We start from the raw sequence: 72,089 nt of genomic DNA, 5'->3' as shown, positions 1-72,089 counted from the left end.
CAACAGCCTACTTGATCTGTTTGGTAATTGAGTTATGATTATTTGTATATTATAATAGGAATAAAAAATGAATGTTTTGTTTTTTATTTGATCTATGGATGTAACTTAAACCCGTTTCAAGAATATTTCACTGTTATATTTTAGAAATGTGAGTTTCTGGGCAAAAACTGATGTCACATTTTAACTCAGGGCACCAAATTCATATAAAATGAGTTCCTAATACCTGGGGGGCATCAAAATGAGTATTCCCCCTGTATACTAATAAAGTGAAGAAAATAAATCAAAATTTGGAGATAAGGTTTACCTGAGCCATCAAGACTTCTCCAAAAGATTCAAAATATTGACGAAGTTCTTGCTCAGTTGTCTTCCATGGTAAGCCCAGCACTATGAGATCTGAACACTTATGTTTGGTTTCCATTCTCTTTGTTTTTGCAGAGCTATTTTCCAATTGATCACATGACTTTCTTTTATTTTCTGTAACTAATAAGTGAAATTTTAGAAAGAAATAAAATCAATACTTGCTAATTGATCTGAAAAGAAAAAATATTTACAAATTCGTGGATGAACACTTAGTAATGTTAAAATTAGCAACTGATTTCAACTACAGACCAGTGAAACTTTATATGTTTTTCATTTTTTAACAAATTAACAGTCTTGAGAGTAAGTGCATAAAAAAAGGATCTACTGTATGTACCTTTTGATGACAGCTAATTAGTTGGGATTTTTGCGCAAACTTTATAATAAATTTCTCTAACTTCAATTGACCACCTTAGTGTGATTATGAAAACTGCAAAAAAGCCAGCTATTTAAAAAAATAAAGTTATACTGGTCTTGAGTGGTTGTTTTACATTATTTGCCTTAGTATTTACATTAAAAAGTTATAACTTAAGTTACAAGTGTTTGTTCATGCAAAATGAAAACTCCAACTCTTTTTAAAAAACTGGTTTAAAATCTCAATCAACTTTTTGTGTTGTATAGCATTTTAATTTTTGCTGTAAGTTTAGCAGTTCCAAATATGCACAAGATAAGACAGAATAAGTACCAATCAGCTTGCCTGCGGTATACAGATAACTGCAGTTTCATTTATTTGCGATAACCAGTATGGAATAAGAGGACATCTGCCTCCAGCTCAGGTGCGGCTACAGACTGATGATTGAAAACAAACATGAAATTAGCATCTAGATGTTGTAGTCAAGATGATTGACGTTTCTTACATGGATGTAAGAATGTATGTTGGTTGTTAGGATCAATATTTTTGTGGATCAATCCTTACTAATAATAAAGCTGAAAGTCTTTCTGTCTGGCTCTCTCTCTGTCCGGATCTCTGTGATGTGCATAGCACCTAGACCGTTCGGCCGATTTTCATGAAATTCGGCAAAGTTGGTTTGTAGCATGGGGGTGTGCACCTCGAAGCATAATTAATTTAAATTCTTTTTTTCACATGTGGGAGAGAGCAGGGTGGGATTTCTTTTTTGCTTTAAATGCATTAATTTTGCTTTAAATTTTACAATAAATTTGCTTTAGTATTTTAATAAAATCCTATTTTTTTTTTTTTCCTGGGCTGCGGCTGATTTTTCGATTTGTTTTGACTAAAGTTAGTTACCAATTGAGGCAATGAGAAGCAAAGGGATGCAAGTGGCAAAATTAAAAATTTGGAGATAACCCGTACAAATGGTACGTGAACTTCTCCTCTGTCTTGGAGCAAGAGATTGTACTAGTAGCCCTGGCAGGTGCTGCTGTACAGCATGATTTAGAAAAAAAAATCAATGAAAGCCTACCTAGGATCTAATCTGTAAAACACATTTTACTCGACACTTAAAATAGTCCACTTGCATCCCTTTGCTTCTCACTGCCTCAATTGCTGTTACCATGGTGTTACTATTTTTAGCCGGATATAGATTTAGCGCAAGGTCCCTTTTTTTCTCTATCAAAAACTGAAAATCTGTAGCAAGACCTGATACTGAGGTTTAATGCTTTTTGTTTTTATATAAATGAATTTACTTAAACAAGAAGTTGTGCAAAAATTTAATAAATAAATTTTTCACTTTTGAAATGAATTGCACTTAACTTTGTCCATTAGTTTATTTTTAACTTCACGAAGCAATCTTGCAGAAAGAAATTAGGTTCAGAAAATTTGTCTCAGAAAGTAAAATAAAATTCTGCCACAGGGGTGATATGGCTCAGTGATATCAGCTCGGTATAGAGCTCTAAATTTGGTTCAGAATTTTTTTCATAATTCTAGAATATTTTCTTGACTAAGTAGGAAAGGTTGTTAATAGTTTTTTTTTTTTCTTATATATATATATATATATACATATCTTATATCCCTTGCATATATTATTTTTGTAAAAATTCCATTAACCCTACAAGGTAAACATTCTCTATAGTTTGTTTTCTATAACAAAACAAATTGTAGTTTCCTTATCTAATCATGAAACACAACGTCTTAAAAACTTTTAACAGGTTGAGAAACCTAAACCTGTTAAGATCCATCAAAAATCTTGTGCACGCTTTCTTAAAATGCAAGAAGCATGCCAAAAGACTGGGTGTTCATCACTTTTTTTTTGGCTGATTTGGCCCTACATCTAATAAGTTATGAAATTTATAAACTATTGAGACAAATAATAAAATATGAGGACTTAATGTAGCTATATGTTAAAAAAAACCTACCAACTTCTAAAATAATTGCAACTTTTACAGGATGGAGAAGAACTCAAATGTTTCAAAATATGTTTTCAAAATAAATATGTTCTGTAGCTGAAATCATTGTTCCCGAAGATTAAGGGGGGGGGGGGGGAATAGGAGATGCAAGGAAACAGATTAAAGAATATATACAGAAATATAGGATTTTTTTATATTTCTCGGAAAATGTAGGAATATAAGAGCACTGTGAAGCCTGTCTTTTAATCAAAAACTTAAGCACACAATTTGGTGCGTCAAAGGTCAGACTTCTGCATTATACTTGGAGTATAGAGTCGGGCCTTTCATTGAGGGGGAACAAATGCCCTCCCCCTAGCTTAAAAAAACAAAAGCAAAGGAGACTTCAATTGAATTAATCTGATATATGTCCTACAATAGTCGTGTTTTAAGAAGAAAAAAACGTTTCTATCGTTTTTAAACCTTTTCAGTCAAAACTACACAAAAATTTTGAAAATACGTACAGAATTAAAGATTTTATGATCATTTTTCCTTTGCATTTGATCAACGTTTTATTTTCGCTTGTGGTCTAATAATGTCTAAATTCACATGTACAAACGTGAATCAAGAGAAATAAGCTTGTCACGAGAAAAAACCTATTTTCTCAACTCCAAGTAAACAAAATTTACTCAAATTTACCAAGTAATTTAAAAGTACGTATCCAAGTAGTTTTGGATAGGATTCTCAAATTCGTGTTTATTGCTGCGCAACATTTAAAGGGCATTGCAAGAGAGAAAGAAACTGTTCATATTTCGCAATGAGGCCAAGGTGACGACATTAGGCCTAGAAGTGCATTTAAACACACAGGGTGACTAAAATGCATTTACCTTTGGGGAATACGCAGATGTACAATGAATTCCCCCATCCTGTTCCAGGCGGTGGATTTAGCTTTCCATCTGTAACACGGACGCCTCTCATCGTACCTGTATCAGGATTTCTATATTTTAGACCACAAGTACCAGGGAACTGAGCAGCTAGAGTTGTCAATAAAAGTGTACCATCTTCTTCGCATGGAACCTCTATTGGCTCTTCCCCTTCGTCTTCAGCAACCTGAATATAACTTAAACTCATGTTTTCTTACAATATGTTTCGGAATAATATAGTCCTTACGATAAAACAAACTGTAATAAATATTTTCGTCGAGAAAGAACGCACACGAATGGCTGCCACAACAAACTTTGTTATGATAGCGTCATTGTTTATCATTGAACTTCTTCTTCAAGGTTTTTTCCTTTGGAAAGTAAAGGCTCGGCTAAAACTTACTATATTAATAATAATTCGACTTCAAAAACACTACCTGTGAAGGATAATCAAAGAAATTAATTTCACAAATGCAAAATGCTTTTAAACATGAAAATTTTTCTCAAATGTTCATGCAATATCTTTTAAAGAGTTAATGAAATGTGTTTATGTGCGCCTGTAGCTGTGCCTGTAAAAGCTGACCAATCAGAAGAACGAGCGATTATGGAGCGATTAGCGAACTAACTTCTTTCGGAAACTTTTATCTTCCTTTCTTTCTTGTTCGTTTGATTTCTTTTCCTTTTTATTTCCCTTCTTTAACTCAGAAAACTAGATATTTTGATAGGCATTATCAGTTGTACTGCCTTCTAGCTTTTTTTTATTTTACCGATCGTAACTCTTTGGAATTCATTACAGGTTTTAGGTATTTATGTTTTTGTCCTTTATCATATTTCACATTTCACTCGTGTGTATTTTTCACACTAGAGGTAGATTATAAATAAGACCAACATATTTTTAAGGGCGTTACATTTGGTATTATTAAAAAAATATATTTTACTAAACATTATAAGCATTGTGAAATGACATGCAACCAGAAATTTTTATTTATTGACGGGGGGAAGTTCAAAGTAGTTAAAATGTGCATGAAACACATTAGAACTGGCAGTATGATTTAAAACCAAGAATCGGGAAATGTTTTATGAAATTCCTAGATCTATCTGATGCGCTCATTGAGCTCCAATGTGGGAAGCATTTAGTAAGTATCCTCATATATATAATAGCCGATGATTGAGTAACGCGCGTGTTTCAACAATGATAATTTGATAATATGTTTTGGTAATGTTACATTCAGGGAAAGGTTTTATTGTGACAAGGCTCTGAACTCGAACCGGTAATTTTACTGTTTTACTGGTAAGACTGTGTCACTTCAGGGGAATGAAGAAACGACAAAACCGTGCAACTCTGAACGCAAAATACGGGCGTTTAGGTTTAATCCACTGGAGTTAGGGTTACAATTTCAACTATCAAAATATCCCCAAACAGGCTACTGCTTCGTTAAAATGTAGAAGAGAACCAATTTTCATCCGTTATATCTTGACGGGCGACTTTCTAGTATATAAATAACGAAATAAACAAACTTACTAAAGGTATGATATTCTTAAAGTTTCATAAAAAGTTAAAATATTTTATAAATATTTTGTACTACTCTTCCATTTTGAAAAAATATTATTTTCTGTATTTATATAAGCAACTTATGATTACTCAGTAAACATTGATGCAATTTTAAAACTTTAAAAATCAGTTTTGTTTTGCTTGGCGTTAATCACGTTTGTGAATTATACTAACTAGTATTAGTCATAAATTAAGTGAGAAAAACAGTGGGAATCACATATGTTTCGAGGTTATGAAAATACCTTTTCAAAGCGAAAAAATTCTGTTCTTTCAGTTTGCTTCACCACAAAGATTTACTTTTGAAATGTCACATTTTACAACAAAGATATTTTTATTTCAATCGCCTAAAGATTCAGTGAATTCATTTTTTATTTCCAAATCTTTTACATTACTTATTGTATAGACATGAGCTAATCAAAAATCGTGTTAAGATTCTGTAAAAATTTGAAATCGTTTTCCAATCCAGTGTGACAAAATTTCCATTGAGGCAAGTGAGAAGCAAAGGGATTCGAGTGCCAAAATTTAAAAAGACGGAGATAACCAGTACAAATGGTAGTACAAATGAACCTCTCTTTTGTTTTGGGGCAAGAGACAGTATTAATAGCCCTCGTTGGTGCTGTTAAATAGCATGACCTAGAAAAACTTCTCAATGAAAGCTTACCTTACCAGAACTTTAAACGCGTTTTACTCACTGTAAACATAACTCAGAAACGTTCCTGGAAAATAATGGGCAGCTAATGTGCCCAATTTCTGCAAGTAACACATTTTTAAAAAAAACAGGAATGGTTTCCGCTAAATATCAGTAACCCTCTTGAAATCTTTCTGAAGAATTCAGAAATCTTCCCGGATAAAATCAGTCGTGTCTCTGGAACCTTTAGAAAAAACTGAGGTTGGGTTAATATACTAGTTTGGCATCATCCTCATTTACCAAGAAAGCACCAAAAGCATCGTTGCAAATATGGAAGAAGCTAATAAAAAATTGCAAGTAAGTATCAAGAATCTAACTCGCCTGCAATCCTTGCAAAGCTACGGAATCCAGAAACTTATTCGCCCTCTTTGGGAGCTCAGTCTAACTGGACGTATACAGATCATGATGTTAATTTGGTGGAGAGCGTGAGCTCTTTTGCCGGGTGTGAGGGGATTGAGAAATCGATGGAACAGATCATTATAGGCGTGAGGGGAGACGTCAATCTAGTCGGGCCGCAATCCATCTTTATCAATACGCTCAGTTAATCTTTAAACTGGTAATTAAAAATATTTTTCACAACAGCGAGAAGTTTGCATTCGTGCAATTAGTTGCAATTCTGGAAACTTTTTGACAAAGCCGCTTGATTTTCTCAGGAAGTGGATGAAAACCCTTGAAATCCCGAAACGTTCCACGGAAATAATCAATAACGTTTCGGAATATATTTTCAGTGCTCGAAACTTGAAAATGTCCACTTACATTCCTTTGCTTCTCACTGCCTCAACTGGCTATGACGATCATTATGGAGGTTTTTCAACCCCACTCCCCTGTCAACACATAAAGAAGGTGCCCAGATTCGGTTTATGAAAATCATCGCAGGTATGTCCCTCTTCTCAAGAGTACACTGTAAAAACATGTAAGAAACGTTCCTGGAAAATAATAGGCAGCTGGTGTGCCTAATTTCTGCCTGGAACATATCTTGAAAAAACCAGAAACGCTTTCCGCTAAAACTTAGTAACCTTTCTGAAAAATTGGCGAATCTCCCCTGTTACAGCCAGTTATGTCTCGGGACCCTTCAAGAAATTTTATGTAGGTTTAATGCAATTGATTCGAGCCTTCCTGTTTAATGAAGAGAGCTCCCGAAGCATTTGGGTAACTATGGCCGAAAAAATTACCCAGTGTCATATTTGTTCTCATTGAGAGCTTAATCAATTTAGACGGGGACCATAGTCGAATGAAAGCCGATACAAATAATAAACATGCTCAGTCAATCTTTAAACTGGTAGTGAAAAATATTTTTCACCACAGTGAAAAGTCTACATTCGTGCAACTTGTATCAATTCAGGAAACCTTTTTGCAAAGATACTTGATTTTACGGGGAAATAGATAAAATCCAGTGAAATCCAGAAACGTTCCACGGAAATAACCAGTAACGTTTAGAAAAATTTTTTTACAGTGTAATGGCGCATTCCCTCTAATGACAGGAGAACTCCCGTGAAACAGTAGTAGATTTAATGGTTTGGGGGCTCGTCGCAATGCAATTTTGCTAGACCCTTGTCTGTTACAGAATTGCGTAAAACATTTACCATATGGATTTTTGAACTCTCCTTCGGATTTCCTACGCTTGTGGGAAGCCCCTCGCAATCACGACCTGGTAAAATCAGCCACTGCCAAGAAAGTGAGCACTACCAAAGTGAAAAAAAAAAAAAAAAAAAAAAAAAAAACTGAAATTTTTGAATTCAAATTATGTTTCTCGCAATCACGAGTTGCGACAGAATCCTGCTCATTGGGGGCTATTGTTTCTAGAAACGGTTCCTGTCCCCCCAATCCTGCCCCTCCTCCTGGGCGGTTACGTGTGTATTGTTGTGTGCGTGTGTGTGTGTAGGCGCGCATGCGTGCATGTATAGGCTTGTCTGTGGGCACATAGACGCGTGTGTATGCATGCGTGCGTGTGTGCATGTGTTAAAGGCTCATGTTTATGAGCGTGTGTGTGTATGAGCGTGTGTATGTGTCTGTGTATGAGCCTGTGTATGTGTGTGTATGAGCGTGTGTTTGTGTGTGTGTGAGCATGCATGTGTGTAGGACATGGATGCCACCGACCAGGAGAAACGGATTCCAGGAGGCAGTGCTCGGAGCCGCGCCTGCAGAGGACGGTGGGCGGTGGTGCTGCAGCGGCTCCTGGTTTAAGCTGAAAAAGGCACGGACATCAAAGACGGTCAAATGAGAACAATAAGCAATCGTGATGGCTCAAAAAAAAAAAAAAAAAAAAAAAAACTTTTAGAAACACCTTTTTCATAAAGTTCAGTGGCACAGACTGAGCTATGAAGGCATCCCCTTGGCCATTCCGCAGATTGTCTTATCTTTTTCATACTTTAGTACTATTATTCAAGAGTGCTATGCAGAAATAAGATTTCCAAAAACAAATATTTGAGGTTAATAAAATAAAATAAAAAAATGATCTTGAGATTACGCAAATCACTTATGAGGAATTAATATGCTTATTACTAGACAATCGCCCGTCAAGATATGACGGATGAAATTGCTTTTACATTTAAAGGAAGCAATTGCCTGTTTGGTGATATTTTGACAGCTTTAGCAGACTTTTGTAACTTTTGATAGTTCCCCTGAAAGGAAACAGTAAAACAGTTAAGCTACTGGATCCAGTTCAGTCTTGTCACAATCAAGTCTTTCCCTGGAATACAAATATTACCAAAACATATTATCAAATTATCATGACGCGGCAAGAGTTTCCTTTTTGATGACGGCTGGAGCGTTACTTGATCATTGGCTATTATATATATGAGGATTCGCGTGTCTCTGTGAATAAGTCAGGCAGTTAACACAGTTACCATTCTCGAATACAGTATAAACACGTTTATACGGATCACACATGTCGCTTTAAAAAATATCGTCGCCTCAGAGCATCAGTAAGACATCTGATCCCAGGAATAACAACACTAAGATAGCCTACTGTTGCACTAATGAGACGATGTATATGTTCAGAGACATAATGGAGTTATTTAATTCAGTCAAAAGTAGTACTTTTAGTCACTGAAATTGACAGAATAAGCAAAAAAAAAAAAAACATGGACCCAGATAATTATTTCATTTTCCAAACAGTTATTTTTTAATTAATTTTTTTAAAATGTCCGATTTTTCAAACAAGGTGTGGTCTTGATGACGTCACAAATAATGCTCTTTGGCGCATCTTTGTACCGCGTTTCCACGTAATGATAATCAAGAAGCGAATTAAAATTGCGCTCTACGCTTGCTATCAACCATATCGTTGCCAATACACGTGAGTAAAGAGGCGAATTAAATATTTTGCTCTGTGAATGGCAACACAGAATGACATTTCATCATTTGTGATGTCATCGGCAAGAAATGTAAACAATGAAAGATCACCGATTTAAGTATTTTTTTTTAAACCTATGTTTTTAAGCATGTTCTTTCAGAAAAAAAAATACTTTTTAAATATTGGAAACGACCCTATTTTAAATCATGATAGCAAGAACGTAGCTATGAGTAGGCCAAACATTCGCTTTTTATTTTGATCAAATCCAGGACCGAATACAAGGGGGGGGGGGAGGGTCTTAATGTTCAACCCCCCTGAAAAGTTCGGTTTGACGTTTAAATGTTCGTTTATATTTAAAAATTTCCAAAAAATATTGTTCCAAAACTCAAATGTCTTACATATGTATATTAATTGCATAAAGCGCTTGCATGATAGATAACCAAAAGACTTGAACATTAGTACAAATAGCGCAAAGCTCCGCATGAAAGTTTTAAAACCCTCCCCGAAATTATTTTCTGGTTTACGGCCCTAATCAAATCTATGCTCCTGCATAGATTACAATAAATTATGGTAATCTAACAAACACACCACTGCAGCTGAACTATAAATGATAAGAATATAGATTGACCATGCCTTATTCAAACGGCACACATACTTGAACCAGAAGACACATAAGAGAGCACATTCTTTGCTAAGAAATTATGTCAAAAATTTGTTTGATATTTTTTCACAACTTGTTCACAATGCTATATTATTTTGCTGAAAAAATGTTTTTTGTCGTATTGCTCGGTAAGTCTGTTTATTTCAGGATTTGTTTTGCTCATTGCTCGTACTACCCGGATTATCTGGATTTTCGATCATCCGGATGGTCTGTCCGGATAAACGAGAGGTTGTACTGTATGCACGTTCACGAATTATCATGGTATGTCATGTAACGTATACTCTAGAGAGTGCATGTTGCTGTAATACAATCATCTGCCGTGAAACATACATGTATTGAGATCTAAGAATTTTATTTTACGTAGTACCGTGGGTCACGGCCGCAGAGAGCCAAGGCGGGCCCCTTGTCAGTTATGTCGCCGAGCCCCTCCTCCCCGTCATATAAGACAAAAAGAAGAAGAAAGAAAAGATAAGAAAAGGGGGGTATGAAGAATAAAAGGGGGAAGAATAAGAAAAAAGGGGGGGGGGAGAAAAGAGATCAAAACTGCTTACTAGAAAACAATTAACTCTATTTTAAGTGCTACAACGGTAAATACCAAAAGAGTAAATTTAACTTAATCTTTTACTTTTTCTCTTATTCAGAGTCCCTCCCCCCAATTTTCTTTCTTCTTTTTTTCTTTCTTTCTTTTTTTTTTTTTTGCGTCAGTGTCGCTTGGCCCCTACTTTCCGACTAGGCTGACACAGCCGTTCGTCAGGTCTGACCATTACCTGATTCTTATAGGCCGTGACAATCGCTGAAACTCATGGCAATAAAGAGGGTGCTACAGGGAACCCCTCTTTCCATTACGTTGCCATCGATTGGTGGGTGCAGAATTTCCGTTCAGCGCCTCTTGCGGTCAAAATGGGCGATGACCAATCGAAAACAAACAAACTTTGAAACGTTGACATTGATTGCTGAATGCATGAGCTGCATCGGTTTAACACAAAAAAGTCATAAATTGCCAAGGCCCGTTAAGCGTCAGCGCCATCTAGTGGGGCCATGGTAGTACGTATCGGAAAATGCAATGCAACCCATACAAAAGAAAGCGGATAAACTTTAGTTTAAAATTGTTAACATGCCAAACGCCTATACGAATTCGTGCTTTCGAGCCTCTCAAGCAGTCAAACAGTACATGCATGCGATTTGCCGTATACTAATATGCAGTATCGGATCCAAGGGGGGGAGGGCGGGTGGTAAGGGGAATGGGTAGGGTATAGTTCTCCAATAAGGTCAAAACTTCAGCTAGATTTTGAGCGATTTTTAATTCTGATATACTTCTGTGAAGTTTGTGTTATGTGCTATGTGTGTGAAATTAAACTTCGTTTGCCAATGGCAAATTACAATAAATTTTTAAGTACAATAAACCTGAGAGCTCAAGAACCTCAAATGTGATTCTACCGAGTCGTATGTGACTCTCGAGAGGCAAGATAGGAGAGAAAAAGAAACGTTCTTAGAGCATTATGGGTGCGTGATGTGGTAATAAGTGTTCCTAATTTCTGTCGGTATATCTACAAAAAACAGATGAATTATAAGACTCTAAAAGTCATAATCTCTTCCTGAAATTAACCTGGACTCTTTCTAAAATAATCATACACTTTCCCAATAAATTCCAGCTAGCCCGGATCAATAAATGTTGAGCCTCCCTGCACCAAAATCTGTAGAGCCACTCCCCAGAGGCTAGCAGTGTATATTTGTTGATAAGTCTTAATGCTAGTTTTTTTGCATTTTCTTCTCAATTTCTTGAACCCCTTCAGGACGTCCGTCCTCAAGGGACCAGAAAACCTGTGAAATCTATAAACGTTACACGGAAATAATCAATGACTTTTTGGATTTTTTTTACAAAGTAGTGAATTAGTTACCTTTATGTTTTCTTTTCTGAGTTTGAACCTACACTGCAAGAAAATTCTGAAACGTCACAGATTATTTCCAGGTAACGTTCCAGGATTTCACGGGTTTCTATGAATTTCCCGTGGGAAAACGAGTACCCTTGCGAAACGTTTCATGAATAGCTACAAGTTGTATGAATGCAGGCTTCTCTCTGTTGAGCTCAATATTTTTAGCTATCAGTGTGGAGATAAACTCATCTGCTTTTCTAGATGTTTCGCCTTCAGGAATGTTGCTGTGACCCTTTTAAACTGAATAATCTCCAGTAATTGAGTAAGCTACAATCGGAATGCGAGATAAATGCAGTCTCTGGATACTGCAGCTTTCGATAGTTTGCAGGCAATGATCTGCTCGGTATTTGCTTGGAGTTTTGCGTTAGCTTCTCCTATGCTTGCTAAAATGCTTTGGGAAACTTCTTCGTAAATCAGGAAGCTGCCAAGCAATTAATACTTTTATTCCAGACGCGTGACTAGCTTTTATTGGGAAGGTTTTGAATTCTGTAGGAAGATTCAAGGTGAATTTCAGCAAGGTTACTTCCTTTTATCGGGAAAATTTTCTGTTTTTTCCAGATATGTTACTGGTAGAAATTGGACACACTATAGCTATCATTATTTTCCAAGACTAATCCTGATTTTTTTTTTCTTTTTTTTACAGCGTAAATAGACAGCGAAAAAAAATTGCACTCGATTATTTTTAAATTTTATAGCATTTCAAAAACAACTAGAATTATTGGCAGTTTTTCAAAAATTTACTAAATAAAATAAACAAAAAAATCAAAGAAACTGACTTTGGTAAAATGAAGTTCCAGTAAAAAGAGTTTCGGACAGTCGAGGATCAACGGTGCTTGCAATTTAAAATAAACGAAGTCATTCACAAAAATACTTTCCTGATTTAGTGAAATACCGATATAACGAAAGATCCGTTTCAGCGAAATAAATGTTCAGTCCCGATTTAATTGCGATTGCAGTGCTTAAATTCTATTGCAACGAAATTCCCATAACAGCAAATAAAATTTGTGGTGTTTTGGAGTTTGTTGCAACGGGATTCCACTATATTTACTGTCTGTCCTTCACGAGAAAAGCTTCCGCCGTAAAGTCTGAGCCCGTCTACTGCCATAGAAACAGACTTCGTTCATTTTCTGCAAGGATTGGCAGGAGGATTTTTTCGGCGCCATTTCGCTAATCGTCTTCTTGCCTTTGTGCAGTCGGTACAGCTTACTGATGGGTCACTGAACTTGCCCAACGGTCAGATCAGCTTACTGGTGGGTCAGATGAACTCACCCAACGGTCAGTCGAGCTTACTGGTCGGTCAGCTGAACTGACCCAATGGTCAGTACAGCATACTGGTGGGTCACTGAACTTACCCAACGGTCATTTCGTTGCCATAGCAATAGACAGACGCAGACATTTTGGCGGGGACTTTCTCGTGAAGGACAGACAGTATTTTACAATTTAAAAAAAGTAACATATAAAGATATGTTTCTTTTCAGGTTTAACATAAGAAAATGAAGATTTTAGGCATAGAGTTTGCTCCTCTATTAACGCCGCTGGAAAGGCGTTTACAAACTGCAGCAGTATTCATCTATTGTACTATGTTCTTGTTTTTTGGCACAACCATGACTGTCATCATTCTGTTCCTTGCTTTCACACCATATTTTTATATTCCACTTCTCTACCTTATATGGTTCATTTTTGATCGCAATCAGTGCTGCCGAGGAGGGAGACGTTGGGAATGGTTCCGGCGCATGCGCATTTGGAAGTACTTCAGTGATTACTTCCCCGTGACGATGATCAAAACAGCAGATCTGGATCCAAATAAGAATTACATATTTGGATACCATCCTCATGGGATATTGTGCTATGGTGCAGTTGTTTGCTTCGGAACTGAAGCAAGACATTTTAGTGAGAGCTTTCCTGGAATAACGCCACGAATTTTGACTTTGGAGGAACAGTTTCTGCTTCCTTTTCATCGAGAATACATAATGTGTTCAGGTAAGTTAGTTCAAAAGCACTTGTTTTTACTTTTATCTTCCAAACTAGAAAGTCACCCGTCAAGGTATGACGGGTGAAAATTGCTTCTACATTTGAACGAAGCCTGTTTGGTGATATTTTGATACTTGAAATTGTAACCATAAATCCAGTGGATTAACCCTAAACTCCAGTAGGTAGCGTTCATTGTTGACCATTTTTTCGTTTCTTCATTCCCCTGTAATGACACAGTCTTACCAGTAAAATATTTAAGTTACGAGATCGAGTTTAGGCTTGTCACAATAAAGCTCTTTCCTTGCATGTTAAACATTACCAAAACATCTTATCAAATTATCATGCCGTGGCGCGAGTTTCATTGTTGAAACACGCGCGTTACTCGATCATCGGCTATTATATATATGAGGATTTGAGTAGCGTCAGTTGGAGCAAAAGGAAACATAATTTCAATGCTTCAACTTTAAAATTATGTTTCAACTATTTGTGAATTGTTGTAGATATATTTAAGTGTGTTCAATTATGTATAAATCAACTTTTTAATTGATTCAACTCATCAGGGCATTGCCAAGCGTTCACTCTACCTACTAAAGTAGTTTATTTAACTCGATTCAATTCGACTAACAGTTTTGTGAAGCAACTGCTGAAAAAAATTCGACGTATTTGAAGAACAGTTGATTCAACTCAGTTGCCTCGTTTGAACGCCATCAAAAATGCAGAAATTTTGCTGATGTGTAAAAACAGAAAATTTCTATGATAGACTGCAAATTTACAGCTATAAAGAACTAAGATTCTGAATATTGGCAGGAAGTAACTCGTCAAAGCACTGTAACATAACAGAAATAAAGTACACTGTAAAAACGATTCAGAAGCGTTCCTGGAAAATAATGGGCAGCTGATGAGCCCAATTTCTGCCAGTAACATACCTTGCAAAAACCAGGAACGTTTTGAGCTAAATTTCAGTAGCCTTCCTGAAATTATCCTGGAAGCTTCCCGAAAAATTCAGAAACCCTCCCGTTAGAAGGCAGTCGTGTCACTAAAACTTAAAAGTATACTTAGCTAAGTACAGTTTAATGTCAGCGCACCTTCCTGAATTGTTTAGAAAGTTCCATAAGCAGTATTGCAAACACGGGCAAAGCTATGCCAGAATTAAAAGTATATATCAGGAATTTCACTCGCCTGTAATTCTGGCAAAGCAACGTTGTTCATACTTAATCGCTTCTTTTGAAAGCTTAATCAGTACGGTCGGGCTGCAATCGAACTAAAGCCGATACCTGCATAAATACGCTCAGATCGTCTTTAAACTGGGAGCTAAAATTTTTTTTTCACAACAGTGAGAAGTCTGCATTTGTGCAAGTTGTAGCAATTCAGGAATCTTTTTGACGACGATACTTGATTTTTCCAAGAAGTGGATAAAAGCCATTGAAATCCCGAAACGTTACACGGAAATACTCAGTAACGTTTCGGAATTTTTTTACAGAGTACCCCAGATTTTGTACATTAACCGATTGCAAACATGCATAGTTTGTCCTTTAAGCCGGATCTCAGCAAAACTTCTTGATAGAACATAACAAATACATAAGAAACGGACGGGTCCCAAACTGTTCGCCTTAAGGTACAGCAATCTAAAGGCTGAAATTTCACCTTTTAAAGGTATTCATCAGTCTGGGACGGCCGTAGAAGAAAGGGAAACAGTAAGCTTATTATATAAGCTGATATTATTTCTACTCCGGCACCGAAAAGTCTATGACACACGTAAGAAATGCATAAAAATAGTCGTATTTTTCTGTGAAACTTATTCATCAACCTCTCTCTATTCAGAGCTTTCGAACGAATGCTAGTACATCACTGTAAAAAAATTCCGTAACGTTACTGGGTATTATCGTGCAACGTTTCGGGATTTTAATAATTTTTATTCACTTCCTGGAAACATCAAGTATCATTGTCAAAACGTTTCCTGAATTGCTACAAAATGTCCGAATGCAGACTTTTCTCCGTTGTAAAAAAAAAAATATTTTTAGCTCCCAGTTTAAAGAATCACTGAAAGTGTTTATAAAGTGTACTGGCTTCGGTACGATTATAGTTCGTCCATGCTGATTACACTCTCAAACAACGCGAATAAGTAAATAGGCAACGTAACTTTGCAAGAATTGCAGGCGAGGAAAATCCTTGATAATTGTTTGCAATTCTGGTTTAGCTTTGGCCAAGTTTGCAATACTGCTCTAAAAGCTTCCTTGACAATTCAGGAAGGTGCCAAACTATTATATTAAACCTTCTTAAGTTTACTCTAGTATTCAGGAGACACGACTGGCTTTAAACGGGAAGAGTTCTGGATTTTACAGGAAAGTTACTGAATTTTAGCGGAAAACATTCCTGGTTCTTGCAAGACATGTTACTGGCAGAAATTGAGCACATCAGCTGCTTATTATTTTCCAAGAACATTTCTGAATCGTTTTTACAGTGTAGGGATTGCAATATCAAACCGAAAATTCAATACCGGTATCCGGTATTTTTAAAACGTGATACCGGAATACCCGTATTAATACCGGGATTAGAAATTTTTCAGAAACTGAACAAAAACATATTGTTTCGTTACCACATTTCATAATTTAGGGCAAAAATTGTATTATTTGCAAAGCGTATTGTGAACAACCATAAAATTAAGGAACAAATGTCATTTTGAAAAATCAATAATAGTAAAGACATAATGCATCTGCAGCTTCGTGCTTATTAGCACTCATCAGCCCGGCATAGGAAAGTGACTGAGCTGGAGATGGAAAACCTCTTACGGAAGCCAAGAGTGCCAAACAAACTGGTAGCTAATACAAAATTAGCACTGACCAGACGAGTGACCGAAGCAATTGTTCAACTCGAATTTTCAAAATTCGAGTTGAACCGAACCATTGCATGACACAGTTCCTGAGGATGGTTTTAACTCCTCAAACCATTCCCGATGTGCACACATATGAGCTGTAGATCCGCTATCTACTATAAATGACCGATGTTCTACTTCGCCAACAACGAAAGTCACTGCAACTGCTCCATCCTTTGATGAAGTATTCTTTCCCGTCTGGACTGTGCAATTCCTCTTAAAATGTCCTTTTCTTCCGCACTGGTAGCAAATTATGTTACTTCTACAAAATTTCGCAATGTGCCCTGTTTTGCGACACTTGTTACACACTACCCGATGATTTGTAGAAAAGGCTGCACCATTTGATGACTCTGTTTTCCAAGATTTGGGCTCCGAGACTCGACGATCTCTCATCAGCGCTTCAGCATCCAGAAGACGACCGCAAACAAACTCTAAAGTCAAGTTCTCCGAAGGCTGATTTTCTATTGCAGATTTCGATGCGTCATACTCTGCTGGAAGAGACATCAAAAGATAGACAATACTGTCCATGTCACTCACTTTCACGCCACACGATTTTAGTTGGTTAACGAGCTTGTTCACTTCATCAGTATGCTCCTGCATGGATGAGTCCTTTTTCATTTTCAAAGTTGAAAGTCTCTTTCTAACCAATATCTGACTGACCGCTCCTTCTCGAACATAGATCGATTTCAATTTTGCAATTACTTCAGCACAAGTCTTTTCTTCCGAAAGCGAAACTAAAACTTTATCACTAAAAAATGATAACATCAAGGCATAGGCCTTCTTACTCGCTAAAAGTTCATTAGCTTTCGAAGAATCCGCTTCACGTTCCAAATACACCTCTAAATTCTTTGCTGCGAAAACCGCTTCCATTCTCCTGCACCACAGAGAGAAATTCCTTCCGTCAAAAGGCTCAACGGAATATTTTATCTCGTCCCCCATGTTACTCCGCTACTGCAGTGATTTAGTAGCTGGGTGAAACTTAGAACTAACCACGCTCTGCTGTTGAAAGGTTGTGTAAAGCAGAGATTCCGACAGCTGAACATAAACAAATACGTTTAATACGAAACATGGGGACACACATACAGCAAGACATGGAGAAAAGTAGTGAAGCCCGATAAACAAGACTGCGGTTCTTTAAATAGAATAGAGGGCAGATTTTCAGCATCCAATGATGTTTCTTAAATAGCAATAAGCTTTCTCCTAAGTCCGATGGTGGATTAAAGAAGAGATTTCGCGAACTCCGTGGAAAGCTGCAAATGTCTCTTCCAATAAGATATAAGCACAGTTCTTTCTTTTAAACCAATTGAGAAAGCGATTACATTCAACAATATATATATATAATATTTCTGTAATTGATGGTTGGAGCAAATTATTTATAGGACAAATACATTCGAAATTACTCTTGAAATTAACTACTTTCACGAAAGGAAAAATGAGTTATTAGGGAAATAGAAAAAATAAAAACATGGTGCACATAAGCGCACGAAAACGCGATTTATCTCACCATCTAGTAATGAAAATATCATTTTGCATACTTCGCTACTTTTATTTGATGATGTTCCATTAGTTCGTATTTTTGAAGTCAATTTTTACATCAGTAGGTCGATTTTGGTTCTGTATCATGGAAAAAGAAATGTGCATTAAAAAATAGATGTACAAATTTAATAAGTTAAAGTGAGAACTCTTTAATTAAAAATATTGATTTTTTTTCCTGCTAATACCGAAAATACCTGTATTTTACCTCAGCAAATACCGGTACTTTAAAACTGCAAAATTGCTCGAAATATTGATATTCGGTATACTGGTATACCGGTATTGCAATCACTACTAGTGCAATAATCTTTTTTTAAAAAAGCTTTTCTCTGTGAATCTGTTACCGAGATACTTAACCCCTGTTTTTTGAACGGGTATTTGCTTAATTTAACCGTATATAATTCATGTTTTTTTTTCTTTTTTTTCTGTGTTGTTGCAAGTTTCCGCTGAAAATAAAGAACGAAAAGCATGTCAAATTGGAACATTTCTCTACTGTAAGCATGGAATCCAAAGCGTTTTTTTCAAATATCTCAATAACTCATACAAGGTGTTTCAAAAATGACTGATACATTTGAAAAATCAATAAAAACTAAACGGGCAGCGATAGAAATATACCGTTTGTTGAATTATGCTTGGGACTGTAGTAAATTTTCAGATAGACAAACTTTCAAAATTAGTTATAACGTTCCTCAACAGATGGCGCTGCAGGTATTTACAAGAGGAGGCAAGTGTGTCTGTCTAGAAATTCACTATTTTTCCAAGCATATTGCAAATAAACAGTTCATTCCTGTCGCTGCCAGCTTAGGTTTTATTGATTTTTCAAATATTCAGATCATTTTGGCGATCCTTCTTTTATACCTTTTAAAATACCTACAACGCCATCTGTTGAGGAACATTGAACTAAGTTTGAAAGTTTGTCTGAAAATTTGCTGTTGTCCCAAGCATAATGCAACAAACGGTATATTTCTTTCGCGGCCCGTTTAGTTTTTATCGATTTTTCAAATAAATGTATCAGTCAGTTTTAGAACACCCTATAAGTGCAGATATTGCTCTTTACCTTCCCACGGCAGTGTATGTCCTGAAAGTTTTGACCAGAGTATTTATTTTTCTGTATAACTAGCTTAGAATCAGATTTATTTCCAGGAATGTGTTCTGCTTCGAGAGAAAGCATCGATTGGAATTTGACAAGAGAAGGCAAAGGCAACGCCCTCATTCTCATCATAGGAGGCGCCACAGAAATGCTCAATGCTCGCCCAGGGACAGTAGTGCTGACCATAAAAAGGAGGAAAGGATTTGCAAAACTTGCTCTGAAGCATGGGTAAGAGTATAACATCTTTGTACAGTGTAATCTAGTTTATCCGGAAAACAGGGACCAAGGCAATCCGGTAATTCCAGGTATTATGGGCAGTAAGCAGAACAAATCCTTGAAGAAGCAAATTAATCGTTTATTACAGCAAGATGTATGAACAGCAAATAATATAATGATTTATGCACTGTAAAAATAATTCAGAAGCGTTCCTGAAAAATAATGGGCAGTTAAAGTGCCCAATTTCTGCAAGTAATATACCTTGCAAAAAAAAAAAAAGAAAGAAAGAACGAAAAGAAAAGAAATGAAAATATTAATTTGAATTCTGAAATTTTGAATTCAAACTATATGTTTTTCGCAATCACGAGTTGCGTCATGACCCTACTCATTGGAGTTATTGTTTCTAGAAACGGCTCCCGTCCCCCCAAACCTGCCCCTCATCTTGGGCGCGATTACGTGTGTATAGTTGTGTATGTGTAGGCTTGTGAGTGAGAGTAGACCTTTGTGTATGCACGTTGGCGTGTGTGTATGTGTGTGAGTGTGTATGCGTATGAGCGTGTGTATGCGTATGAGCGTGCGTGTGCGTAGGACATGGACGCCACTGACCAGGAAAAGCGGATTCGGGGGGACAGTCGCGCCTGCAGGGGACGGTGGGGTTGAAAAAGGAACCGGAACGTCAAGGACGCTTAAATGAAAACAATTAGCATTCGTGATTGCTCAAAAAAAAAAAAAAAAAGAGAAACAGGAATATTTTTCGCTAAAATTCAGTAACTTCCCTGATATTATCCAGGAATCTTTCTGATGAATTCAGTAAGGAGCCATTCATTAATTACGTAAGGATAAGGATAATTTTGGAAATTTTTGACCCCCCACCCCCCATGTAAAGGTAGGTACGATTTTTCAAACCCCTCCTCCCTATTCTTACGTAAGATTCTATTTCGTTTTTCAAAACAATAAAAGGCTAACAAAACAGAATCAGTTACACTAAAACTCCCAGTCTGACGTAAATCAAAGATTTTTATTTTTTGAAATATTAATATATGATGCAGTATTAGTTAAAAATTAAACATGTCATACATAGTGCTACTCTTTTATCATATTTTACAATATTCATTCTTTGTAAAACAAGTAAAAAAGCTCATCCTTAAACTTTTTTACCTTCCAGATGCAAATGAATTATGCTCTCTGCCAAACCAATTGACCATGCGATTTTTAATATAAAATATCGAATTGAAAAATATCACGTAAGAATAGGTTTGAGCCCCCCCCCCCAAATAAGGGTATGTAAAGATTTTTCTAACCCCATTTCACCCTCGGGACCCTTACGTAATTAATGAATGGCCCTAATCTCCCGGTTTAAACCCCCCAGTCGCATGTCTGAAACCTTAAAAAAAAGTATGCAAGTTTACTATTATAGCTCTTTTCCTTCCTGATTTACCAACATAACCCCAAAAGCATTATTACAAGCATAGCCAAAGCTAAGAAGGAATTACAAGTGCATTATCGCAACCATGATCAAAGTTAAAACAGAATTACAAGTAAGTACTAAGCATCTCACTTGCCTGAAATTCTTGCAAAGCTGCTGAATACACTTTTCCGCTCACATTGGGAGCTTAGACAATCTGAACTATCCGTAATCCAGCCGAAGACGATACACATATTAAACGCGCTCAGTTAATCTTTAAACTAGTACAGCTAAAAATATTTTTCACAATAGTAAGAAGCCTGCATTCGTGCAACTTGTAGCAATTCAGGAAACGTTTTAACAAATATACTTGATTTTCGCAGGAAATGGATAAGTCCTGTGAAATTCCGGAACGTTCCTAGGAAATAATCAGTAACATTTTGGAATTTTTTTACAGAGCAACAAAATTACATTGATTTTTTCTCGAGACGTTAAAATATACATAATATTTTTTAACATTATTTCATAACATGGAATTCGTCTTGTCTCTTCTCTCCTCTGTTTCAAACATGTGTGACGCTTGATCATTGACATAGGTCACAGTAACCTCGCATCAGGGTGCCCCTTTCGTCAATTGAAGATGCTACCTTGCACTCGTTTTATAATCAATTTCGTCAGTTAAGTCCCAATATGATTGAAATTTTCATGTACCACACAATTCAAATTCACACAAAGTTATTCACAAAAAAAAAAAAAAAAAAAAAAATAGATAAATAAATCACACAAAAGAAGATACAGTGCTGGTAAAAAAAAATTGCATCACCCTTACATTTTTACAACAATGGTATTATGTGAGAAGTTTTGGTCGACCGATTAACGATGAATGTATGTGAAACTCTGCAAAACTTATGACATAAACATCTAACAGCAGGAATCCGATAATTGTTTACGTAGATCGGGGCTGTTTCCGGACCAAGGCAAACTGCTGACCCCATGCTCATTTTCCCATTTCTGAACCTGCGTGTGAGTTTAGAGAAAAAAAATTACTTAACCCCATGTCAATTTATGTCTAATTGCAGCATAAAGGTTTTTAAATTGTTACTTACCAGTTTTGCTCTAAGGCACGGAGCAGAATCATCCTGGAAAATACCGTTTGGAACTGAAGTCAAGTGATCCCGGAGAGTAAGAAGCAATTTCTCCTCCCAAATGCCAATATACACCTGAGCGTTTACTGCTCCTTGCACAAAGTGAAGCCCACCAACTCCTTGATCAGAAATACATCCCCAAATCATCTGGGATACGGGATGCTTGACTGTGTGTTGAATGCAGTCGGGATGATACTCCTCTCCGTTACGGCGCGGGTGATGCAATTTTTTTGTACAGTTATAGAAAAAAAAACGAAACACTCGATCGTATTCAAAGACTATTGATACTAGAGACACGTGTAAGGTGTCATTGTTTCAGGAATAAAAAGTTCTACATAATTATGGTAAAAAATTGTTGTTAAGGGGTCGTCTTCATATTAAAACGAGTAACAACTTCAAAATTTTCAATGAGAACCCCCTTTTTTTATCACATATTTGTGATCAGCATCCTTTTTTAATTTTGTATACAAAGTTTTGTTTAATTCGATCCAGCCGTTACTTCGGAATCGAGTTTTGAAAAATTCCTCTCGTAATGTTAAAACGAATTTTGATATTTTTACTCATAACATAAAAACTAGATTAGGCACGGCAAAGGTTGTTTTTTTATATCAAAATATGAATCCACCCAATAATAAAAACATAATTTACAACACCTAAAATGTAATTTTGGTTTTTTTATGAATTATTTTAATATTTTTTGAAAAAAATATGATCTGAAACCATATTAAATTTTAACAGAAAAACAATCTAGAAGAGCTTTTATGTGGGAATCCAAAATTTGAGCTCAAAATATTCAGTAGTTTTTGTGCTATGCTTAAAAATTCATTTTTTCCTACTTTAGGGGACCGTATACTTTTTTAAAACAGAAATTATGAAAGTTGGTTTCTTCGTAAAAAAAGAAAAAAATTCTTCAACAAAATAAGCAAACCAATTATAACGTGGTTTTTCTACATTAGAGTTACGTCTATGAATTTTTTAAAAGCATACATTTATTCACTGTCTCTGCAGAAGAACAACACAATATTGCAGTTTTTTGTGGATATCGTTCAAACATCAATGTGTAAATAATGCGAAACACTATTTCATTGTCTAATAAAAGAGTATTTTATAGAACTTTTTAAATTAAAAGCTACACTTAAAATACTTCTGTTTTTTTTTTCCTGCGTTTAGCCATTGCTTTTTGTAAAATAATAACTCAAAAAAAAAAATATATATATATATCTTAAATTCAATTTATGTTTCTCGCAATCACGAGTGTGTGTGTGTGTATGTATGCGCGTGTGTGTTTGTGTAAGCGCATGTGTGTGTGTTTGTGTAGGCGCATGTGTGTGGGTGCGTGTGTGTGTATGTATGCATGTGTGTGCGTGTTGTGTATGCAGTGCTGTGTGTGTACGCGCGTGTGCGTGTATAGGCGTTCGTGTGTGTATTTGTACACGCGTATGTGTGTAGGCGTTCGTATGTGTGTGTACGCGCGTGTGTATAGGCGTTCGTGTGTGTGTGTGTATTTGTGTAGGCGCATGTGTGTGTGTGTGTTTGTGTAGGCGCATGTGTGTGTGTTTGTGTAGGTGCATGTGTGTGTGTTTGTGTAGGCACATGTGTGTGTGTGTGTTTGTGTAGGCGCATGGGTGTGGGTGCGTTAGTGTGTATGTATGCATGTGCGTGCGTGTTGTGTATGCATGTGCATGCGTGATGTGTATGCAGTGCTGTGTGTGTACGCGCGTTTGCGTATAGGCGTTCGTGTGTGTGTGTGTGTGTGTACGCGCGTGTGCGTGTAGGCGTTCGTATGAGTGTGTACGCGCGTGTGTGTAGGCGTTCGTGTGTATGTAGGCATGTGTGTTTGTGTCTGTGCAGGCATGAGTGTATGTATGTGTGTGTAGGAGTGTGTGTAGGTGTGTGTGTGCAGGTGTGTGTGTGTACGCGCGTGTGCGTGTATAGGCGTTCGTGTGTGTGTTTGTACACGCGTATGTGTGTAGGCGTTCGTATGTGTGTGTACGCGCGTGTGTATAGGCGTTCGTGTGTGTGTGTGTATTTGTGTAGGCGCATGTGTGTGTGTGTGTTTGTGTAGGCGCATGTGTGTGTGTTTGTGTAGGTGCATGTGTGTGTGTTTGTGTAGGCACATGTGTGTGTGTGTGTGTTTGTGTAGGCGCATGGGTGTGGGTGCGTTAGTGTGTATGTATGCATGTGCGTGCGTGTTGTGTATGCATGTGCATGCGTGATGTGTATGCAGTGCTGTGTGTGTACACGCGTTTGCGTATAGGCGTTCGTGTGTGTGTGTGTGTGTACGCGCGTGTGCGTGTAGGCGTTCGTATGAGTGTGTACGCGCGTGTGTGTAGGCGTTCGTGTGTATGTAGGCATGTGTGTTTGTGTCTGTGCAGGCATGAGTGTATGTATGTGTGTGTAGGAGTGCGTGTATGTGTGTGTGTAGGTGTGTGTATGTATGCGTGTGTGTGTGTAGGATATTGACGTAACCTGGAGACGGTTTCCGCCAGAGGAGCAGCATCGTGAGACGGCCGGCCGACGACGGTGCTGCGGAGGGTGCTGGTGGGAAACTAAAATCATAGCACATAAAAACAGTCAAATGAAAGCAATAAGCACTCGTGATTACTCAAAAAAATTAACATGCACAACTTTTTCACAGAAACATACAACAAAACCTCATTGTCTTGCTAGTCATGTTGCAATAGACAGTGTAAAATTAATGACTCTTCCCGGTGATAATTTACTAAAAGGAAAAGTTATTGTCTTGTCTAAATCGGGAAAAAGTACTCGAAAAATAGCCGACAGTGTGAAGTTTCGCCTTTAACAGTATCCAGATGGGTCAAAAAGTAATATTTGCTCTTAGATAAGTTTACTGGTTTTTAGGAATTAAATTTTTTTTTTGTATAATGTTTGAATAATTTTCAATGTGTTAAGATGTAGGAGAGGAAATGTCAGTCGCATCGGTGGGACGCGTGCTTTGAGCTGTATTCTGCACAAAAGTAGCAGTTGTGGCTAACTGTGAACTTTTTTTTTTTTTTTTTGACTTTGTCAAAAATTTAACAAAACATTAATTTGCGTGTTAGATTAAGTTGAGTTTTTGTCTATTCTTAATTATAATTTAAATACTATTTTTCTATTTACTTTATCGATCATTTCCGTGCATTTCACATTAAAATCATTCTCTCAAGACAAAGTTAAAATTTCAAATTATTTTCTTCTCTTTTGAACAACATGGGGAAATATCGTCAAAGAAAGAAAGTGAAAAAAATTATTGTTATCAACTAATGGATGCCTATTTTATTAAATACATGTTTTTCAGAATCCAATATCTGAATAATTCGGCTCCAACTTCATGACACTGGAACTAATTCTACTTTCTGTTCTTATTCTTTGAACACACAACGGGCCGCATGGACCAATTTCGCGGGCTGAACGCGGCCCGTGTCTTCACTGCGATACAATAGCGGTTTGGTTATCCCATTCGATGGCTGTTGTGGGTCCTAATAATGAGCACAACAGCTCTGAACTGGATTTAACCGAACAATGAAGCAGGTATCATGTCATTGAAGCTGAGAGTGCCTAAAAACTGGTGGATGAAGAAAATTTATCTCACCAGTGAGATACCGTAAACATACAGCAGATAAATTTACTTTAACTACCCGTTTATTCGGACTCTCAGCTTCAATAAGGTGACTTCTGCATCCCGCACGATTAGTTCCGATTCTAGTCTGCGAAATACACAGCGAGGTCGAAATTAGAGCCTCTGGTTAGATCAACCCGTCTGTCGGGTATGATATGTATTGTATTGCTATAGGTGCGTGAAACAAAATCAAATAATGCGAGGTTTTGTTAGCAATCTTACAAAATCGGAGAAATGACAAGAAGTCAGATTTCGGTTCACCTTGGTTTGAGCTAAAATTACTGTTGTCTTTTTATAATTACGGGTTGGACCATCTCGAATCTCGTTGCTAGAAACAGCATTGGGAAATTACTTTCCTAAATTGCTTTTATGAGCCATTACATGTTTAACTAAAACCGCCGATTATGTTATGCTTTTTAAATAATACCACGCATTATGATCATTCGCATCAAATTTGGATTTAAAACAAATTCTCTGTTTTTGATTACAAAAAAGCCTCTAGAACAATTACTGTGTTTGTCCACTGGGTTAATTCAAATAACCAAATTTTTCCCAAAGAAAGTTCGAGTATGAACGGTTTGCTCATTAACGGGTATTTATATTCTCCTGTTTCTGTTTTATTTTTTAGATTGATATTTCGTTCATTTTATGTATTTAGAGCAAATTTTCAAGGAATAAATTGACCTTGCTTCGCTCCAGTCTCCAATTTATTTAATGCTGCGTCTTTCCACGTAGTGCGGTATATTTTTTATATTTTTGTGTGCGATGACTCAAACTTCGGCCGATGTTCTGCGAAATTAAAAACGCGCAATTCCATTTTACATCAAAAGACTTTCTACTCATTCCAAAATTAACCTGTAACATAGGTGCAATTCATTTATCAAACATATTCACATCATGTTTCTAGTTATAAGTTTGGATATTTACATTTCTATGAGGCTAATTTGCTGAATGATTATATAAGCAATCCAATAGGTTCATATTAGAAAAAGCAAAAAGTTCCATTACTTTTAATTTGTCATTATTCGATTTACTAAACAACGATCTATACGATGGACCAGCCAAATCCCATCCGTCTTTCTTAGGTTAATCCAGATAGACAAAAATCGGTAAATATTTTTACTTTTTTTTTTCAAAAAAAAAAAAAATTCGACCGTAAATCGCTTTTTGCCGCAACATAATCGGCTAAAAAGTATCGGATTACGGAAAAAAAGAAAACTTCAAAAAATCATGAATTGAGCTGGATAATCTCGATCTTTCATCGTCTACATTCCTTTATTTGATAAGCCGTGACCTTGAAAGAAGCGTTTTCAATGTGGTGACGGTCCCTAAAACGTTTTTCGTTAATAACTCCTGTTCTACTGCATAGAATGCAGTGAAATTTCGTATCCTGGCTATATTTTACGGTCTAAACATAATTATGTAGCAAAAATTAGGGGTTCCTGTTTGAAAATCAAGAGTTGGTGCTCATTTTGCTTTGTATATGGTCCCTTATCAAAATTTTACCTACGTAATTTTAAAGAAGACTTTAAACCAAGTCGAATGACATCTTTCTTTCCTTTCTAGCATGTATAATGGCCGAATAATTAAAAGTGTTTCGTTTTTTTTCTATGACTGTACCACCACTGTATGCTTAGGTTGGGATAAGGCCGCTATATAAGGGGAGCTGACTTATCTGACATTTTAGTTCCAAAACGATTGGGCTACAAAATTAGTCTTTGTACAAAAGCCTCGCTGCGGAAAACTGGTGTCCAAGTTTTGCATGTGTTGCCCAATTGATGTTTGATTACTTTATTCTGTAAATAAAGAAGATTTAATTAATACAAATTTAAAACAAATAAGGTGTGAAAGATCCACCTTAAGTGACATTTAACTCAAATTATCATCAATTGTTTTATGACATAGCAACCAGCGAATATTATATCGTATTTATAAATACTAGAAACAAGGTTGGATCGAAAGTCGCCTGGGAACAAAAATGTCAGATAGGTCGGCCTGTCTCTTTCAAAGGGCTTTAGGTTGGGACAGCCTGCGAACAATGAATAACATTTTGTCTGCGATACGGTTTAGAGTCTTTCACATTCATTTACAATTTGTTCATCATGTTTAATTACGTAAATCAAAGGCGCAGCTGCGGGGTTTAGGTTAAACTCGCAGAATCCTTGATTTTAAACCATATTGTTAATTTTAGTGAGTAAATATATGTGCATTTAATGACTTTAAGATTCCTATCTCGTCAGGAGAAATTAAGCTTCCGCTGATGACATAAATGTGTTCAATTAGTAAAATAAAGATTACGGTGAATGATTGTTATATTTAAATTTGTATGATGTAAATTAGTAGCTATTAAACTAGTTTTCTAGTATATCCATTTACAAATAACAATACGAAACAACCTTCAAAGTTTTTCGTGAAAATTTTTGCCCAATTGTGGAATTTTGTGTTGCATATCGGCAAAAGAAGGTAGTACCTTATACTTCTGATGCATATCATTTCAAAATTATCACAAGCCACGAACTTGTTTGTTTCTCAACTTAAGAATTCAGTTGAGTAAAATATCTTTAAAAACCATCAAAATATTTTCAGTTGACCATTTATTGCCAAAAGTCGAAGATCAATAATTTTCATTGTCAAAAAGTTTCCGGAATTGCTACAAGTCACACGAATGCAGACTTCTCACTGTTATAAAAATGTTTTTAGCTCCAAGTTTAAAGATGAACTGAGCGTATTTATACAGTCTATCGGCTTCGGTCTAAAAACGGCCCGTTCGGACTGATTAAGCTCTGAAAGGGAGCAAATAAGTTTATGGACTGCGTTGCTTTGCACGAATTGCTGGCTTATAAAATTCTTGATACTTGCTTGCAATTCTGTCTTCGCTTTGGCCATATTTGCGTTATTGTTGTTGGAACTTTCTTTATAAATCATGGAGGTGCCAAGCAATGGTATTATGTGTACCTATGTATACTTTCAAGTTCCGGAGACACGACTGGCTTTAAACGGGAAGATTTCAAAAAAATTCCGGAGGTTTCCAGGATAATTTCAGGAGGATTACTGAATTTTAGCGTAAAACGTTCCTAGTTTTATCAAGATAAGTTACTGGTAGAAATTGGGCACATGACCTGCCCATTATTTTCCAGGAACGTTTCTGAAACGTTTTTACAGTGAAGGTCTTCTGTGATAGGAAATAAATTAAATAAATTTTGCCCTATTGTAGAATTTTGTGTGATAGATCAGAGAGAAAAGGTATCAAACTTCTTTACACATTATTTTTTTAGAATTATCATGAGCCATGATCTTGCTTGTTTCCTAGCTCTTGATTTTAGTTGAATTATATTACTTGAAAAACCATGAAAACATTTTCAGATAATAATTTATTGCCAGATAGTTCCAAGACTTGTAATATTCTACTCAACATTAAAAATCAAGGTTTTTCTCTGACTTTAATTGGCTTCTAGAACAGCTGTTTTAAACTGTATGAATTGTTGATATTTCAGGATTTCCATATTTAACGACATTTTCTTCTGTTTGCTAGAGCTTCTTTGGTGCCTGTCTTCGCTTTTGGAGAAAATGAAATATTCGAACAAGTTGACAATCCGCAAGGTTCCATCCTGCGTGTTATCCAAGACAAAATAAAAACTTGGTTCCGTCTTCCGACTCCAGTCATTCGTGGAAGAGGGATCTTTCAGTACAGTTTCGGTTATCTTCCTTTCAGGAAGCCCATTCACGTCATCATCGGGAAACCCATCGATGTAAAAAAGACACCAGAGCCAACCAGTGATGAGATTGATGAGCTCCATCAGCTGTACATTAATAAACTCTGCGAGTTGTATAATGAACATAAAGTGAAGTATAGCCCAGAAATAGAGCTTGTTCTAAATTAGTTCATACAGTTGACTTAGGACTGCTGATACTTTCGATCCATTTTTGTAGCTGCAATTTTTTTTTTTCACCTAGATACGTTATCCTGAAAACAAATGCACTATTTCAACAAGTTAGTTTGGTAAAATTGATGTTGAAATGAGACTGAGCCACACATTTTGTGGTAAAATTAGAAACTTCTAAAATTTTCCCTTTCTTCCACTGTCGAAAAAAAAAAAGCCAGAAACGGTCCTGGAAAATAATGGGCAACTAGTGTATCTAATTTCTGCCAAAACAGGAAAGTTTCCCACCAACAGTCAGTAACTTACTTGAAATTAGCCCAAACACTTTCTGAAGAATTCATAAACCTTCCCAGTAAAGAATCAGTCATGTTTCTGGAATAAATAAGAAACTTGCCAAGAAAATTTTGATATGTTTATAGTAGCAGTTCTTGAAGCAGACATGGCTGAAGCTAAGGCAGAATTGCTAGCAAATACCAAACAGCTCATGCTCCAACAGTTTCCAGTAAAACAGCGACATCCACAGATTATTTTTGTCCTTGGTTGCGACATATCTAATTTTGACGAGACGTTCCGGAACTCGAGTCTAAACCATTAATATAAAAGCTGAGTATATATTGACACTGGTAGATAAAATATTTATCACATTAATGAGACGTTTGTATGAAATACACCTTAGCACTCATTAGCCCGGCATAAGACAAACTGACCAGCAGGTGGAAAACCTCTTAAGAAAGCCAAGTGTGCAAAACAAACTGGTAGCTAACATAGAATTAGCACTGACCAGACGAGTGACTGAAACAATGGTTCGGTTCAACTCGATTATTGCAGGCAAGGCAGGTATATTCAGTAAGTTACCGCCCTATAGCCAGGGCTAAGGCAGAAATACATGAAATACACCGCCAGCTCAGTCAATTCCAGCCGAGGACTGCAGTTTTGTGCTTATTAGCAAAGCAGTGTTTATTAGGAATTGACTGAGCTCGCGGTGTATTTCATGTATTTCTGCCTTAGCCCTGGCTATAGGGCGGTAACTTACTGAATATAATGAGAATTTTGCTGCTTAAAACTATAAACTACGAATTGTTGTTATCATTACCTGATGATTTTTATCAATGAGAAGTTTGTATATGTTTACACCAGAAAACCAATTTTGGGGATATTTGGTTGAAAATTTAGCACTATTTTGACAAATCGCTTATGTCTTGAAAACAAAAGTACGGGGAAAAACAAAAAAGTTTAGATTTGATTGGCTTAGTGAGGATTGCTCCCGAGTTTTCTAACTAGGCACAGTTTCAGTTGATTTGGGAAGTTTCCAGAATGTAGTATAAATGTGGTTTCGAACGTTGAAATTTGAAGGGAAAAAAACAGGTCAGGCGAATCCCCTTAGCCCGCCACATATGCTTCGTTGGTTGTAGATAGGACACCACTGGTCTAACTCTTTGCCCATCGGAATTCCTCATATCAGATCAAACTATAAAATCAAAATTATGTATGAGAAACATTTTATGACAGGATGGAAAGCAGACAAAATGGTGCACATATTTTTCAAATTGTTGTATTTGATAAGTTTAGAATCAGAAGCAGCTCAGTCCATGAATTTTTAAAAGTTTTTTTTTTTTCATAATTTAATACTTCTTGGATCAATACTACCATGCTATAAAGCAATTTGGAACAAGTCCCCCTTATGCAGTTTACCAGATAGCCTGGTTATCACATCCTCACTGTGAAAAATTTTCGAAACGTTACTGAGTATTTCCGTGTAACGTTTCGGGATTTCGATGGTTTTACCCCCACTTCCTGGAAAAAATAAAGTATTATTGTCAAAAAGTTTCCTGAATTACTACAAGTCGCACTAATGCAAATTTTACACTGTTGTGAAAAATATTTTTAGCTACCAGTTTAAAGATTAACTGAGCATATGTATAAAGTGTATCGGCTTCTGCTGGCTTGAGGTTCGTCCAGGCTGATAAAGCACCAAAAGGGCGGAAATCAGTCTATGGAATAGGTAGCATCGCAAGAATTGCAGACTAGTAAAATTCTTGATACTTATGCAGGAAGGTGCAGAGCTATATTCTTATTCCTACGTGGTGTGTAATCCAAAGTTCAGCATACACGACTGACTTTAAACGGGAGAATATCTGAATATTTCAGGAAGCTTCCAGGATAATTTCAGAAAAGTTACTGAAGTTTAGCGAAGAACAGGCTTGGCGCGGCCTTGGTTCCAGAAATATTCCCGGTTATAACTGGAGATATTTCTCTATTATTTAGAGAGATTTAAAGATGATTTCAGAAACGGTTAGTGATATTTAGCGGAAAACGTTTTTGGTTCTTGCAAGATATGTTACTGGAAGAAATTGGGCACATCAGTTGCCCATTATGTTCCAGGAACGTTTCTGAATCGTTTTTACAGTGCTGAGATTGCAGTTTAAGAACTCTTCAGTCAGGAATAGCGAATAACCGAACTGGGGGCAGATGTAATCTCTTTGAACCTATAAGTGCCAACCAGTTCAATAAGTTAGCTTCTATGAGATAACATCTGCTTTCAGCTCGGTTCTTCACTAACCTGACTGAGAAGTTCTAATAAGAACGAAACTGCGATCTCAGGATGTGATAACCGAGCTGTCTGGTGTATTGCATGTAGTTCTGCCTTATCCCTGGCTTAGGGGTGGTAACTTGCTGCTAAATTTCTCTCAGTCAAATCAAAAATCGCCGCCGAAAACCGGTTGTATTTCATAATCAGATCAATCCGCATTGTAAAAGCATTGCAGAAACGTTCCATGTATATAATTGGCAGATAATGTGCCCAATATCTGCTACTAACATATCTTGCTAAAAAGGAGGAACGTTTCCGCTTAAAGTCAGGAACCTTCCTGAAAATCTCCTGGAATCATTCCGAAGAGTCTAGAAATCTCCCAATTAAAGCCAGTCATGCCTCCGGAATCTTCAGAGAAAACATGCGTAGGTTTAGCACTTTTCTGATTCACTACAAATGCTCCTAAAGCATTATCGCAGCGACGGCCGACTGATACAGAATTGCAGGAACTTAGCATCTCAACTTGTCTGCAATTTTTGTAACGCTGCGCTCTCCAGAGACTTATTCGCCCTCACCTGGAGCGTGACTAACTTAGGCGAACCGCGGCAATCGGCATGGTGAGGTCCTTTTGCCATGCTCTTTAGGTTGTGAGTGAGAGAGGTGACCAAACGAATCATTAGCGCGGGCCACTTGGAGAGACCGCGGCAATCCGCCAACCGATGCTCTTAATAAACAGGCTCAGTTAATCTTTAATCTAGTAGTTAAAAGTATTTTTCAAAACAGGAAGAAATGTATATTTTTGTGCAACGTGTTGTAAATCAGGAAGTTTTTGACAAAGACACTTAATTTTCACAGGAAATTGATGAAAACCTTTGGAAACTTGAAACGTTCCACTTAAATAACCAGTGACGTTTCGGAATTCTTTTACAGTGTGTGCTTTTACTTGCCGGTCATTGTAAAAGAGGCACGAGTTGACATTGACAACGATATTATAGCGAATTGCTCACTCATCGCACAGTTTTGAATTTACGGACTAACACATGACTTGAAATTGAGATATATGATATTAGTTGGAATTTGAAATGAAAATAAAACATTCCTTTAAACGCCTGCTTACTTCTAATTTTTTTAATCTGTAAATAACTAAGCAATACTGTTAATAAAAACCAGAAATAAAAACGTACTACATCAAAAGTTACTAATACAAAAAATTAGTTCCTTTAGAAAAATTAACTGCGCAGAGCGTGTACTTTATATATTTATTTATTTATTTATTTATTTATTGTCTCTGCTGTGAATTAAAAAAAAAAAAAAGATTTAGCCAGTTCTGATCCTGAACATGAACAAACAAACTTCAGTCAAAAACAAACATATAAGATAACTATAGAATTATTCTTTAGAAATAATTTCTGAGCAATCCTTAATAAAATATTGGGGTGTCAACCCCATTGTCCGGCACCAATATCTAGTTATACATTTTGTTTTCCAAGGCTTTCTCGGTTAAAAAAGTCAGCAACTCAATCCTTGAACTAGATCTACCGAGGAGATTAATCACTCAATTTTTGAGCTAAATAAAAAAAGTTGAGATGATCAAACTTTATAGAATGGGGTTATTTCCTTCAGTCAAAAGTAGTACTTTTTGTCACTGAAATTGAAAGAATAAGCCAAAAAAAAAAAAAAAAACATGGACCCAGAAAATACTTTTATTTTCCCAACAGTTATTTTTTAATTAATTTTTTAAAATGTCCGATTTTTGAAACAAGACGTGGTCTTGATGACGTCACAAATGATGCACTTTGCCGCATCTTTCTACCGCGATTACACGTTATGATAATCAAAAAGCGAATTAAAATTGCGCTCTACGCTTGCTATCAACCATATCGTTGTCAATACACGTGAGTAAAGATGCAAATTAAATATTTTGCTCTGTGAATGGCAACACAGAATGGCATTTCATCATTTGTGATGTCATCGGACAGAAGCATAAACATTGAAATCGCGCCGATTTAAGTAATTTTTTTTTAAAATATTAAACTTAAACAAATTATTTAAAAAATGGTCAGATCCTATGTTTTTAAGCATGCTCTTTCAGAAAAAATTACGCTTAAAATTTTGGAAACGACCCCATTGCAATGTAATTTATGCAAATGAAGAGAATTAATTTCATACCGTTCAATAATATCAGTGAGGGTTTGTGAATTATTAAGATTTGTGAATTATTTAAAAAAAAATCTAGAAATGTGTGTGAGCATAGATAAAAAGAAAAAAGCTAATTTTCATTAAATATTTTCATAACATAGATAGAATATACGTCAGTTCCAGGAGAGTTTTTTTTTTTTTTTTTAAATAAAGACATCGTTATGCATTTATACCAGGGCTTAGTTTTCATGAAAGCTCACGGGAGCTCAATTCTTGCATTTTTTTTTCCATTTCATGATAATTTACTTATTGGACAGAATTTGATTATTTAGGCATAAAAATAAGCGCTGAAGACGATGGAGCTCCCGTATTTCTTTCGTTAGAAATTAAGCACTTATTTATATTATAAGTTTAAGCGGGTTGGCACCATCAGACACTAATCAAGACAAAACATAGCACGTGACATATGATATATTATTAACTTTTAAAATTGTGCTTATCCCAATTCTTTTTAGAATAAACTTAATTACTGACTCAAGTGTTACTTGACAGAAATAAACAATAGAGAGGACTAGCTGCGTGCCCGGCGTTGCACGGGCTACCTAAAAAATGTAAGAGCAGTCCAGTTGATGCTTTTGTAGTACACTGACACTAGTTTCTAACGCGTTAAGGAATAAATAAATGCGCGTAAAGCAAGGTTTGCAAAACACCAGTAAAACATATTTTTGCCAAAACACCTCATCAACGTTAATAATCGTTATCAATGATACAAGTTATGAGTACATTTTCAGTCAGCACAAAAGGGGAAAATATATGCATTATCAACTATAATCTTTACTCACGTTAAACTGAATTACATCTGATACACTATATCGGAAATATTTATGCACAATAACAATCCGCTTTTTACATAAAATAGTCTACTACCCGGCGTTGCCCGGGTGTTTATTAATGCAACATACCACTCAGATAAATATTTGGATGGATTCTATCCACATGGTCGTACAAGAATTACATCAATCCGTTTTCCAGGTACAAACCCTCAAAGAACTCAAATAACTTGTAAATCACTCATTTACTTTACGACGTGCACGGTCCTCCTCGAAAATGAAAGTTATGTCATGTGACGCGTATTTAACAATCAGGCTTGAACAAAAAAAAAAAAAAAAAAAACAGCAAAATTTTGCTGCAGATTACGGCAAAATAATCGAAAAGTAAACAACTTAAACACCCTGATTACAGGAAAAGCCTTAAAACAAAAGCCTAATTTTATTTCTTTATATTCGAGAAAAAAAATTGCAACAGATGTTTCTTTTCAATGATTTTCTTCACGCTGTAAATTTTAATAAAAGCGTTCATCCGGAAAGTTGAGTTGAAGCACTGAATAATAATTTGAATGGAGGAAAGCCTTCGAAAAATATGGATTTTATTTTGAAATCTAAGAGTCATAATTAATAATTTTTAATTGATATCTCCGCTAATTATTATCGGAGGATTATGTTAAATAGCCAAACATGAAGACGGGAAGATGACGAATCCATCGATACCTGGTTCGATGGTCAGTTCACTGTCGTTCGGGAGAAGAAGCTTGGACATAGATAGATAGATAGATAGATACTCAGATTTTATATGTATAAGATAAAAAATCAATATTTATTTTATTTACCTATCAATTATATTTGTCTACTGTAAGAAAGCAACCTTGTCTCATCAATGGGGATTAAACGCTTTTCTTTGTTTCTATTTTACTAAACCCCACGTTAATGTTTAAAAAAACAAAACAAAATTTCAAGAAGACCACGAAAACGAGATCAAACTGATATGAACAACGTAAAAAGTTAACATTTGCTAGCGGTTGATTGATTCATTCAACAAAGCATTAGATAAAGTCCGTCCTGAAAAAGACTCAGTTTTCAAAAATTTATAACAGGAAAACGGCAAATGATGAAAAAATAATTCTTGCAGAAAATTCATGTGGTGGGTCGTAAATTTTTCCCCCGTGAGTTCCACATTTTTGTTGAAAATTTTTCCAGTAGATGGCGCTGCAGATAGTTTGCCCGTAAATCAATATATGTAAATCATATATACAGTTGGCTCTCTGTTTAACGACTTTCAAGGGATCACAAAAATTCGTCCTTAAGTAGAAAGCGTCCTTAAATAGAATGCTTTTAACACTGTAGTGGATCATCTGGGACCGTGAAAAGCCGTCGTTAAATAGAGAAATTCGTTAAATAGAGCGTCGTTAAACAGAGAGTGAACTGTATATACACATATATGCAATATACATATATATATATACAGGGTGTCCTGAAAAAGACTGACTGTTTTTAAAAATTATAATACGAAAACGGTAAATGATAAAAACATAATTCTTGCAGGTTAATTCATGGAGTGGGTCGTAAATCCCCCCCCCCCTTTCCGAGTTCCAAATTTTAGTTGAAATTTTTTCCAATAGATGACGCTGCAGATAGTTATCCCGTAAATCAAAACATATATAGAAAAGTGGAACATAATTTTTCGAAAATAATAAATACAAGAACAAAACACTATTTTCAAACAATTGTCGGCTGTAATCCCATGTCGCAATCGGAAGAAAAATCGGTGAATTTCAATTCTTCTTCTTTGACTTACCGACTTGATATGTGCAGCGTCATCTATTGAAACATTTTTGAACTAAAATTTGGAACTCTAAGAGAAAAAATTTAGGGCCCACCATATGAATTGTCTGCAAGAATTTGTTTTTTATCATTAATCGTTCTCCAGTTATAAATTTTTGAAAACAGTCAGTCCTTTTCATGACACCCTGTATCAGAAATATTAAAATGGGTTAGTACTTAAAAAATACCTAATTGCACAGACTGTTTTTCAAAAAAAAAAAAAAATATATATATATATATATATATATATATATTAAGCCAGCTAGTTCATTTGTTTTGTTTTCTAAAATGTTTACTTTGTTTCTCTGATATTTATTACTATTCCATACTTCGACGCATTATTCAAGGGAACGGAATATATTTAGTGGCACTTCTGAGAAATTTCAACGCAGAATACTCAAAAGAAAAAACTGTTCTTCTTTTTAAAAATAAATCAACATTTCCTCTCAATTTACACTTTTCGCACAACAAATGTACTTTAAATTCATGAAGTCATGACTCTAAACGCAAAAATACGATTATTTTATTCCATTTTCTTTATATTTTCGAAAAAGAGTTCTTTTAGATTGCTCCTCTTAATATTTTTCACATTAAGATGCTGAATGGTTTGAATCTTCTTATCTATTTTTCTGAGAGCATTACTGAGAAATCGAAAGAAAAAAATGTAAAATGGGTGACAGAAAAAAATTAATTCCTTTTCGAAAAAAATAACAAAATAAAAGAAACAATAATCTACCCTACTAAATATAGTTGCAAAGACAAAAGTACACAATTTATTATGGAACAAAAGACAAAAAAAAAAAAAAAAAGCTCATTATTTTGATAAAAGGTGTTGGAGAAAGAGCACCCGTAAACGATTATTTGAAAAAATGTATAGATTCAATAGAATACAGGCTAAACAAATTTCAGACTCATGAGTTCAAGCTGATACATGAAACTACTTCCGCTTCTGTAGGATACATTAGCTTCTGATCTCAAATGTGCCCCAATCTCTTCTCCAATGTGTTTCCAAGTTTTAATTTAACAAATACAGTCGGACCTCTATATATCGAAGTAGCAAATTGCCGGAAAAAAATTCGATATATAGAAATTTCGATTTATAGAAACGATTTTATTTTATCCTAAAAACCTCCTAACACATTAAAATTTAAGCTAATTTTCGTGTGTGAAACCTAATTTCTAGTTTATACGAGCATTGGATTAAATGAAAGTTAATAATTAAAAAAATAACAGAAATTACATTTTTGCGCCTTTATACATCTTCATTCCTCGGCAATTTAACTTGATCCGCAACATTAGGGGATCTCGTTTTCACAATGTGATCGAGAGAAAAGTAAAAAATCAATCTGCTTAACTTGAATTATTTTTTCTGCAGCTAAAAAGACTAGGAATGATAATCAACAGACAAAAGGGATAACTTGAAACTGATTTTACAAAGTTACTAGTTACAACTAAGATCTGAAATAAACTTGAGTTAATTTAAGAACTCCAGAACGAAACGACCTATCTACACATCCCTCAACCTCAGATTCCTTATGAGTTTCGTAGCAACGTTTAGTGAACATAATTTTCTCCCCTAACCTTCATTTTTCATGAGACAAACAGTCTAAAGTGGAAAAAAAATGTACGAATGTTTCGAAAAAAATTCGATATATAGAGATTTTTTCGATATATAGAAACAATTTTTCTATGTAATGAACATAGAAATTTGCTGAGATTTCGATATATAGAAAATTTCGATATGTGGAAGTTCGATATATGGAGGTTCGACTGTATCTTAGACATTCCAGACGTGTTTTTAATGTGTACTAGTAATTTGAAGTTTACGTTTCTGTTTGCAATGAAGAACTCCATATTTAAATCCTACGTCCAGCCTCAGCCAATCCGCCATTCGTTAACTAAACAACCGTAAAATTGATTTTTTAGTATATCATAAAAAATACTGATTAGCAATATGTGACCGCCTTTGCCATTCTTAAAAGGTTAGTTGAGATTCCAGATTTATAAGATTTTTATTAAAATTAAAAACTGGCATCAGCGCCTCCGAAATGCACGTACAAACATAGGAAAGTCGAATAAAATGAAATAATTATAAATTTTAGGTTAAAAATTCTGGCGACCGAAGAATTGTCGAACTTAAACAAAGAACTTCAGCTCAAAATTTTAAGCTACGTACTGAATCAATAATTCAGAGAAAAAGAAGCATTAGGGGGCATTTACCTTATCGCTGGCCGAAGTGGCTCAAATGCAGTAATTTTCATGCCAGTAAAAGGAAAAAAACTGCTCTTTAATAGCCTAATTATTTTTGATAATTCCCTCGTTTTCACTGCTTTTGATCGCAGTTTTCCAGTAAAGTGAGTATGTTTGAAACATTATCTGACTTGATTTCAGTATAATGCGAGTATTTTCAGATAAGTAACTAGATCCGTTTTGCGAGTACATCTTCCCATAACGAAATGTTCGTGGGAGATAGAGAGGGGGAAAAGGAAGCATGACAAATAAAACACCATTGGATTTTTTTAAAAATACAATAGAGCCTCATAATATGGGACACTAAGGAGACAGGACATTTATTTACATAACTAGAAAATCGCCCGTAAAGGTATGGCGTGTGAAAATTGCTTCTACATTTGAACGAAGCCATTGCCTGTTTGGTGATATTTTGGTAGTTGAAATTGCAATCCTAACTCCGGTGAATTAACCCTAAACTCCAGTAGGTAGCGTTCATTGTTGACCATTTTTTCGTTTCTTCATTCCCCTGAAATGAGACAATCTTACCAGTAACACAGTTAAGTTATCGGATCGAGTTCAGCCTTGTCACAATAAAGCCTTTCCCCGTATGTTAAACGTTATCAAAACATATTATCAAATTGTCATGTCGTTGCGCGAGTTTCATTGTTGCAACTCGCGGATTACTCGATCATTGGCTATTATTAATATGGGGATTGGAGTTGTCCCTTCTTCGGTAATATTTGAGTTAATGCAAGCACTGTAAGAAAATTCCAAAACATCAGATTATTTCGGGACAACGTTTCGGGATTTCACGGGTTTACGCCAAGTCCCAGTGAAAATCAAGTATCTGTGAGAAAGTGTCCTGAAATGCTACAAGTTGCACAAGTTCAGACTTCATACTTTTGTGAAAACATTTTTCGCTGTCAGTGTCAATACATGACTCAGCGTTTTTATTAAGTGGTTTCCCCTCTGACTCGGTCGTAACCCGCTGAGCTGAACTGAGCCTTAAGTTAAGATGAAATGTAATATCTGGATAATGTAGCTTTACAAAAATGGCACACCATTGTGTTTTTCGATGCTTATCGAAGCTCCGAATAATGCAACTTTACAAAAACGGCTCACTACTGTGTTGTTTGGAATTTGTGCAATCTCTGGATAACGTATCTTAACAAAACTGGCATACTCTTTTGTTGTTCGGTGTGTTTATGCTATCTCCAAACATAAACACAGTTCTATAACATACGAAACTCCGTCTTGTATCATATGAGGCAGTGAGAAGCAAAGGGAGGTAAGTGTCAAAATTAAAAATTTGGAGATAACCAGTACAAATGGTAGGTGAACCTCTCCTCTGTCTGAGGGCAAGAGATGTTACTAGTAGCCCTGGTAGTTGCAGCTATACAGCATGATTTAGAAAAAAAATCAATGAAAGCCTACCTAGGACATCATCTATAAACGTGTTTTTTTTCAGAACTTGAAAATGTCCACTTACATTCCTTTGCTTCTCACTGCCTCATATGTTATAGAACTGTGCTTCTGTTTATGTGTGTCCTGTAAATTCAATATTATTCCTTGTAAAAAAAGAAAAGAAATTATATTTTATTCTATATTTTCTGGAAACCCATTCAGGGGCGCCGACTTGCAAAAATTATTGGGGGGGCCGGACATCACCGGGGGTTTAGGGGGTTATGCAATCCCTTGGAGATCCCCCCCACCCCAAATAAAGGTCAGATTTTTTTACCTTGAAAATGCCATATTTTCTTGTGTGTATAATTTTAACAAACAAACAGCATGTGACATGGCGTTTTCGAAGTAAAACAATCTAAAAATTGTTTTACAAATTTTCTGGTTCAACTAAATCATGTCACTTGTCTTAGTAAGAGTTTTTGTGTTCTATTTTATGGGGGCCGTGCAGTGCGGCGCTAGGCATTGATATAAGGTAGGACATTTGACTTGAATGGAAGGGCACTCCCAGAGACGCCGACTTAAAAAAAAATGGAGGGAGGGAGAAACCGGGGGAGGGGGTCATACTGCGGGAAAATTTCTAAATTTAAAATGAAAAATAGTGAGTTTTAAAGTTTTTTTTTAAGTATTTTAAAGCCATGTAATCAACATTAGAACCCCGAAAACTCGACGAGCCTGACACATATTTTTCGGCTTTGAATAAAAGAAATAAATATATACAAACACTCACAGTATTTTCGTAAAAAGGTAATTTAATTTACGCATGTCTTTTAAGACCAGTTGTTTCTTCATTAGTGATATCGGCTAACGTATTCGAGTATAAACACAATCTCTCAATGTCTAGTCCCTTTTTGAAAAACTCAGTTGATTTTTCAAAATTTGTTTCACCTCTGTTTAAAAAAAGCAAGCACTGTTGTTCAATACAATGACCTGTCTGAGTCCAGTTGATGTAAACCGCACAATAATGCAAGATTGTACCATTTAACAAACCTCAATATAAAGTGCATTGTAGTACTCCTTTGGGATTTCGGGATGAGTTTAGAAAGCATAATATAATTAATAATTTTCTTGATTTATTGGGGGGGGCTCTGCCCCCTCAGAAATATTTTTGAGGGGGCTCGGGCCCCCTCAGGCCCCATGGAGTCGGCGCCACTGAACCCATTACAAACCGGAAAATTGGAAGGTACGGGGGTCTCTGGGATGCGGATACGTTGTCCGCGTTTTTATAATCTCTGGATGATGTAACTTTACAAAAATGGCACATTACTGTGGGCCATTTTTGATTAAGCAGGAACGTACCAAGCTCTTACTACAATATAAACGTAACTTAAGTCCGATATTTCTCCGAAAGTTACTGATTTATTCCAGAAACATGACTGGCTTTTATTGGGAAGGGCTTTGAATTCTGCACAATGATTCCATGTTACTGACTTTTAGCAGGAAACTTTCCTGTATTTTGCCAAATATTTTACGGGCATATATTAGGTATATTGGGTGCCCATTTTAGGAATTGTTTTGGAATGTTTTGGACTTTTGAAATTTTATGATAAACGAAAATCAGTGTTACTTTACCAGTGGTCAGTAAGAGCCGCGGAAGAATTTAATTGATCTTGGGAGAGTCAGGAGACTACTTATAAAAGAAGTAATATTTTCTGTGATTAAAACAAAATTATCGCATTAGTTGCACAAGATTGCGAAAATACGTTCGTTTCGATGAGTATCAGATATGTATTGAATTAGCTTTAACATAATAATTATTAGAGCATACCATAGTAAAATCGTAATAATTTTTGTATAATGCAGAAAATGTGCTTCCAGCTACATTATGAAAGACGAACAATTCATGCCACGGTCTGCGAACGTCACCCAGACAGTTTGCAGAGTGATAACGTGACTGCTGCTAAATTACTTACATATATATATTTTTGTTTTTGAAAAAATGTTGTATTTAATCATCTTTGAATTTATTTACAACTGATAAGTTGTATGTATTAAGGTAATTGGTGGCTCGTGGTGATTATATTAGTTAGAATTATTTTTGTTTCTTATAATTCTACGTCTACTCATTGCAGTTTGCCTCACAAGTTAGAATTTTGACTAGGCTAAGATTTATCTACTCTCATTTGAGGGTTTTTTCCCATTCATTGCGAGTTTTCTCTTAATTTTCTGGATATTTTCCACTCTCGTTAAAATATTTTAAATCCCCCCCTTTTCTTCTACACTTAGGTCTTTTCACTTAGACATTTAGTTACATCCATTCTATCATTTAGATGCTTCACTGGATATGACTAACTTTTATTCAGTTACAAACGTTTTTTGCTTGAATTATTATTTACCATTCGACAGATATACACTTGAACCTCGGGCATGTGTCCTTGTTTACAAAAACATGGATAAAATATTGAAGTGTCAATCTTTCTGTCAGTCAACGAGATAAATTCGAAGAAAAAATTTCTATGAAATTAATTGAAGCTGTACAGTCATAGAGAAAAAAAACGAAACACTCAATCTTACTCAAAGACTATTAACACTAGATACACGTGTAAATGTTGTTTTTACAAAAATAAAGCTCTGTACCTAATTAAGCTACTCAATTGTTGTTAAGGGGTTGTCTTCATATTAAAATACGTATCATCTTTAAAATTTTCTATGAGAACCTTCCCTTTTTCATCACAATTATGATTATCATCATCGTTAGCTTTGTATACACAATATTGTTTGATTTGCTCCAGCCATCCATTCGCTTTTGACTGAGAAAAAATCATCTCGTAAAGTTAAAAAGATACTTCATACTTTTGCATATAATATCTAAACCACCTTCCGTTCGCAAAACATAGTTTTTTATTTCAAGTTAGAATCAAGACAACTGTGAAAGCTTCATTTAATATATCAAAAATAAAACTTTGCATTTTTTATGAATAATGAAATCAATATTTGAAATAATATCTCCTGGAACAATAGGGTAACATTTCCAGTAATTGGCACGGCACCAGTAATTGGCACTCCCAACAAAAATGTCCTAAAAAAGACTCGTATCCAATTTTTTTAAAAAAGAAGGCTATATACCAACTAAATGTACATTAATTTTAAAGATTATAACTTCAATTCATGTTACTAAATGACAGCAGTTCGTAGGAAAGAGAAACAATTGTGGCTTGTGTCAAATCAGCCATTTTTGTTGCAAAAGCTTCTTCTCTGGCTTAAGGGAAGCATGCACATAAATCCATTAAAATCTGACTTAAAATATATTTTAAATTTTCGTTGTCAAAAGTTTTGTTTAGTTGAAAAGTGTTACTTTAATTGTGTATATTTTCATCCCTATTTGGAATTTTAAAATAATGATGGGTGCCATTTACTGGTGCTTCAATTTTGCTAGTCCCCAGTAAATGGCATGTGTGCCAAGTACTGGGGAAAAAGCGTCATTTCCGCGATAAAGCTGAGTGAGGTGTCATTATCTTCCGTTTTTTGCGTACATTACGAATATGAAAAAGCGGAAATAGAAATTGATAGCTTTTGTACAGTAATTGCCAAAAAAAAAAAAAAAAAAAAGCATCAAAATCATCAATTTTTGAAGTTGCGGCTTTTTGTCAATTGGAGTAACTTTCACCAGAAAAAAATCCAAATGAAAGTTAGTCAGTAATTAATTTTATGCTGGGGGCTCCGTCCTCTGCTCGATTCGCTCGCTAACCCCCTTTCGCCACTTACGGTATCTCAATGCCGCCTGCAGCGGGTGGTTTTTCAAGAGAAAGAAAACCGACTTGTTGCATTTGATAAATAAAAAAGAGGACAATTTATGCAAAAAAGTATGTTATATGAGTTTTTAACTATACTTGGGGCAAACCTAACTTGGTAGCATTCGTAAAATCAAAACTGTAAACCGAAGGACGAAACAGCATTAATTTCAATATATTTTCCATAGAACATTGCAAATTTATGTTTTTATTTCTCTAAAATACTTTTCCAACATGAAGAAGTGTGATTTAGTATTAATTTATGTAAAACTAGTGGTACCCGCACGGCTTTGCCCGTAAAAGAAAAATTAAAAGGTCTTTTGGTTCGCCTGTGTGGCGAATTTTCTCGCCGATTGGCTTGTACCCGTGTTACGGTTCCACGTTATGATTATTTCGTATCTCGCCAATTGGCTTGTGCCCATGTTACGGTTCCACGTTATGATAATTTCGTAATTTACTCGTCCATCTTATGAAAATTTTGTTCTTAAAATTGGAATAGGAAAAGAACTACATCGAATTTTCGAAAAATCGCTTCGAGTTGCACACCCCCATGCTACAAACTAATTTTGTGCCAAATTTCATGAAAATCGGTCGAACGGTCTAGGCCAGTGGTTCCCAACCTTTTTTGGCCCATCGCCCCTTTTGGAAGTTAAATTACACCTATCGTCCCCCCACCCCCACGTTCTTCCCTTAAAAACACAAATTAGATGGCGCTGATTTTAGTGAAGATTAATGTTATTGAACGCCTAATTTTAGTTTAAAGCTCCAAAAAATGCATAATAAACCAATAATTAGCTTTAAAACTGAATTTTTTATTCTTAACCCCTTCCCCTCCCCCCCTCTCAAAAAAAAAAAAGAAAAAACGTAATTTGAAGTGCTTTAATTAACCAACCTCATTTATACACTTAGCAAAAATAAGAATACTACATTTTTCAGTAACATGCTTTTTTTTTAAATTGAAATCCGGAAAAAATTGAAAATTTTAACTGTTAAGATTTGTTCTTTTTTACCTTCTTAATGGCTGCCTTGTGCTTGATGGAACTCCGTTAGAGCTTTGATGTCTGGCTTTATATTAGTGAGATTTCATCTGAGGTCCCCTTTGAGGCAGATGTCCAATCTATTTCTTTGCTTAGTGAGAAGCTGCATTACAGAGCTAAATCCTCTTTCAACTAAATATGTTGAGGGGAATGAGATGAGGAGCTGTTCAACTTTTATCCAAAGTTGTGGGTAAGTACCCATAAGCTTCACCCAGGCAAGTTCGTAACCGTATTGCTTGAAAGTAATTTTTGATTCACAATCAAATTTCAAATCCATAAACTCTGTCTGCAAAGAGTTTTCCAGTTCATCCACATGTTCAAAACTATAAATGGGTCTAAAATCCAGTCAGAAATTTGTAAGTTGATCAAATCTGCAAACCTTGATTCATTGTTCTTTTTTAACTGATCAAGGTGATCAATAAAAATTACATTTTTTTCTTCAGGAAGTTCATCATCCACGATTAAACTTTTTTTAGAGTCGGAAACAGGATAAATTCTTTACGGCCGAAACATGCACAATTAAACAGAAATTCACTAAATTAAATCAAACAAGAGAAACTACTTATGGAGGTTTATGCGCTGATTGCAAGATTCTGAATGACAACTGATAAGTAAATGCAAAAATCCATTCCTACACATATCCATCCACTTTTCAGGCGTTAAATATATGCTGGCGCCAACGGTCATACAGTGCTTACAAGATTTTTTTTCTTCCTCGTGAAAACGACAATAAAATAAAAGATATTATTTTTCGCTTTTGGGATTTTTTTTATCCGAACAGATTTGATTGAGCTCTAAATCATTCCTGACTTATTTTCAGGGAACGGTTTTTTTTATTTGATGTGCCATATGCTTGGTTCGGTATTACACAACATAGGTATTCTGAAAGATATTTCTGAATTGTGCACCGATTTGTTTTAATAAATATAGTTTTTGAAAGGTGAAGAATTTTCCATTACCAGGTATCCGAATATCAGTCGCCCCCCTATCGCCCCCCAGAAATTTATCGCCCCTAGAAGAGTTCGATCGCCCCTTTGGGGGCGATCGCCCCCAGGTTGGGAATCACTGGTCTAGGCGCTATGAGCGTCACAGAGATACTGACAGACAGACAGAAATCCGGACAGAGAGAGATCCGGACAGAGGGAGATCCAGATAGAGAAACTTCCAGGTTTATTTTTAGAAAAGATAAAGAAGGAGAAAGATAAACATATTCTTCCTCATATTATCCAATTTATATGAAAAATGGGCTTAAAATTGGAATAGAAAAAGAACAAAATCGAATTTTCGAAAAATCGCTTCGAGGTGCACACCCTCATGCTACAAACTAACTTTGTGCCGAATTTCATGAAAATCGGTCGAACGGTCTATGCGCGTCACAGTGATCCTGACAGACAGAGATCCGGACAGAGAGAGATCCTGACAGACAGAGATCCTGACAGAGAAACTTCCAGGTTTATTATTAGTAAAGATAAAGAAGAAGAAAGATAAACACATTCTTCCCCATATTATCAAATTTATATGAAAAATGGGCTTGAAATTGGAATAGAAAAAGAACAAAATCGAATTTTTGAAAAATCGCTTCGAGGTGCACACCCTCATGCTACAAACTAAGTTTGTGCCAAATTTCATGAAAATCGGCCGAACGGTCTAGGCGCTATGAGCGTCACAGAGATCCGGACAGAGAGAGATCCTGTCAGACAGAGATCCTGACAGAGAGACTTTCTGCTTTATTATTAGTAAAGATTACCTACTTTACATTATCATTACTCATGTTTCTTATGATGATAAAATTTGTATGTAATTTAAAAGTAAAAAATAGTGATTTTCCAGTTCTATTAACATGTGCCAATTACTGGATCACAAGGTGTCATACACTGGGGTATCAGTTGCCAATTAATGGGGATTTTGGTAACTTTTTATATACATATTTTTGTAAAAGTATCCGTTCAAATATTTTTGGTTTTAGTGAACCAAATAGATGCACAGATGTGCACTCTTTGAGACAACAATATTTGCAAGAGAGTATTTTTTTTCTAAGTACTGAAAACTATTAGAAATGACGTTCCAATAGTGATCTCTGAAGTGAACTGAAGAGGAACCTTGCTAAACGCAAACCAAAACTGTAAACTGAAACGCGAACTTTCAAATCCAAACCAAAACTTTTTCATTTTTGTTCCACGTTCGCGTCCATGTTGTAAAACAGTCAGTCTCTCCCGAACCACAGTAGTGTGTAGATATGTGATGTAACGTTAGCTAATAAATGTATTTAATTTCTTTATTAGTTAAATTATTGAGCAGTGACTACATAAAGCATGTAATAATGACAACACTACACAATTAAAGGAAATATAAAATGATTATAGAGAGAAGGCCCAACGTGAACAACAGATGAACAAATGAAGGTAAGCTCTTTGCTTATCTATTATCAATCTTGTTTTATTTAAATTGATTTCATATAAATGGATAATTATAATTAAAATGGCCTACCGAGTCATAACAGATTATGAGACTGAAGCGCTCTTTCGCTCGGATCTCATTTAAAGGCAAAAGCTAATTAATACATTTGAATTAAATTATTATAATATCCAAGCACATCTAATAAAGGTCAGAAAAACGGTATAATTAAAATGGCTTCTTCTTCAAAAGAAAGCTTTACAATTGATAAATTGAATCAAAACAATTATGCCGTGTGGAAATTCAAAGCTGAAATGCTTCTCATTAAAGAAGATTTGTATGACCATATAATCGGTAATCCACCGAACCCTCTAACTGAAGCTTGGTCTAAAAAAGATCAAAAAGCAAGAGCGTTAATAAATTTATCCATTGATGATAAACAAATTGTTCACGTAAAAAATGAAGTCACTGCTCGAAGTACTTGGGAGGCATTAAAAAAGATCCACGAACGATCTAATTTATCAAGCAAATTATATATGCTGAGAAAATTATACAGCACAAAACTAGAAGAGGGTGGTAATATGAATAACCATATTATTAAAATTCTTGAGATCACTGATAAGCTCAAAGCTATTGGTGAAGATATCAAAGATTCCCATTTATCTGCTCTCTTATTATGCTCCTTACCCCCAAGTTATGATACATTAATTACAGCATTGGAAGCACGGCCAGAAGAAGAATTAAACTCAAATTTTATACAGGGTAAATTAACAGACGAATATAACAAAAGAATTGAAAATTCCACTTCAATTAATGAAAGCGCTTACAAAGCAAACAATACAAATAAAAAGAAAAATTATTCAAAACGTGAGAATAAAAAATTCTGTACATATTGTCACAAGAAAAATCACGAGAAATTTGAGTGCTGGCATTTAAAAAAGAAACAAAGTAACTATCTGACAAATAATACCAAAAGCAATGAAAAATTCCTAAATAATTCATCGCTCTGTTTCGAGACGAATAGAGTTCCGAAATCAAACGCATATAGTGAAGCGAGTTCCGATGACCCACTTTCAAAAGGAGAAAGATATAAAACCTCAAGTAGGGATCTGGCTTATCTCTCCTCAGACAAGATCCAGAGGTACAGTGTTTTGGTAGATTCAGCTTGCAGCTCGCATATATTTAATGACAAGCGTTTATTTACTGAAATGAATAATGATCACAGCTCGGTAACAGTCGCGAATGGTGAATCATTAAGCTCCTATGGCATTGGAAGCGTCAAACTTAAAACGAGGATTTCGGATGGGAACACTTGTAACATAACACTTAAAGATGTTTTATACGTTCCAGATCTTGAAACTAATTTAATGTCAGTAAGCAAAGCAACATTGAATGGTTGCACTGTAACGTTTGAAAAGGATCGTTGCAAATTAACATATAAAGGGGAAACTTTTCTGGAAGGAAAATTAAAGCAAAATCTTTATGAAGTAATATTAGATAATTCTAAAGATGAATGTTTTGCTAACCTAACTCATCAGTGCAATAAGAAAAATTGCATTGAACTTTGGCACAAGAGATTAGGACACAAAAACTACAATTCAATTAAAGAATTAGCATCGAAGAAACTTGCAACGGGATTAGAATTAGAAAATTGTGCACACAATTTTTCATGTGAGACTTGCATCAAATCAAAATTAACAGATGCACCTTACCCTAAGCAAACACATCATAAATCAAAACAAATTCTCGAGTTAATTCATTCTGATTTATCAGGTCCATTTAAGACACCAACTATTGGAGGAAAAATATATTTTCTTACTTTCATAGACGACTTTAGTAGGTTTACAATCATATACTTACTATCTAAAAAGAGCGAAGTGCTGACAAAATTAAAGGAATATATCGCTATGACTAAAAATAAATTTGGGAGGATTTTACAAACTTTAAGATCAGACAATGGCGGAGAATATATAAATCAAGAGATTGAAAATTTCTTAAAAGAAAAAGGTATTCAGCATCAATTAACTGTACCATATTGCTCTTCTCAAAATGGGGTAGCAGAGAGAAAAAACCGAAGTTTAGTTGAAATGACTCGGTGTTTACTGTCCCAAGCAAATTTACCTCAGAAATTTTGGGGTGAAGCAATAAACACTGCCACCTACCTTCAAAATCGGCTCCTCACAAAAGCTAAAGAAAAAACTCCCTATGAACTGTGGACAAATAATAAACCCGATCTATCCAATATAAAAATATTTGGATGTAAAGCGTATGCGTATATTAATAAAACTAAGCGAGGAAAGCTAGATGACACAGCTATTCAAGGTATTTTTGTGGGATATGATAACAGATGTAAAGGATACAGAATTTATGCTGAAGGAAAAAATGTAATCAAAGCTCGCACTGTGAAATTTATTGAAAATGAAAATTCAAATATGAAAATCAAAGATCATTCAAGCCTTGATTTACTTGAAGATAATGAAAACACTGCTGCAGGAAAATGTACAAAAGCAGGGGAAAATTCTGGAGAAATAAAAATCAATATACAAGAAGATAACGAGAATTCAGATGATGAAGAAACAACTGAGCAACCGCGAAGATCAGGAAGAAAAAATAAAGGAATACCTCCTGACAGATTTGCTTACACTACAAATGTACAAAAAATAACAGAACCGAAAAACTGGAAAGAGTTAGAAGATATTAAAAACCCATATGAAAAGGCAAAATGGCTTGAAGCTATAGAAGATGAAATAAAATCCATTAACAAAAATAACACTTGGGAATTAGTTAATCCTCCCCAAGGGAAGAAAATAATTGGATGCAAGTGGGTTTTTAAAGCAAAATACAACTCTAAAGGAATTGTAGAAAAGTTTCGCGTACGACTTGTTGCTCAAGGTTTTTCACAGAAGTTTGGACAGGATTTTGATCAAACTTTTGCACCAACTGTTGCATACACAACAATAAGAACTTTCCTATTCAATGCAATACACAAAAATCTGAAAATAAACCATGTAGATGTGAAAACAGCATTTCTTCACGGAGAGTTGAAAGAAGAGGTTTACATGTGTCAGCCGGAAGGGTATGTAAAACCAGGCGAAGAAAATAAAGTTTATAAATTGAATAAGGCCATATATGGTTTGAGACAAGCTGCCCGAGCTTGGAATTTGAAAATTGCTGATTTCTTACTAAAACTAGGTTTTGCGCAGAGTAACACTGATAAATGTCTTTTTAAATGTTCAAAAAGTAATAATACAGTGTACATTATTGTATATGTAGATGATATACTGATAGCAGGAGAAGAAAAAGACATAAGTAACATAATTGAAGAACTGGAAAAGGAATTTGAGATAAAAAACTTAGGTTTCGTAAATCATTACCTAGGAATAAATATAAGAATAACAAAAGAGGGAAACATGATGTTAGATCAAAGAAACAAAATACAAGAAATAATAGAAAAATTTGATCTTGAAAATGCAAAACCTTGCGATACACCAATGGAACCGGGTTACCTAAAACTAAATGATGAAGAGAATTTACTCCCGGATAATAAAAAATATCGACAAGCAGTAGGAACACTGTTATACATAGCAACAGTCACTAGACCTGACATATCTGCCTCTGTAAACATCCTCAGCCGAAGGAATGAAAAACCCAGACAGAAGGATTGGGAAGCAGTTAAGAGAGTTATAAGATACTTAAAAACAACTATAGAATACAAGTTGATTATAAAGAAAGAGATGAATCCAATCTCAACAACCTATGCCGATGCAGACTGGGCTGGAGACATATCTGACAGAAAATCTACCAGTGGAAATCTCTTTAAACTTGGTAACTTTCCTATTCAATGGATCACCAAGAAACAAAATTCAGTCGCTCTTTCATCTGCTGAGGCAGAATATATTTCAGCAGCTAATGCAGCACAAGAAACAATATGGATAATTAGTCTTTTAAAAGATTTGGATTTACCACAAGAACTACCAATAGTTATGATGGAAGACAATCAATCCTGCATAAAAATGATTCAAAGTGACAAGTATCACGCTAAATCGAAGCACATTGATATAAAGTACCAGAACATCAAACATCTGAAGGAAACCGGAATAATTGACTTAGAATATTGTCCAGGCAAGGAAATGACTGCAGATATCTTAACCAAACCTTTACCTAAGCCTGACTTTACCAGACATAGAAACAACCTGCAAATAATGACTTCAGAGATCAAGCAGGGGTATTAGAAATGACGTTCCAATAGTGATCTCTGAAGTGAACTGAAGAGGAACCTTGCTAAACGCAAACCAAAACTGTAAACTGAAACGCGAACTTTCAAATCCAAACCAAAACTTTTTCATTTTTGTTCCGCGTTCGCGTCCATGTTGTAAAACAGTCAGTCTCTCTCGAACCACAGTAGTGTGTAGATATGTGATGTAACGTTAGCTAATAAATGTATTTAATTTCTTTATTAGTTAAATTATTGAGCAGTGACTACATAAAGCATGTAATAATGACAACACTACACAATTAAAGGAAATATAAAATGATTATAGAGAGAAGGCCCAACGTGAACAACAGATGAACAAATGAAGGTAAGCTCTTTGCTAATCTATTATCAATCTTGTTTTATTTAAATTGATTTCATATAAATGGATAATTATAATTAAAATGGCCTACCGAGTCATAACAAAAACAGAGGTAAGTTTAACGACAAACTCTTAAAGTGCCAATTACTGGGGTCTTTACCCTATTATATTTCCATGGAAAAACAATCTAGAAAAGATTTTATACATGTACTAGCTGACCCAGCCACGCGTTGCTTTGGCTGAGTATTTGTAATCCATAGAATTAATTTTCTACTCATCATTTTGACACAATGAAATTAAAATTTTTAACAAAGCGGAAAATAATTTACGGGATTTTAAATCATATGGAATTGAGAATGGATGTGTTTAATAAATTTAGTAAGTTCTTACTTCTACCTTACGTGCAAAATAACTTAATAGTCGGTGGAGTTTGTGCCAATACATTTTACTTCCGGATATCAGTATGAAATTTTGTACAGCACTTATGTTCATATAAGAGAGCAAAAAAACGCCGGGAGGCAATTAATTGGAGGTCAAGAGCCCCCTGTGGTGACGTCATCAAAAAAGCCGCCATGTGTCGGTTAGTACGTTGGTTAGAACTACATAATAGGTCATAATTTTGTAAAATTCAAATACATTATCTGAAAGCCGTTTAAAAAAGCTCTTCAACAGTGCTTAGTTTTACTTTCTACTATCGGTACCCGCACGGCTTTGCTAGTAGTAGAAAGATTAAAAGGTCATTTGATTCGCCTGTATATATACAAACAATGGATGATGAATTTTCCCCCAATTTGATATGCTAATTTGCTCGGCTATTTTACGGTTCCTTCCTTGCTTCCTTCCTCAGATGCACAACAGCCCTGGGTGAGCCCTGGCCTTCTCAATAATTTTTTTAAGTTATGGTTCCACGTTATGATAATTTTGTAATTAACTCGTCCACGTTATGATAATTTGCTCGGTAAAATGTTCTGAAAATTGAAAAAGAAAAACAGCAAAATAGAATTTTTGAAAAATCGCTTCGAAATGCACACCTTCATGCTACAAATATAATTCTGTGCCAAATTTCGTGAAAATAGGCTGAACGGTTTAGGTGCTATGTTCGTCACAGAGAGACATCCGGACAGATATCCCGACAGATATCCAGACAAATTTTGAGCTTTATTATTAGTAAAGAAGACAAATAGTTTAATAATTATTACAATATCAACGTGAAAATTGATAGGAAAACAATGACTTTCCTGTATTGTGCGATATTGGAGTAAAATTTTTACTGTTATACCTGCATTATAAAAGAACCTTTCCACTTTCATTAAATTTAAATTTGTACTTCATGTTTTAACACTTTTTGTCAGAATTTTACTTTTATATTGAATGAAAGAAAGGTTAAAATGCAGAAATAATCAAAGTCACCGCCCAAAATGGATCGAGATCTTTATTATTAATGCTATCGTATAATATCGTATAATAAAACAATTTTGTTAAAATGCTTACATTTTAAACATGTAAGAGAAATAGATGAAAATTACATGTTTTAATAACAAAGAAAAGTACCTGTTATAACAAAAACTGTAGTAAGTTTTTTTAAAGAACGTTTTACGTATTGCACTAAATCTCAGAACTACAAAGAAGTGTACAATTCAAGTGTACAATTCAGACTTGATCTGACGCATCGACAGCGTGTAGACATCTCTTTGCACTTGCATGATATAAGTTCCTGTAATTTCTCCATTGTTATTTCGGAGTGTGCATACCAAAGAGGTTCAAACTCTTCACCGATTTTTTTTCCATCCCCACTGATATGGATCCAAGAGCTGAAAATTTTGCTGAAGACATTTTGTCTATAGCAAACGTTGCAATATTCCTCTCTTAAGGTGATGCAGAAGAACGTTGCTAGATGGTGGAATACAATCAATAAACTCATTATTTTTTGCATTGAAAAAGGCGTTCCCTGTAACGCCGAAACACGTGTCTGCTGTCATTGGCAAATTTGTGCATCTTCTAACGTTGTTTGTCTTACTTCACAATCAACTGGTCTGTTTTGCTGGGTGAAGAAAATTCTCCTAGCCTCATTTACGGTTTCCTCTGAGCTTGATGAATGATACGTCAGGATTACGAAGCGCTGAATATGTAGGAAATGCTCATCGTCTTCATTGATGCTCTCGGGTACTTTAGTATAGCACAAAGAAACTTTGTCAACATCTCTAATTGCCATCCACATTTTCCATGTAGTACCTTGTTTTACCAATGCTGGCAAAACTGGACATCGTGTGCTCATGTAAAGGGGAAAAAGGCAGAAGATCTGGAACACCTTGTGGAACTTTTCGGTGCAAAACGTGGATGGGAAGATACCGCAGATATGTTCCACTTCCATACTCTACCCATAGCTCTTGCAGTTTTGGAACTCGGAACATAGCAATCACTACATCATCACTGTCAACAGTTTTCACGGTGATCTTTGCATGACCCGAGTATTCTATTGCATGCTGCACATAAAGGAATAGCCTCGCTTCGGCTTTTTCGTGGGGTATGGGAGATATGGTTTCAAAATTGTTTTCGACTGAAGCAATTACAGTATCTTTGCAGGAGCATACAATCTGTTTCCCATCTGGTAGATCCATCTTCACGAGATTTTCTGCCGAAAATTCGAAAAGCTCCTTTTTATTTTTATCTTTCGCAAGAAATTTAGTAAATGACTTTGGTATCAAAACCAGTCCAGTCAAAACCAGTCCAGTTGATTGGACGATACAAGAAACTACGTCGGACTTTTTTCTAGGTTTCCTAAATTTGCGAAGGTTGGATATAGAAGGTGGACACGAACTGTTTTCATGAGAAAAAATTCTTTTACATCCATTTGAATTGCTTGGCAGGCAACATATAGCTTAGCGAAAATAGTGCTGCCCCTCCTCAAATCAACAATATTTTGCTTGTCTTTGGACTGAACAGAAATATTTTTTTGCTCATCAGGAGGAGATTGTTTCTTTTAATTACATCATGTATGGATATCATGTATGGATTTTCTTAACACTAAGCGATTTTTTACAAATGTATTGAATTGGCTTGCGCTGATATCGCAGAAATGGCACTTTTTTCCGAGAGAATAATTTTGTTGCTGTTTACTGTAGTTAAATCGTCATCTTCGAAAGAATTCCCGGATTCCCATGTTCTACAAATGTTTCAACTAGGCTGAAAACATAAGTTTCATACCGAATACAAAAGCTTAAAGTATCTTCATGTGTTTGGTATCTGGCTTTTCAGTATAGTGACATCGGACTTCAGGCTCTGATTTTCTTCAAACTCCCCACTCATGCTCACAACTTCCGGTCCAACAACCATCCATTGTATTAATGACAACTCATGAATTAAACGTGATAGATTAGTTGATGATTTTTAAAATAATTCTTTGTTTTGCTCATGCAAATGGTCGTGTGCCATCCTGGAAAATTTCCTCTCAGTTTTGGAACCAGATATATTTCCTCTATGAAACTCCTGAAAAATAGCTGGATACACCTCTGTTAACTGCTTCAAATTGAACCGAAATACTGAAGGTCACCGGGCATAATTTGTATGATCAAGAGCAAACATCCATGGATATATGTTCTCAAAAGTGAGTAAAATCTGAGAAATTTCCTTGTCGAATAGTGCGCACCAGATTTAAAAGTATACATTCCAGTTCCATGGTGATCTTACAGTACTTAAACTGAGGCGATTCTTCTGATCTTCGCTTAACCCAGTCTGTAAATGTTTCGTCTATATCTTTTCGATTTTGAAACGCTTTCTCTAACAGAATTTGGAGAGTGGTTACTGCAAAATCGTGAGCGTATCGACTTCTCTCAAATGCGAAAATTCAGTGTTCTTTCTGCTCTTCCCGATGTTGTTACATGAGCTTCAACTAGGAGTTCAGTTCATCCACTTCCTTCAAGCCATGTACCTATTGCAGATGAAACAGCCATTTCTATGTGAAGACCACCTAACATGACCAACATTTTATCTTCGCCATACTCATTCAGCATAGCCCACTGAATAGATTTTAGCAGGGCGTAGATGGGACTTAGATTACAAACATTCAATTCATTAAATATTTTACTTTTTCAAAAACACATGAAAGAAATGATTGCAAGTTATGTTAATATTTTCAGGTCAAATGGACCAAATGAAGGAGAACAAATTATTCTAAAAAATATTGCGAGTTTTAAATACGTTCTGTTTATTGAAAAGGACATAAAGAAATGAATACAAGCTATATGATAATTTTAATGCTAGATGGAGCCAACAATTGAAGTTATCGATTTCAAACCATAATAGAATTATATGACTCACCTTTATTGGATATTATTTATTGCTACAGCATTAACCAGTCAAATATTCAGTTATTGAAAATTATATCTGAATAATAAACATATCATTATGGAATTATTTATTGCTGAGAACAGTAGAACTGGAAAGAAACGAGCTAGGTGGACTGCAATCCAAAGTTACAGCTTGTTGGCGGGAAAAAATCGAGTAGTCGTTCTGATTCTTGCCGCTAGACGGCAGACATTCGCACTTGCAGAAGAAGTGAATTATTATGTGACAATACATATGTGTATTTAATCTGGTAAGGAATTTTTAATTAAAAGTTTCAGTTCGGGTAGATGCGGCGGAACAGTTGGAACAATTCAATGAGAATGCCCCCCCCCTCCCGCCCCATGTAGTTACGTTATTGCAGTAAAATTTTTAAAACTATTTACGAAGGGGGGGGGGGGAGTAAATGCATATTTTTATAGTTTATTTCAGAGCTTTATTTAGTGTACCTATTTTTTACGGAAGAATGATTTCTAATGGCGTTTTGAGCAGTTAAACGAAACTTTTCACCTTTTCACGACGGCCATTTTTTGACGTTAATTGTAATAACTCTTAAACTATTTATGAAAGGAAAAAAAAGTCAATCACTTTTAAATAGCTCTTTTAAAGCGCTTTTAAATGATATACTTTAATATCGCAATATTAAGATCCATAATAGAGTTTTAAGCAGTTAAACGAACGTACTTTTCTTAATAAGGCGGCCATTTTGATGAAGTCATCACAGGGGGTTCATGACCTCTGATCAAATGCCTCCCGGCGGATTTTTGTTCTTAGATATGTACATAAGCATTGTGAAAATTTTCAGACTAGTGTCCGGAAGTGAAATGTTTTGGGTATTTTTGTCACAAACTCCACGGACTATGAAAGGATAGGTGAAGTAAAGGAATGTTGAAACTAAGCACGAACCAACATACACTTTTTTATTTTACGCTTTATTCATAAGGCTTTAACTATAGTTTCTAATCAATGACTTCTTTACAAAATATTCTGAATAAATTGATACCATATAAAAATTGAGTTCTGTAAATGAGGCAGATAACAACAATTTCGAGCTATTGTTGATGCTATTTCAAATAATATTCATAAAAAATATTTCTGGGAACATGAATTGTTTTGCTGATGATGTCAAAGTTATGGGGAGTGTAGAAAATGAAGAACAAGCAAATCAGCTGCAAGAGGATCTAAATCATATTACGGAGTGGGCTGATAAATGGGGTATAGCTGTTAATGTTGGGAAATGTCAAGTGCTACCTTTAGGGCATGGAAATAAGTGTACAAGTTATTATTTACAAGGTTCAATTATTAGTCAGGCAGAAAAAGTTACTGATCTGGGCGTCTTAATAAGTCAGGATTTAAAGTTTAGCCAACAGTGCAGTAGAGCTAGTAACAAAGCCAATAAGATGCTTGTGTTTATCAATAGATTAATTCCAAACAAATCTAAAGAAGTTCTTCTACCCTTGTATAGAAGTTTGGTAAGACCTTATTTGGAGTATGCTGTTCAGTTTTGGTCTCCTTATCTTAAGAAAGGTATTAATTTATTGGAAAGGGTTCAAAGGCGGGCTACAAGGCTAATAAATGGACTTTCTCATTTAGATTATGATTCCAGGATTAGAAGGCTAAAAATGCACATTCTTGAGCAAAGAACAGACCGAGGGGACATGATTCAGTTGTTTAAATTTATTAAAATGAAAGATGTTACGGGGCTGAAGTTTAGCACTGAAAACAGGACAAGGTGGCATTGTTTTAAGCTATTAAAATCTCAGGCTAACATGAATATTAGGAAAAATTATTATTTTAGCCGAGTAGTGGAACTTTGGAACAGCTTACCGGAAGAGGTGGTAATGAGCAAGGGAGTAGATAGTTTTATGAGGGCCATTGATCTTCACTGGAGATTGTAAATTGACTATAGGACCTGTCTAGCTGGGCCCAGAGCCTGTTGCTTGTCGTCACTTCTGTATTTATATTTGTATTTGTATAAATTATTACGATTGAAAAGTATCTTAGTACCAATTCTTGCATTCTGGGTTAACCAGTCTTTTGCTGACACGAATATAATTGACGGTTTTCCCACATGCGAGCAGACAACATATAGTTTCGCATGAGAGAAGCACGTATTTTTTATATCCAAGACACAAATTGACATTGCTTGGCCTAGAGATTTATTTATTTTGTCTTTGCAAAAGCTAAAAGATTAGAAAATTGAAGTCTTCTAAATAGGATTGAAAATTTTGACGCTATTAATGGAATACGTGACAACAGGATAATTTCTCCTTCAAACTTTCCCGTCAAAATTAGATGACAATATTTGTCATCGACAACATTTTCGGCGATCCATTAAATAACTATATGTCTACCACTGCATAATCTAGCCGGGCCTAAATTACGGAGAAAAAGTTTTCGTGAATAAGTTTTCAACTGGAGATTGTGTACTGGCATTCTTGGTATATCCAGATAATTAAAAATTCAGTTGTAAAGTTTACGGCTCCATTTTTATCAACATTTGTGTCAAAAAAGCATGATTACTGAGCCAATTATGGTTTAAAAAATTTGTAACACATCAAGGAAGACACTCAACAAGTTCACTATTCCTCTAAATGGCAGTGCAGGAGTTGTCTGGCGATTTGATTTGTTGTGTACTTTATTACAGTTCAATTTCACCGTTTACAATATCCAGCAATTGCTCGGAAAATGCTTCCAAAGTAGGATCATTTCGCACATTTACTTGCTTGTTCATAATCAATTACAGTATCTCGAAATTCTGCTACGAAAACGATTGTTTTAAACATGCATTGATTTCATCGGAATAACTAGTAATGTCTGATGGAAGTCCCCAGGCAGTAGTAAGGCAGTACCGTTGTAAAGTTGATTGTTACTTTTCAAATCTTGCAAACCCCTATGATGTGCTTCGAGTGAATGCTTTTGCTTATGCGCCATAGTACTCTTATCCTAAATTATAATTACACTCTTTTGCAACACTGCAACCATTATGCTGCTTTTTTATTTTTTATTTTATTTTAGCGTTACACATGGCGTTTGGTTTGTAATGACTGTCATTAAGCAATTTTAAAGCTGAAAGTGCTGTTCGTCCACCGCCTAAACAAATGGCAGCAGTGCATGACGACCAACTGCAACTGCAATTTTCTGTTGCAACCGTATCTTCGCAAGGGTTAATAATATTAAAAATGTCTTGCAAAAAATAAATAAATAAATGTTTTCCGCTGAAATTCAGTAACCTGTCAGAATTTATCATGGAATCTTTCTGAAGAATTCAATGATTTCCCAGTTAAAGCCAGTCACGTCTCTGGCACCTTTAGAAAAGACTATGGTAGGTTTAATATAACAACTTGACATTTCCCCCCCTTCCCCAAGAAAGTTCCAAAAGCATAAATGCGACCGTTGCCATAACTACGTCAGAATTGCAAGTAAACGACGCGAATCGAACTCGTCAGCAATTCTCGGCAACGCTATAAGGAATCCTGATATTTTCTCTCACATTGGGACATTAGCTACTCTAGACGGTCCCATAATGAGCGAAAACGATATATTTATTAAATACACTCAGTTAATCTTTGTACTGGTGGTGAGAATATTTTTAACAACAGTGAGAAGTCTGCATTTGTGCAGTTTGGAGCAATTCTGGAATTTTTTGACAAAGATTGTTAATTTTTTCGGGAAGAGGTAAAATCCTAAAACAATCTGCAGAAATAATCAGTAATATTTCGGAGTGTTTTTACAGTGTCGTGTTTTCAGCAATCTGTCAAGCGATGTTAGAGTTGTATGGATTGATTAACTTACACTGCCATCTATTTGAAATTCTTAGAATTAAACAATCAATACCCACTATTGTTGTATGATTAATATTTAGTGTGCAATAAAAAAATCATAAAAAGTATCCTATCTTTTAAGTTGGGCCCAACTACAGATAGCTGTGAAATTTAAATGAAATCGGTCCGGTAGTTATCTATATATATATAGATTTAAAATTCAAGCTCAAAATATGCAATAGCTTTTATGATATGCTAAAAAATAAATTTTTCTTCCTTAAATGTTTTCCAACTAAAACGGTGGATGTTGATTTCTTTGTGAATAACGAGGAAATTCGGTCACCAGAAGAAGGGGGTTGAGCATGCATGGAAAGGCTGACGCAATATTATTTCTGATTATTGTTACAGGCCCGATGGTGATTATGAAACCACATGTCGTCGCTCCCCTGGGTGGTCGACAACCTCGGGGGAGGGGGGAAAGCAATGGGGGGAGCCATTTGCTAGAACACTCATAACTCCCCTGGGTGGTCGACAACCTCGGGGGAGGGGGGAAAGCAGTGGGAGGAGCCGTTTGCTAGAACACTCATAACTCATGAACTATTGGAGATAAAATACTTAAAAAAGTGCCAATCGACGCAACAAAACAAGGGCTTCATAAAAGCTAAATATGATTATCTTTGTTGGTTTCTGAGTAAAATTCCATTTTTCGCAGACAAGCAAAATTTGAATAAAATGCGCAAAACAAACTTTTTTTGACCAAAATAAATTCCAAATCGAAATTGTTCGATTTTTTTTTCAAATATAGTCCAAAATATCATTATTCAGTTTGTTAAAATCATTTAAGTACTGTTAACGCGTTGAAAAACAAAATGACAGTAGCAAGCTCGAACACGATTTGCATTATAGTTCCGGATCTGAAGGGGGGTTTTGAGCATGCATGGAAGACCTGACGCAAAATTATTTCTGATTAATGTTGCAGGCACTGTAGTGATTATGAAACCACATGTTTTCACCCCCTTGGGTGGTCGACGACCCCGGGGGAGGGGGGAAAGCAGTAGGGGGAGCCGTTTGCTAAAACACTCTTAACTCGCTAACTATATGAAATAAAACACTGAAAAAGTGGCAATCGACGCAAAAAAAACAAGGGCTTCATAAAAACTAAGTATGACTATGATCATATCTTTGTTAGTTTCTGAGTAAATTTCTTATTTTTCGCAAACAAGCAAAAATTTTGAATAAAGTACGCATTTTTTTTTCAAACTATCAAAATTATTTAACTTTTTAAGGAACCAATAAAATCTGAAATATCATTATCCAGTTTGTTTAAAATTACTTAAATATTATCAAAGCGTTGAAAAGTGAAATAAAAGCAAGATCAAAAAACATTTGAGGTAATTCACAAAAGAAGAAAAAAAAAAAAAAAACAAGTTTGCGGAATATACTTTGAAGACTCGACATAAACCAAAGTGAATTTTGTGGCTCTCCTGTTTTGGCGAATTCATTTCGTAATATTATCAAAACAATGTCCCAGTTAAGTAATTACTTAATTACTTAACGTTTAACGCATTATAGCTGCTTAGTATGGGTCACAATGGCACTTTTTTAAAAATTAAAACATGCAAGTTTGCAAGTACGAATAATTACGGAAAGGATAAATGATCAGGATAACCCTTTTGCAGATTTTACACTTGAGTTATGAAACATAGTGAGCGAGGCTATTGCCACATAAGCAGCATCAAAGTTTCAGTGGAACGGTAAAGAAAAAGTGAATAGTCTCCTATCCAGAAAAGTCCTGCAATGCAATGTCTTCAATAGCGACTGCAAAACAGGAAAAGAAAACTAAAAAAACATTTAACATGGGAAACGTTAGCTCAAAAGTGATGTTAGTACATCTAAAAATCATTCCAATACAATAAGCCCAATGCTAGGTTAGGTTCATCAGAATGGTTCACTGAACCAAAGCGCGAGTCCCGATTTCGTGAATGTAATTGAAAATGATACTTCTTGCAGCAAAACTCTGGAAGAAGCACCCTATTTTAAGAACCAAGTTCAAATTATCGAAGGAAAGACTCTGGTCCATAATGTCCCAAACACTACTTTCAAATGTAGCAAAGATTTTGCAGGTCTCCAAATAAAAAATAATAAAATTTTCTCTCCAATAGTCAAATACACGAGTGGACCTTAAGCACGATCCCTACATCTCACTGTCGTTTTCATAACTTGAAAACCAGAAGTTCATTAAAGTCTCCTCCGCTTATTAAAAAAATCACTAGGTACCAACCAGTGGTTTCGTGTCATAGCCATTCCTGAAAATAAAAAGAACCTTTAAAAGTGCATTTCAGAGTATGTAATATGTAACATATCCGTTCCTGCATCCAATCAGCTTCTGGTGTCTGGTAACTCTGAAAACGAAAATGAATATTATTTAAAAACTGAGAGAGATCAAGAAATAAATTTCTCTGAAATGCGCGAGTCCAACCAGGACAAAGCACGCAACAGAATCTATCTTCCTGCATATGATTCAGTGCAAAATAGGGGAAAAAGTAACTAATAGTTTATAGGTCAGAAACTAATGAATTCTTATTGGCAATCTTTGTTAAAGGACAGAGATTGCCATTTCATGTGCTGGTGTTGTGGAAAGGAAAAGAGCTTTAGAATGGCATCTATCTTCAGGAGCACTTACGGAAAAGACATCTAAAATTTTACAAGCTTTTGATGCATTTTTCGCCTGCGATTCAACAAGTAAAATAGGAATAAACAAGTATGCTTTCACTTTACCAAAAAAGTCGGAAACTGTTTCTTGTACACTGGAGTTATCATTAAAACAATATCTGAGTGTTTCAGAAATTCAACTGTTAGAAGCTGTATTATAAAAAAATTGCCAAGAAAATAGGTATTTCTTGCAAATGCAACAATTACACACAATAATTTCTTGTCATTTCCATCAGAAATAAATATAATATCAGCTCTCTACCAGGCTCCTGCAATTCTTTCCAACATGTGCTAAGAAGTATTGCTCAACTGTACTATTGAATCAATTCCCCTGTACTTTAGCAGTTACTTTAGATGTAACCAAGTTTGGGTTTCACTTGAATGAAAATAAAACAATAGAGCCCCACACCTTATGATGCAGCCAGTGTTACCAGAGTGTTTAATTCCACCCTGCGTAGGCAAGAACTGTAAATAATCTTGTAAATGTTTTATTAGTAATTCATCTTGCTGTAAATATTGTGCTTTTAAGGCTAAAGCAAATAACCATACACAACAAAATACTCGGTAGAGAACGATTCAATAGAACAATTACAAGTCAACAAAAAAGAGTGTATAATTTTATATTTATATTCGTTTTCACAAAAACTCAAGGATGCTTTTCATTTTTTATATTTATTTAGTACATATTATATCTTGTATTATTGTTCTTTGTTGAGTAAATTATAAAAAACAATATCCGCAAAACAATACCCGCAATATTCTTTTGTGCAAATTGAAAATATAAATTAATAGGAATAAATTAAAATTATATTTGAATTGAAACTACTCTGGGCCTGGTTCGCTAGTTCCTCTCAAATTTAAAGCAGTATGTAACAAAATTAAAGCCCTAATTGAATAATTTGCAATTAGAATAAGTTTGTAAACTGAAGAATGAATAGTTCGTCCTTAGGATAATAAGGCTATTTTTTTCTCCTTAGCATACTGCCGTTTTATTCAATACGCTTACTTTGTCAGTGCTTGCATTTTCTATTTCACTTTTTAACGCTCACGTTGGTAATAATTAAGTAGTTTTAAACAAACTGAATGATGAAGTTTCCGATTTTATTGTTTCCCTAAGCGGTTAAATACTTTTAAAAAAGAACTTATCTTAAAAAAAAAAAAAAAAAAGCTTTTCGTATTTTATTCAAAATTTTTGCATGGCTGCTGAAAAAGGAATTTCAATTAAAAACCAACAAAGATAGGACTATAAACATATTTAGGTTTTTCAAGCCCTTGTTCTGTTGCATCTTTTGCTACATTTTTAGTGCTTTACCTCCTAAGGTTCGCAAGTTATGAGTGTTTTAGTAAACGGCGTCCCCCTACTGCTTTCCCCCTCCCCCGGGGATGTCGACCGCCGAAGGGGGGGGGGACATGTGGTTTCATAATCACTATAGTGCTTGTGACATTAATCAGAAATAATTTTGCGTCAGGTCTTAAATGCATGCTCAAAACCCCCCTTCAGATCCTGAACTATAATGCAAATCGTGTTCCAGCTTGTTACTGTCATTTTGTTTTTCAACGCGTTAACAGTACTTAAATGATTTTAACAAACTGAATAATGATATTTTGGACTTTATTTGAAAAAAAAAATCAAACAATTTCGGTTTGGAATTTATTTTGGTCAAAAAAAGTTTGTTTTGCGCATTTTATCCAAATTTTGCTTGTCTGCGAAAAATGGAATTTTACTCAGAAACCAACAAAGATAAGTCCATAATCATATTTAGCTTTTATGAAGCCCTTGTTTTTGTTGCGTCGATTGGCACTTTTTTCAGTGTTTTATCTCCAATAGTTCATGAGTTATGAGTGCTCTAGCAAACGGCTCTCCCCACTGCTTTCCCCCCCTCCCCCGGGGATGTCGACCACCCAGGGGGGCGACGACATGTGGTTTCATATTCACCATCGTGTCTGTTACAATAATCAGAAATAATATTGTGTCAGCCTTCCCATGCATGCTCAACCCCCTTCAGATCCTGGACTAAAAGCCAAACATCCACCACCAAGAGAGACGAAAGAAATTAAACACGCGACTAAGGACAGTTTACACGACAGAACAAGTTGGGGTTTTCACCTCTCTGTATCTCAGCCCCATGAAGACCCCCGGTGCTGATTTTTGGTAGATGGGGAAAATTGAGAGAGATTGAGTGATTGAATTGATTGAGATGGGGAAAAATGTCTGTCGGTTTGCCTGTCTGTCGGTCTGTCTGTCCCCCCCCCCCTAATAACTTTTGAGTGAATAGTCCGATTCGAACAATTTTTTTTTTTTTTTGGTTCGAAAGATCTCGGTGAGGACACCTCATTCCTATATTTCACTTTTTGATATGAACTATTTTTTGCTAATTTTGAATAGTTCAAAAAAACTTAACATTAGTGCCTACGGGGAAATTCAAGGCAATTCCGAATTTAGAGGCGAATTTGCTTCAAACAAACTTTGTAGGAAAAAGCTTTTGATGAAAACTTGTATATAAAATATATTTTTGATTTAAACAATTTTCCGTTCAACTTCAAACAGTTCAAATCCCTTAACATTAGATCCTACAGGCAAACTGAAAGTCAATGTAGATTACGTACTTGAAGGCGGATTTACTTCAAGCAAATTTTGTTGGAAATTGCTCTTGATGACCAACTCCTGACTCCGACTCCAAAATTTTTGGGGCACCTGACTCCGGCTCCGACTCCGAGAAATTTGGGGCACCTGACTCGGACTCCGACTCCTGTGCCCGGCAATTAGTCGGACTTCGACTCTGACTTCGTAGCTTTGGCAAAAATTTATACTCGGAGGAAAAATGACAGACTCCGATTCTTGGATATTCGACTCCAACTCCTTGATATGGCTTTGTTTTTATTTTCACTCTAAATTTAGGTACTCAGTTTTCGGCGGATAAATTTGAAGTCATTTACGTTCCTACGTAAAGATAAGCGCAGACGATTTTTTTTTTTTTTTTTTTTGACAGTGAAAATTTTTTTTTCAAGTTGACATTTTATTATTTTTATTTATTTTGGTAAGTGCATTAATTCATTAAAAAAAAATATTACAACAGGGAAAAAAGAAACGATTTTTCTATATGATGTATTTATTTTAATGAGCTTATTAATTTTAATTATTATTTTTTCGTTTTGAAATCGGCTAAAAAAATTTTTTTTAATGGAAAAGAGTGTATTATCTGCTTTGTTTAAAAGGTGCTGCTTTTTTTATTTGTTCGTACATTTATTCATTTTTTTACGCATCTAATTTTTTTAGATGAGTGAGGCATATTTTATTCTTAGAAATCAGCTTAAAATATTAAAAAATTATGCAGGAAACAATTTGCGATTTTAGCTGTTTTTGAGAATATTGATTAGGTACTAGAAAGTAGATATGGGTATACGGGAAAGTAGGCTCGTTTAGTTCTAGACGGAACTTCTTGTTCTAATTAAAATTGCTGCAACTTAGTAAAAAAGAACCGCACGCACATCCTTTAGCCTGCCTGTTGATTTTGGTTAAATTTTTTCAACTTTTTTCAGTTTCACCGCGTACGAGGGGGGACCCAAAAAATAACCGGATTTTTGTTCTAAAATATTTATATATAATTTTATTCACAAAATTTCTTTAGTCTCTTTTAAAGTGTTCACCCTTAAATGCAATGCACTTGTTAATTTTTTTTTTCCCACTGCTAGAAGCACCTCTGGAACTCTTTAACTTTGACCATGTCCAGTGCCCGTTGCGAAGCAGTTTACAGCCTCTACATCATCAAAACGCTTCGCTTTCAGAATTTTTTTCATCCTCGAGAACAGAAAAAGATCACAGGGGCTGGGTCTGGCGAATACGGATGTCGAGGAACGACTGGCCACCCCTGAGAGGCCAAGTAGCGGTTAATAGTGAAGGCTGTGTGTACGGGAGCGTTTTCATGGCGTAGGAACCATTTTTCCGATCGGCCGCGCGAGCTCCAACTCACTTTTGTTTCTTCTAAAGTTTCCTCAATCGTAAAACGACGACTCTCGTTGATTTTTAGTGGATTTTTTTCAACGTTTTCATCATTTCGAGACGTTGAAGAGCGCTCAGAACGAGCATGATCTTCAATATTCATGCTACCCACGTTTAAAGCGCCCAAACCACTCGAAAACTTTTGTACGGCACAAGGCATCGTTCTTAAAAGCTTGTTGAAACATTTGGTAAGCTATTCCGTTGCCGACTTTTCAAGGAGTTCGCAGGCGGAAAGCAACAATACCTGAGAAAACCAGCACTACGATCAGACGTTATCAACTAAACTGACGCCACTTGCACAGCAGGTTTGTGAAGGTCTCTACTTGAGCCATCTAGCTGGAGAACAAACACTCTATTACATCTAGGATTGGCATCGCACCATTAGTCCGGTTTCTTTTGGGTCCCCCCTCGTATGCCGATAAACATTAATTTGCGTTCTGGTATCATAGGCGAGTGGCTGATCAGCTACTAATTTGGTTGCGTGATTAGAAAAGTACTCTTTCAGTAGGTTGTAATCATGTATCAATCTTGTCTGGAGCATTTAAACGTTCAAAAATCGCCCTTTCTTTATAATACACATATAATATAGGTGTTACTGTGCAAGTTTATACCTTTTATACAAAGAACTTTTTTTGAATATGTGCAGTGGTTCTAGAAATAACCCGGAACGTATAAACATACAAAATAAACCGTCTCTCTTTATAATATTCGTATAAATAAAAAACCTCCAAGTGTAACCCGAAATACATGCAAAATTACATCTTTTAGAAACATGGAAACGATTGAAATCGTCTATCTGCACTACTTAAATTCTAACACTTATTTGCTCGAATCAAATTCCAGTTATAATTTATTTGAATAAATTTTAATGGATTAACTTTCTGCTGCTCTAAAATGTTCGCAACGTCCAATTCGAATAGAATGATATGAACCTTTTCTTCGTCAACCCCTACTACATTGTTAAGGTTTTGGCGACTCGTTTGCCGACATGATAAATTTGTTTCAATCTCTTGTTCACAACCCTTATAGTACAGTAAAAATAGGGGTCGGACCCAAACATCCAAAAAAAAAAAAAGCTAAACCTGGTGCAAATTGTTTATTACCCTCCCAATAAGAACAGGTAAAAAGTCCCACCCCATTGTGCGACGGGTTTTGGAATGGGGGGCATCTAAAAATTGCAGTTTTGAGTATTTTTTCAGAATTTTTAGAATAAATTTAAAGTGAGAATATTATGTTATACTAAATTTAAAAGCATAAAATTAAAGGTGTTTGACCCCCAAGAGGGATGACAAAACCCACAAATGCTACAGAGCCCCCCCTATCCCCGTAAAGCGAAGCAGTACCCCCGAACCCCCCTCCATACATTTCATATGGAAACATTATTTTATGCTAAGAAAATTGTTAGAAATCAAGTGTGTCCATTTTCCAAGAGCGATGGTGCACCTCCTCTCAAAGCTACAACACCCCCCCTCTGCCAAATTAAATAAATCCTCACCCCCCCCCCCCCACCTTTTATTTCAAGAAGAAGTATTATTTCATGCAAATCTAAAATGCATAAATCAGGACTGTCCACCCCATAAGAACAGTAGCTCACGTCCCAAAACGAAATTATGTACTAAAATATTATCCCCCCCCCCACCCCCTCTGATGGTGCACATTTGATTAAATGGCCAGAAAAATAACGCTGAACTGTTTTTTGCTTTCAAATGATTTCTCCTAAGCTTGTAACAAAAAGTCTTCGTTATCAAGATGTTTTTTGGAATCTAGATCCTCAGCAAAATCGTTATTGTTGCAGCTATGTCTAACACAGTTTGTGCATATAATTGAGCACTTCAGTCTACTTTCAGACTTTTCAAACATTCACTATATCCAATGAACCCCTCAGAGCAAGCACAAGATTTGAGACGCAGAAAGTCTTCTAGAGCAGAAGGCTTGGCTGTTGTACTAGGACTTCATTTATATTTCTGTGGTGCTTTCTTTATGTTGAAAGGTTGTGTAAAGCAGAGATTCAGACAGCTGAGCATAAACAAATACGTTTAATACGAAACATGGGGACACACATACAGCAAGACATAGAGAAAGTAGTGAAGCCCTGATAAACAGACTGCGGCTCTTTAAATAGAATAGAGGGCAGATTTTCAGCATCCAATGATGTTTCTTAAATAGCAATAAGCTTTCTCCAAAGTCCGATGGTGGATTAAAGAAGAGATTTCGCGAACTCCGTGGAAAGCTGCAAATGTCTCTTCCAATAAGATACAAGCACAGTTCTTTCTTTTAAACCAATGGAGAAAGCGATTACATTCAACACTTTACACTCATCAAAAATGACACTAGCTTTCCCATACTTACAAGTGACCTACACGCTGCATTGCTGGCATATTTCCTTGAAACTTACATATCATTACCAAAAATATGTTCAAGCGGATATCTTCCTTCTATTACATATGAGGCAGTGAGGAGCAAAGGGCAAAATTAAAAATTTGGAGATAACCAGTACAAATGGTTGGTGAACCTCTCCTATATCTTGGGGCAAGAAATGGTCCTAGTAGATCTGGTAGTTGCTTCTATACAGCATGATTTAGAAAAAAAAATCAATGAAAATCTACCTAGGATCTTATCTTTAAACGCGTTTTATTCAAAACTTGAAAATGTCCACTTACATCCCTTTGCTTCTCACTGCCTCATATATGACACCAGCTGTTCGTTCTGTGATTTTGGATGAACCTTTTGCTTCAGATAATAGTACTTTAACGATACAGGATTTCTTTCCTTCTGAAACCAGATTCATCGAATACTGATGGAGGATCAGCGCATAACTCGTACCAGAAGTTTTTAGCAATTTGTTATTCCATCTTTACTGTTCATACCATTCGGTGTAAAAGATGGTTTGGGCTTACACATCTTTACAGATAGTAACTACTCTCGTAACAGAAGCTAAAGACATAACTGCTTACCTCCTTTACAAAGAAATGCCACAAAATTGTTTGACTTCAATATGATTTGATGTTACTACCCGAACGTTCAAGGTCTTATCGCAACTCACCTGATCATCAGCGAGCAATACCCATACCAACTTGAGAGGGAAGAAACTTCTGGGGCTTTAGAAACGGATTGAGATTTCCAAACTGGGAAACAAAAAGGTGTAAATATTTAGCATTCTATTGATGTATTGCTCATTGCTCTCATCAAGACTTGTTCTATCGTTGAATCACTACAGGTTCTAGACCACCTGAATTTGTCATTGCGTTAGATCGATGTATAGCTGATGTTTGATGTGATCAAATTTTTTTTATCGCATAATGTACTCAAAAGTTTCAGATAGAGTTACAAGTATATGTCCGCATATTTAGCATAATTCACATACCAGCTGCGTAAAAGAGAGGTAACTTGGTGTTTGCAAATGAGAACCCCCACCGACTTAGAGGGTGCAGAATTGCAGCATTGCCCGTCTCACTATTGGCAATTCCGGTTTGTCCCACCCTTACGGTGATGGCAAAAGATTGTAGAAAAGTTAAAGTAAGTTAATCAAGAAGAAGTAGGGAAACTTTGGTCAATTTGGACTTTTTTTAAGCTGCACAGAATTTTTTTTTCCAGCGCTCTAAACAGTTTAATAACTTCAGTCACAAATAATTTGGTTACTGAGCTCGCTTAGATCTTTTAGAATTATCATTCTGACATTACCATATCATTGTGAGGCATTTTGTACTTCGGAAAAGTTTAAGTCAGGGAAATTTTTTCGTGAACTTCACTGCAAATGTGCACTCACTGTGATTTTGGAATGTAAATTCAGGGTCCCCCCCCTCAAAGCGATGGCGCACCCCTTAAGTGTGACGGAGTACCCATCAAGAATAAAAGTCCTCAATAAAGAAAGAAATACCCCTTGAAAAAACTGCCTTAAAAATTCCAATGACGCAAAGCTGCTCCATGGACATCCCCCCCCCATCCCCCCCCCCGCCTGTACACCCCTGTTAATTAGTTTTTTTTTATGTGAGAGTTTATTGTTTTACTATTATAGAGTGGTTTCTGCGAGGTTTCAGAATTATTTTTAAGTAATAGAAATTATTTTTATTTAAATAGAGGATTATTTCGTCTCCCCCCCTTCCCCCCAAAACCCGACGCGCAAAGTGCTGGGACTTTTTACCCCTTCTTACTGGAAGGGTAAGAAGTAATTTGCAACAAGTTTCACTTTTTTTTTTGGATGTTTGGGTTTGGCCATTTTTTGGCCTAATTTTACTGTACTACAGTCGGACCTCCATATATCGAAGTAGCAAATTGCCGGAAAAAAATTCGATATATAGAAATTTCGATATACAGGGTGGTCCCGAATTCATGGTACAAACTTTAATGGTAGGTACAGGACATTGTAACTAGGATTTATTGTATAGGAATGTATAGTCGCAAGTGACGCGGTAAGGCGTAAACAGGGGAAATAAAAGGAAAGAGAAATGAAGAGATTGGTTGGTATCACTGTTGGTAGAGGGCAGTAGATCTCTAGCCGCCGTTGAACATGATGCATCGCAGTAGGGAAAAGCGACAACGCCATTCACAATTGTGCTGCCGTTGACGATGGGTGACTTAACGTGTGCAGAAAAAGCAGACATGCATTACATGTACGGCCGTGCAAATGGTAACGCCAGAGCTGCGTTACGAATGTATCGCGCGGAGTATCCTAATCGACGAATGCCGGATCATAGAATTTTTCAACGGTTACATCGTCAACTTCGTGAAACAGGTGCGTTCGACGTCAACAGACATGACGATGATCGATTAAGAGCTGTACGCACTCCAAGGCTGGAAGAAAGCATCTTGAACATTGTGTCTGATAGACCCGAGTCAAGCACAAGAACTGTTGCGCGTGACGTAGGTGTGAGTCATCAGACTGTATGCAGAGTGTTAAAGGAAAATCGCTTACACTCCTTCCATTTTCAGAAAGTACAAGCATTGAATCCGGCAGATTATCCTCTTCACGTGAACTTCTGCCAGTGGGTGTTGCAGCAATGTGCGTTGCAGCCGGATTTCGTAGGTCATGTGCTATTTACAGATGAAGCGACATTTTCACGCGAGGGTGTCTTTAATACGCACAATTCCCATGTGTGGGCAA

The 72,089-nt window shown here is 35.7% G+C and overlaps 2 protein-coding genes across 3 annotated transcripts in view; one reads left to right on the top strand and one right to left on the bottom strand.

Annotated features, from left to right (window-relative positions):
- LOC129227324 (TAR DNA-binding protein 43-like) overlaps positions 1-3,859 on the bottom strand; it is an 11,423-nt gene extending 7,564 nt beyond the window's left edge. Inside the window, exons 1-2 of one of the 2 annotated variants that reach the window (XM_054861868.1) lie at positions 3,525-3,859; positions 305-480 (exon numbers count right to left, since the gene is read on the bottom strand). In XM_054861868.1, coding sequence (XP_054717843.1) covers positions 305-480; positions 3,525-3,768 — 420 coding nt within the window. In that variant the 5' untranslated portion in view covers positions 3,769-3,859. The remainder of the gene's footprint in view (positions 1-304; positions 481-3,524) is intronic. The other variant, XM_054861869.1, reaches the window with a different exon arrangement.
- Positions 3,860-13,177: 9,318 nt separating this feature from the next.
- LOC129228357 (2-acylglycerol O-acyltransferase 2-A-like) lies at positions 13,178-29,416 on the top strand. The gene is made up of 3 exons (XM_054863035.1): positions 13,178-13,664; positions 19,204-19,378; positions 29,068-29,416. The coding sequence occupies exons 1-3, from the start codon at positions 13,178-13,180 to the stop codon at positions 29,414-29,416; spliced, it is 1,011 nt and encodes a 336-aa protein (XP_054719010.1).
- The last annotated feature ends 42,673 nt before the right edge of the window (positions 29,417-72,089 follow it).

Source organism: Uloborus diversus, chromosome 8 (assembly GCF_026930045.1).
Source record: "Uloborus diversus isolate 005 chromosome 8, Udiv.v.3.1, whole genome shotgun sequence".
Lineage (NCBI taxonomy): Eukaryota > Metazoa > Arthropoda > Arachnida > Araneae > Uloboridae > Uloborus > Uloborus diversus.
This window is presented reverse-complemented; position numbering and strand designations above follow the sequence as displayed.

Bases quoted from the DNA above. Each gene is read 5' to 3' on its own strand.
- LOC129228357 (XM_054863035.1), top strand. From the start codon at position 13,178: ATGAAGATTTTAGGCATAGAGTTTGCTCCTCTATTAACGCCGCTGGAA. The intron at 13,665-19,203 runs GTAAGTTAGTTC...ATTTATTTCCAG, and splicing joins AGAATACATAATGTGTTCAG to GAATGTGTTCTGCTTCGAGA. The intron at 19,379-29,067 runs GTAAGAGTATAA...TCTGTTTGCTAG, and splicing joins AAACTTGCTCTGAAGCATGG to AGCTTCTTTGGTGCCTGTCT.